This window comes from Pinus tabuliformis, chromosome Q (genome assembly GCF_031772625.1).
Source record: "Pinus tabuliformis cultivar Carrire ecotype Pingquan chromosome Q, CPIR1, whole genome shotgun sequence".
Taxonomy (NCBI): domain Eukaryota; kingdom Viridiplantae; phylum Streptophyta; class Pinopsida; order Pinales; family Pinaceae; genus Pinus; species Pinus tabuliformis.
Genome location: NC_142296.1, coordinates 1,318,576,692 through 1,318,648,780, shown reverse-complemented (window position 1 = coordinate 1,318,648,780; position 72,089 = coordinate 1,318,576,692). Strand labels below are relative to the sequence as shown.

Here is a 72,089-nt window from a genome sequence, read left to right as displayed (position 1 = left end):
CTCGTCTTTGTCAAGAGGCCTGCTGAAGGAAGATATTTTCACACTAAGCTACCTTTCCAACATCTGAGCTTGTGATGTGGAAGGCTCTTGCATACCTTCAGATGGAGTGGGAAGCCTGCTTCTTTTTACCTCTATATTGGTCACCTATGCCAAATCTTCTGTGTATTCTTGTTAAGAGATTGGATTGAGTCTTTGCCTCTTGCTTGTTTCCTGTTGAAAATTTGAGGTGTCCATCCCTGATGTGGAAGCTCCCTCTCTGTTTCTTTTTGGTAATTTATCCTCATTTTGAGGACTCTACATGACTGGAGGGGTACTCATGGTTCTTTCTTACTCTTCTGGTACCTACAGAAAAGAGCTCTCATCAAGCTGCTTTCCCAAATCAATCAGGGCATTTTCTACATCTACTCTTCTGTTGTCTCTCTCTACTGAAGTACCCTCCACCGATTCTGTTTGATTTGCTTATGCCTCTATTTCTGGTATGTGGTGGTGTATAGAAGGTCCTAGCTTGAATTTTTTCCTTTTCTAGGTAATGAAATCTAAAGGGTCATATCTCCATACAAAGCTCCTTTGGAATTTCATTCTTTGCAGGATTAGGTCTGCCTCTTTCCCTGCCTCTCTGGAATTGCATATGAAGGGGACTAGCTGGCCTTTGATTTCGAAATTGGCCTTATTCTTGGCATTAACGAGGTTTACTTCATCTGCATTGATGATTTGTTTGTAATACTATAAGGCAAACAACCTCATGGGGAGGTATCTTGGCAACTTATATGGTGCAAGCATGCAACCATATCTTCTGATTTCTGTGTGGTTCTAATAAAGGTACTAGTCACCCACTTTGGTATGCTTGGAAAGCTCGAGGACTCTCTTCATTTCTAGGATGTCCTAGGTAGAGGATTCCCTGTGAGCATGGTCATGACTGGATGCACAAAATAATATATAAAGTCAAAATATGTATAAGGTGACCCAAACTCATGGAATAGTTGGGTCCAAAAAATAACTGATCTAGGCTCGCCCCTAGTGTCAAGCTTTTGGAGGGTAAACGGAAACTTCTCTGACTGGTAATACAAAAATAGATGGTATAATATAGACGAGTATTTGAACACCCTCTGATTCCCCATTATTATGAATTTCTCATGGATTCTATCAGCTACGAAATTAGCAAAGTCATATATAGTTGTAGGAGGCTGCCCTGGGGTATAAATAGAGATGAAAGCTAGAATAATTTCATCAATGTATTCACTGGTAGAGTAACCCAAAACATAATATATCATGGTTACAATGTTCTGGACCCATTTAGAGAGAATAATGGACATATATGGAGGGGGGTCCTTAGGGATGTGTTTCTTCTCTACAATGAAGGTTTGGAATAATTGGGCCAATTTTGCAGGGCTTAGCTTGGGATACTGGTCCAACAAGTCTCCAATTGAAAGTGGGGTTAGGTTTGGTCCTAGTTGGAAGTTTAGAATTTCATTTATAGACTCTGCTGTGATGGTGAATAGAATCTTTTGGTCATGAGACATTACTGTTCTATGGCTGGGGACATAACATGTATAGCTCATATGAACAATTTCTGGAAAAATATGGACTTGGGCTAACTGGTATCTGGGTAAATTGGATTCCCAAAGGCCAATGTCATCGATGTGGTTTAGGTTTTTGTCTTTTCTTAAACAGTGAATTTTAAGTAGGAGCTCTATTACACTGGTATCTTTAATCTGGATGTCCCTTTCAGCCAGGGGAAGGTGGTCCAGGTCTAGATGGGGAGTTATAATTGGTCTAACTTCCATTGCAATTGGGGCAGCCATACTCAGTTCTTGTGGACTTGAGTTATGCTCAAGGGTTTCAACAAAGGTTCTTCGGATTTTTTTTAATATTTTAGGTAAACAGAGGTCTTGCAGATGGTTATAGCTCAAAGTGTTAAAATTAAAGTAAATTTGCTATTTTTTACTTAATTACGAGTGTTATGAGGGTGTATTTACTTGGAATTCGACAATGGAGCTGGTATTCGATGTATAAATACCTGAAATTGGGTGAGATTGACTGTAAATGGTGGTTGGTGGTAGCTGCAGAGGTTTGTACATTTTTGGTACGAACTGATGAATGAGTTGGGTTGTCTGTAGTAGCTATGGAGCAATGGAAGAGGTCTATGAGAAAATTCACTGTTTGTAGGGGTAGCAACGGCTTCCTGAGTTTTCGATAGCAAATGTGAGAAAAGAGTGAAAAGATGGGTAATTGGGCTTATATAGAAAAAATGTTGATTTTGGCGGGTTCATTAATTGATGAATATTGGGCAAGTTTTTCAGTTATACCAGATGGTGGTTTAATGGGGTCGTCGCACTGCTTTTGAGAGGGAAGTGGTTTTGAGGGGGGGGGCTCACCTGATCTAGTCGAGCATGTGACACATAATATTCTAGGGGTTAGGGAAAATCACCTTATCGGACAGGTAAAGGATGGAAATCGGGCCAAACCGATATGGATGTGAGCCATAGGATGAGGGGAATGGATGATCAATGGGAATCGGGTGATGGAGTTACACGACGATTTACAGAAAAAGTTTTTGGGGGGGCCCATGGGTCTAATCACGAGTGGTATAGGATTAAATTAAAACGTAATCTCATTGGGGGTGCTTTAATATAGGATTAAGGACTGAGGGCGGGGTTTTAATATATTTTGTGGCATATGGGGTAGTCATATAGTTTATAAAATAAACTAAGGGGTGGGTTACTTTATGTAAAGGAGTTAAATATATATAGGCCAATGGCTTTTTGGGAATTTTATATATTTAAAAGAAGTTAGTATGAGGTGAAATGAGCGGAAGGGGTATTGTACTTAGGTATAGAAAATATTATACGCTTTTCATACACTTAGTACTTAGGATAAATGTATTTGGTAGGTTTTTTCATAAAATATGTTTATCAAAGGGCTTTCCTAGGCAAAAGAATTTAACCTTAGGAAAAGGGGTTTTGTGAGGGGGATGAATGAATTGTAAGGGAATTTAACACATTTTCTTCTTAAGTCATCAAGCCGAGGGTCCGGTCCCACTAGAAGTCAGATAAATTCTCTGAGCCTCTTTGACTTAAAGAACTATAGGTATTAATATTTTTATTATGAAAGGGAAATTAGTAATTGTTACAGGGGTTAAAATGAATGATGGGGATGTTAAATAAATCATATTGTTAACCATTGCCTTTAATTTGTTTACGAGTTATGCATATTTGAAAGATGCATTTGGAACAATGACATAAGTGCTTTTTGTGTAATCATATGATGTTTCTGCAACCTTTCTACTACTTACTCATCTACTTACCCTACTGTTTTTCCTTCACTTTATTTGGGTGCATTTAGGCTAGCAAACCCTTATCAATATTTTTCTTTACGTAGAAAACTATCTAATTGTAACCTTATATCATCCAAGGGCTCAGATTAAACTGATGAGCTCCTTTTATTTACTCTACCTATCTAATGATCTACCAAGATTACATTGTTTGGTCAGATTTTATTCTCTAACTATAAACATAAAATTTAAAACATGAAATAGCCATGTTTAAACAATTTGAGTATCATTAATTCTGGCATGAGTCACAAGTTGCACACAATCATCTATTTTGCATAAAAGTAAATAGTAGTGGAATTTTGACTTGCACACTTTCATAGCGTCTTTTTGTATTTTGGAGTTCATATATTTTCATTTTTTTGACCTTTTCATTCTTTTTGTCCTTTGATTATTCTTTTAGGACATAACCTCTTTACATTTTTTAATAATTTTTTTTCCTTTAAGATGGAAAACATTTGCAGAAAGCAAAGGTATGTACAATATTACAAGGATTAATCTTAGTCATTCAAAATTATGACTCCTGTTGGTATAGGAACCTAATAGTGGTTCTACTTGGGGATGGCATTTCCTAGTGAAATGTCAAGAACTTGTAGATCAGTAGCCTTTGAATTGTTGTTGATGTTACCTTGCAATATTTCTCTCTATTGTCTCTGCCTTATTGATACTTATGACAGTAAATCCTTAAAGCTTAGGGCATTCTCTTTAGGATTCAACTTCAAAAATCACCATCCAATCCAAACTAGACTTTTGAAAAATGAAATATGTACAATGGGAAATAAAAATCAGTAGTTAGGTTCAAAATAGTGTTTGAGCATTCGACCATTCAGTGGTCCACCTTTTACTTCTGTACCATCCATTTCCCTTAGGAAGAAAGCATTATTACCCCTGAAAGCATAAATGACATATGGGCCTTTCCATAGGAAATCAAATTTCCCATGTTTACCTTTATCTTCCCTTCTTGAATCCCACATTAGGACTTTGTCACCAAGGTAGAAATCCTCAGCCTTGGTTCTCTTATCAAAAATCTTTTTGATTCTTTCTTACACAACTTGAGACCTGATATAGACTTCTTCCTTGGTTTGTTGAAGATGAATTGTTTGGTTGATTCTTCTCTGGATACTATTTGATTCAACCTGCATTTCTTGAAGCAACTTCATCACTGGTGTTCCCAAGGAATATTGAAATACAGCTTCCATCCCATAAACTAGCTGATAGGGAGAAGTACCAATTGATTTCTTAGTAGTTATAACGTTTGCCCATAAGGCATTGATTAGTTTTTTATTCCATGTTTTCTTATTGTCCTCTAACAACTTTTTGATGATTTTTACCAGGCTTTTGTTTGAGGATTTTTCCAGTCCATTTCCTTGAAGGTAATATGTTGTGGAATGGCCCAGGGTTATATGATACTTATTGCAGAAATCTATCATTATTTTGGATTTAAAGGCTGCTGCATTATCAGTAATGAGCTTAGTTGGACATCCAAATCTTGATAGAATGTTGGTTTTAAGGAAGGTTATGATAACAATGTCACTCGCTTGCCTTAAAGGTATGACCTCTATCCATTTTGTGAAGTAGTCCATGGCTGTGAGGACCCATTTGTGCTGAGCAAAGGAGGGTGGATGAATTTCACAAATGAAGTCTAAACCCCATTGTTGAAAGAGTATTTCAGCAGGGATTGACTTAAGGGGTAAAGGTAAAAGCTTTTTATTTCCCTCAAAAATTTGACATTTGTGAGAGGAGGTCACATATTTTTTGACATCAGAAAACAAGGTAGGCCAGTAGAAACTAGTTCTAAGAATTTTATCTACAGTGGTTTTCCAGTAAAGGTGTCCTCCACAATCACCTGCATGAAATTATTCCAAAACTTTGTCAGATTCATCTTTTAATAAACAATTTAGAAGAATACCTTCATGATCTCTCCAAAACATAACACTGTGTAATATACAAAATTTTAAGGATTTCATCTTCAAAAATCTTGTTTAAGTCTTAGATAATTCAGGAGGAGCTTGTAAATCTAGTAAAACATAAATTATATCAGCATACCAAGGTGATTCAAGAAAGGCCTTGCTGATTAGTGGAGTCGCCTTTTCCTCTTCATTATCTGTTGCTGCAATAAAGTTTATATCCAAGGTCTAATAGTTTGATTCATTCATGAGCTTGGCTAAAACATGGCAATTGATTAACTTAGTTGGTTTGATTTCTATATCATACTCTAAAATGGTAGCAATCCACTTTCCCCTTTCTCCATCAGGACCACCCTGAGTTAGGATGTCTTTAACTACTGAATTGGGAACATATGCCACTATATGAGAGTATAAGATGTACACCCTGAAGTCCTTAATGGCTTTGACTAAAGCCAAGTTTTGTTTTTCCATTATATTGTATTTCAAGGGGGCATCTCTTAGGGCTTTGCAAAAGAAAGCAATGGGTTGTTCATAGACCTAGTCATTTTTCTGCAGTAGAACTGCAACAACTATCTGCTCATAAGCAAAGGACAATAAGATGAAATCTTTGTCAAATTTAGGACTGATTAATATTGGTGTTTTAGTTAAGGCTAGTTTAATGTATTCAAAGGATTTCTTAGCCTCAACAGTCCATTTTATGGTCGAATCATTTTTCAGCATATTGTTTAGTGATCTAATTAATTCTGCTAGATTAGATATGAATCTTCTAGGAAAATTAATCTTTCCTAAGAAAGATTGCAATTCTCTAATGTTCCTGGGGTGTTGTATCTATAACATGGCTTCTATTCTAGTAGGGTATATTTGTATACCATATTTTGAAATTATATGACCTAATAGCTATCCTTCTTCTAATCCAAACAAGGACTTTTTGGGGTTCAGGAAGATTCCAAATTTCCTGCATTTAATAAAAACTTGCCTTAGATGATCCAAATGTTGATTGTCAGATTTTGAAAATACAGTAATGTCATCTAGATATATTACAAGTAAATGATGAATTTCTTTTGCAAAGGCTATATCCATAGCCCTCTGGAAAGTGGCTTCTACATTCATTAGTCCAAAAGGCATTTTGACATACATAAATGTGCCCCAAGGAGTTGTACATGCAGCCTTGGCTTGGTCATCAGGATGAACTAAGACCTGATTGTAGCCAAAGAACCCATCCAACAATGGGATTCTGGTTGCACCAACTACTCTCTGTAAAATGTGATCCATTTTGGGAAGAGGGTAATTGTCTTTTAGTGACACTTTATTAAGTTTTCTGAGATCCACATAGAATCTGATCTCACCAGTCTTCTTCCTAGTAGGCACCAAGTTTGAAACCCAGTCAGAGAATCTGATTGGTGCAATTATTTTGGCATCATACATCCTCTAAATTTCTTTTTCAATTGAGGGTAATAAGACAGGATTAACCCTTCTAAGTTTTTGATTGAAATGCTTTTGATTTTCTTTAATAGGAATTGTGTGCTCGATGATGTTGGTGTCATAGGATTTTAGGTCCTCATAACTCCAAGCAAAAACATCCTGAAATTGTTTCAACAACTCAATGTATTTTACTTTTTCAGTTGGTGGTAATGATTTTGAAAGTTTGATCAATTTAGGATTTTCATCGATTCCTATATTAAATTCATATATATTATACCTTAAAGGTTCCATTTTAGGTTTCCTAGGAACATCATTTGAATCAAATAAATCTTCCAAAGGGGTTAATCCCTTTGGTAAGAAATTTTCATTGAGATTAATTACTTCGGTTTCTTAACTGATTATTTCATCAATCGCAACCTTTTCTAAGTTATTTACATCTGATTTGGTAAATTTACTTGGGTTAAATCTATTCAATTCATCACCTTCTATCCCCTTTATTTCTATCTTATTCTTAGTGTCAGGATCTATTGATGTATCAGTGTCTATATTGCTCTTTACAAACTCTTCTTCTAAAAGTAAAAAGTTATTTATCTGTTTATCATTAGAAAATACTTGCCAATTCTTCAAATTTTCTAGAATTGCGGGCTATTCCTAACTTTATAAGTGTATTGATGGTTGGGCTGGAGGGGCAATTTTCAAGTGCTGGAAAACATTGCTAAACTATGGGCTTGCATGTTATGTTTTCTAGGAATTACTGCAAGGTTTGTTTCTAGGAAAGTGTTAATGTTGGGTGTGGAGCCTGATTATCTTCTGTATTCAAAGGTCTCAGCCGGATGTATACCCCAGGAAGACTGTACACCCCTCTACACGGGGGGGTGCGGGGGTTTGGGGGCAGTGACCTCGAAGCTAAAAATAGATGTAAAATTGCCTTGTAAAAGTCTAGTAATTTCTAGTCAATCTGGGTCGTTCATTAGGTGGATGATCTGTTAGCAGAAGTTATGTTTAATTTAGGGTTTTTTTCCCTAGAAGGCAACCCCTCACTATATATGAGGGAATTGTATTGCGTCTATGTATATCTGTATTTTGAGTGAGGAAGAGAGAGGAGATTGGGAGCGAAGAGGGTGTTACAGCGGATCTACTATAGGTTGTATCTCTTCAGTTTGCTAGATAATATAAAAAGAAGGACTGGCTGTTTCTTTGTGGACATAGCCCAAACTGGGTGAACCACATATATCTGTGTCTCTCTTGTTTTATGTGTTTTCTATTTTTATATTTTTGCAATATTTTATGTGTTCCATTGCTCTATAGCATATAATTTTTTAACAACTGGTACCAGATCTGAAGGTCTATTTGGCTGATAAACTCATAGGAGAGAAGGGTTCCTGGTTCAAGTGGGAGCAATGGCGGAAGATGGTAGGTTTAGGGCCGAAAAATCTAACGGCCAAAACTACCAGCTGTGGAAGATGCAGATGGAAGATTATTTGTATCAGAGAGATATGTACCTACCATTGAGCAGAAAGACAAAGAAGTCGATGAGTATGATAGACAAAAAATGGAATATTCTCGATAGAAAGGCACTTGGAATAATACGATTGTGCCTAGCGGCATCGGTAGCGTTCAATATTTCAAGGGAAACGACAACAGAGGGTTTAATGTTGACATTGGAAAAACTATATGAAAGACCCTCAGCCTCAAATAAGGTATTTCTTATGAAGCGTTTATTTAATATGAAGATGTCAGAAGGTGGATCTATTGCTAATCATTTAACTGATTTTAATATAGTTACAAGTCAGTTAAGTTCTGTAGGGGTAACTTTTGATGATGAAGTTAGGGCACTGTTATTTCTGTGCTCATTGCCATAAAGTTGGAATGGTTTAGTTATGGCCATTAGAACTTTGTCTTTGGATCTAGTACTTTAAATTTTGATGATGTTTTCGGGGAAATCCTTAGCGAGGAAATACGACGGAAAAGCTCCGGTGAGACGTCAGGTAATTCTTTGACTGCAGAGACTAGGGGAAGAAAAATGGAAAGAGGAAAGAGCCCTAGATATCGCAGTAAGTCAAGAAAAGGTAGATCCAATTCTAGGACGGGGATAGTGTGCTAGAAATGTGGGAAGAAAGGACACCTAAAGAAATACTGCAAGTCTCAGAAGGGAAAAGAAGGAAACATGCAGCAAGAAACTAATCATGAAGCGAATGTAATAGGTGATGTGTTGCAAGATGTTTTGATTCTTTCACTAGAAAATATTATTGATGCCTAGGTGGTAGATTCAGGGGCCTCATTCCATGCCACAACTGGTAAGAAACATTTTCATGATTATGTTCCAGAATATTTTGGACAGGTTCGATTGGGTGATGATAAACCCTGTAAAATCATTGGAATGGGTACAGTTTTCATAAAACAACAAAATGGAAATTAGTGGCTATTGAAGGAGGTAAGGCATGTTCTAGATCTGAAGAAAAATCTGATTTCAACAGGGCAATTGGGAGGTGAAAGTTGCATAACTACTTTCACAGATAAAACCTGGAAGGTAACTAAAGGATCCCTAGTAATAGCGAAAGGAGAAAAGATTGGTACATTGTACTTGTGAAATGGTATTTCTAATTTTGTTAATGATTTAACCTCTATAGGAGAAGATACGACATTATGGCATCATAGGCTCAGGCACATGAGTGAGAAGGGGATGCAGATTCTTCACTCAAGAAATTTATTGCTAGGCTTAAAGCATGTTTATTTAAAATTCTGTGAGAATTGTGTTTATGGAAAACAAAAGAGAGTCAGATTCCTTAGAGTTGGGAAAGAAAAGAAGAGTGAAAAATTAGAGCTTGTGCATACAGATGTATGGGGACCTGCTCAGGTATCATCTCTTGGTGGCTATCGTTATTATGTTACTTTTATTGATGATGCAACCAGAAAAACCTGTATTTATTGTATTCGAAATAAATCTGACGTATTTGATACTTTCAAGAAATGTAAAGCTTTGGCTGAAAATTGGACAGGAAAAAGGTTGAAGTGTCTCAGATCAGACAATGGAGGTGAATATTGTAGCAAAGAATTTGATAGGTACTATTCTGAGAATGGAATTCGTAGATAGAAGACAGTTCCAGGAACACCACAAGAAAATGGTGTGTCAGAAAGGATGAAGAGGACAATCATGGAGTGTGCAAGGTGCATGAGATTGCATGCAGGATTGCCTTTACAATTTTGGGCAGATGTTGTAGATACTGTTGTTTATCTAATAAGTAGAGGGCCTTCAAGTTCCTTGGATAGTGGTATTCCAGAGGAGGCATGGACAGGAAAACAACTAAACTACTCTTTTTTAAAGAATTTTGGTTGTGAAGCTTTTGTCCACATTAACAAAGAAAATAGAACAAAGCTTGAGGAAAAATCAAATAAATGTACCTTTATTGGATATGGTGTTAATGATTTTGGTTATCGCTTTTATAATTATGAAAAACATAAAATCATTAGGAGTATAGATGTCATATTCAATGAAAAGGTTTTGTATAAGGATCAGCTATAGGAAAAGAAATAAGAAAAAGAAAACAGAGAATACACAGTACTTGACGAGATCACAGAAAAAATGATGGTGCCTGAAAATCATAATGATCAACATCCAGAACAACAACCACAACAGCAACAAGCACTTCAAATGCCTGAAAGTGATGTTATAAGATCTACCAGGATAAGTAGACCCCCTGAACGATACTCTCCTTCATTATACTATGTATTGTTCACTGATTCTGGTGAACTAGAATGTTATGAAGAAGCCGTGTAGGTAGAAACCAAGAAGAAGTGGGAGCAAGCCATGAAAGAAGAGATGGACTCCTTAGCATATAACCAGACTTGGGACTTAGTCAGGTTGCCTACAGGTAAAATAGCATTACAGAATAAATGGGTTTATAGGCTGAAGGAAGAAGATGGAGGTATAAAAAGGTATAAAGCTAGACTTATGGTGAAAGGGTTTGCACAGAAAGAGGGTATAGACTTTTATGAGATATTTTCTCCTATTGTGAAAATGAATTCAATCAGAACTATTCTAAGTCTAGTAGCGGCTGAAGATTTGCATCTTGAGCAGTTAGATGTAAAGACAACCTTTCTCCATGGGGATTTGGAGGAAGAGATATATATGCAGCAACCACAAGGATATGAGGTAAAAGGAAAGGAGAAACTAGTGTGTAGGTTGAAGAAGAGCTTGTATGGCTTAAAATAGGCTCCAAGGCAGTGGTATCTAAAATTTGACAGATTTATGTCTGAACAAGGTTATACTAGGTGCCACTCTGATCATTGTGTTTATCTCAAAAGGCAAAATGATAGCAGCTATATTATATTGTTATTGTATGTAGATGACATGCTTGTTGTAGGTTCTAACATGCAGGAAATAAATGTGCTCAAAAGGAAATTGGCAAACTCATTTGCAATGAAGGATTTGGGCGCTGTGAAACAAATCCTTGGTATGAGAATAACTAGAGACAGGAAGAATTGCAAATTAACATTATCTCAAAGTGAGTACATAGAAAAGGTGTTGAAAAGGTTTAATATGCAGAATGCAAAACCAGTTAGTATACCTTTCACTAGCCATTTCATATTAAGTAAGGAGGCGTGTCCCAAGACTCAGGAAGAAATGGATCATATGTCTAAAGTTCCATATGCATAAGCAGTTGGAAGGTTAATGTATGCAATGGTCTACACAAGGCCTGATATTTCACATGAAGTTGGATTTGTAAGTAGGTACATGAACAATCTAGGAAAATAACATTGGATGGTGGTGAAGTGGATTCTCAAGTATTTGAGAGGTACCACAAATCAAGCATTATGATTTGGTGGTTCAAACATTGCTCTACAGGGATATGTTGAAGTAGATATGGCACGTGACAAAGATAATAGGAGGAGAACTACAAGATATGTATTTACTGTAGGTGGAACAGTTGTCAGTTGGGTCTCAAAACTACAAAGTATTGTTGCACTCTCAACAACAGAAGTAGAGTATGTTGCTACTGCAGAGGCTAGTAAAGAAATGATTTGGTTACAAAGGTTTCTGGATGAATTGGGTAAGAAGCAGGAGTTGGGTAGGTTATACAATGACAGCTAGAGTGCCATACATCTTGCAAAGAACTCTGCATTTCATTCCAAGACTAAGGATATACAGCTCAAGTACCATTTCATACGGTCAACGTTGGAAGATGGACAGTCGAAGCTGGAAAAGATACACACTAGCTAGAATCTTACAGATATGTTAACAAAAGTTTTAAACAGGGAGAAATTGAGAATCTGCTCAGTTTCAATTGGTCTTCAAGTATGATGAAGAAGATGAGAAATAGCCAAGTCCAAAGTGGAGTCATTGTCTAGCAAATAAAGCAGCCATGGAGTTGCTATAATCAGTCTCCAAGTGGGAGATTGTTGGGTGTGGAGCGTGATTATCTTTTATATTCAAAGGTCTCAGTTGGATGTATACCACAAGAAGGCTGTACACCACTCCATGCGGGGGGGTGCGGGGTCAATCCCCCCCCAGCTAGGGGGTCCAGGGGCTAGTGGTCCCCTAGTGGGGGTTCGGGGGTAGCGCCCCCGAAGCTAAAAAATGATGTAAAATTGCCTTGTAAAAGTCTAGTAATTTCTAGTCAATATGGGCAATTCATTAGGCGGATGATCTGACGGTAGAAGTTATGTTTAGTTTATGGTTTTTTTCCCTAGAAGGCAACCCCTCACTATATATGATGGAATTGTATTGCATCTATGTATATTTGTATTCTGAGTGAGGAAGAGAGAGGAGATTGAGAGCGAAGAGTGTGTTACATCGGATCTGTTGTAGGTTGTATCTCTTCAGTTTTCTGGATAATATAGAAAGGACTGGCTGTTTCTCTGTGGACGTAGCCCAAACTGGGTGAACCACGTATATATGTATCTCTCTTGTTTTATGTGTTTTCTATGTTTATATTTCTGCAATATTTTATGTGTTCCATTGCTCTGTAATATATAATTTTCTAACAGTTAAGTATTTCTACAATAGTTCCCCTATAACAAATCAATATAGGGTCCTTTGTCATATATACAACATTAATCTTTTTTACAATTAACTCAGAGTCTCCCATGACAGAAACTCTTTTAGCTCCTAAATTCCTTACTAACTTAAGGCCTAAAATTAAGGCTTCATACTCTGTAATATTGTTAGTACATTTAAAATTTAATCTATATGCATGACCTTCTGAGTAATCATTTTCCAAATTGTATATTCACACTCCTGCTCCATCTCCTAACTTATTGACTGATCCATCAAATTCTAAATGCCATAATATCTCATGCACATAATTCTCCCCATATGGTGAAATAATATTTTCATCACTTGTAGCAATTTGACCATCTAGTTCATTGAAAAGTTTTGTAGTTTGGTTAGTTTCATTTTGGGAAGAAACTGCAATTTCTTTTGGTTCTGTATTAATACTGTTTGAAATTTCTTCTTGTGTTTGATCAACATTATACAGGATAAAAGAATCAATATCTGAATGTATGGAGTAGATAGGAAAGTTTTGAGGTCGATCTTGGCTACTTAACATATATTTCATTAAGGTTTCTTGGTATAGTTTCTTAGGTTGTCAAAAAATAGAAATTGTTGCATATGACATAGCTAGTTGTAAGGATCCCTGAAGTTTGGCTCCCCATGATCTGGATAACAACATGCCATACTTTGGTGGGATGTTAGCAACCACAATATCCATGAGGATGCTTTTGGCAAGATATTGGACTAAAGTGACACAAATGTCTTTAACCAACCCTAGACACTTTACTTGACTTGAGTCAAATGAGAATAAGTCTTTATAAGGCCTAGTAATTTCTAGGTTTAATTTCTCCATTACTGATTTGGGCATTATGTTGTGGGAGGCCCCAAAATCCAACATTGCATTGTGAATAATTTTTTCATGGATACTAAGGCTAATATAAAAAGGTGGAATTCCTCATTCTAATGGTTTTCCATTAACATCTGGGCCAAATATGAGTTTTGGCAGATCATCAAACAAATTTACGGAATCCTCATTTTTAGCAATGTTTAAGGTCTGGTTTATCTGTGATTTGTAAGTTTCATTTTTGATTAGTTCTCTTAAAGGAACTAAATTTTTTAGCTTAGCTACCTCTGCTCCCAAATTAAATGGCAAAGGGGCTTTTTTTGTTTGAGGTTTTTGAATTTTCACAGTAGGGATTTGAGTAGGATGGTCTTCTTTTTCTTTGTTGGGGACCTCCTTATGTGGATTTTCAATTCTAGTGTTTTGAGCTTTGTCCATTGAATCCTTGGTGGGAATTGAAGTGGATGTTCGATCATTAGAAGGTTGATTAGGGGTTATATCTACAATGGTTGGGCCAAAAGGATTATGTTTCTCTTTGGGAGAATGTGAAGAATTTTAGAAATAGGGGTTTCTTTGATTTTCTTGGGTTGATTTTGCACTATTTTCTTGGTTTGGTCAGGGGAATCAATGTTCTTTCTACTCCTTAGGTTATACTACTTATGTACTTCAAAAATGGAAAAATCATATCCTTGTTTATAATCAAATGACTCTTTGGACTGGATTTGCAATTGCTGCAGCATATGCAGTTCTTGATCCTCTTGGGTTAGAAAAATAGAGTCTTCATCATTTACTCCCATTAGGTTAATTTTTCTATCTTGTTCAGGATCTTTTGGAGTGGATGCTTCTGCATAATTTCTTGGAAAGGAGGCCTAATGTTCTGCTCTGGTCCATTTTTGCCAGTGTTTTGGTTTTGTTTTTTTTTTCTGAAATTAGGGTTTCTAACTGGATTAGCTTGTTAGTTATCCCATTAAGGTTTCCTCTCTATGTTTTCTATGCTATCCATTAATTTTTCCATACTTTTTTCTGGACTATCTATCTTAATTTCAGATCATGAAGCCTCATCTTTTGCATTTCCCCTTTTTCATTTGTAACTCTAGCTCTTTTAGCTAACAAATTAGCCTCTACACTAATTGCCACACTTTGCATTTATATAACATTGGGAGGTTTCTTTCCATGAGTTGGAATGCCATATCTGTGTCAAAACCATCAGGGAATTTTATTAACGCTAAGTCAGGTGGAGGTCTAAGGTTAATTGGGATGGAATTATATATATTGTTGAATCTAGTGTAGTAATCTTGAACAATTTCATTAGGTCCCCTTCTAATGTTCTCATATTCTAAAAGGATTTGTAGGGGGTTCTTTTTCTTTTCCCGTCTGTTCAAAAATGGCTCGTGAAATGTATCTAAACTATCAATTTTATTAGCAGTCAACACTCTAAACCATTTCCTAACATCACCAGCTAAAGACTAGGAAAAGAGTCTCATCTGAACATTATCTATGTCAATTTCGTGCAACTAAAAGTAATATGTTATCTTGTTGACATGTTGTTGTCGAGTCCAATGTCCTGTGCCATCAAATTGAACAATTTTACTTTGGTAGTCTGTTGGCGTAGCACCAAGCTAGGCAGGAAAAATGAGAGGAGCATATCTATTTTCCATTGCTCTAACCTGGGAGGGGTTAGGATGTGGGGTTGAAGTACTTGGAGATGATGCAGTAGTGGATGAAGAACTAGGATTGGTAAGTGATGAATGAGTAATGATAGGTTGGTGAGGGAGTGAAGGTATAAATGGTGGTGGGGAATGCACTTCAGAAGTTGAAGGGAACAATGGTGAAATAAGAGTAGTGGACAATTGTTCAGAAAGCTCAAGGATCTTGGCAGTACTAAGGGATGATTGTGGAGAATTTAGAATGTATTCATCAATTGACTTGTTGACCTTTTGGACTTCAAGGTTTGCAATGAAATCAGGATCTAGAATAGTGTCATATATTTCACTTTTAGACTTTTCTTTAAATAATGACAAATCAAATTTCTCATCGAAGGGAAGATCTTCTAAAAACAACCACTCATCAGGACATGAATTAGCTTTAACTAATGGTAAGGGACTAGCTGAACTTTCTTCTTTTTTGGATTTTCTTGGAATGAGGTCAGGATTATCAACTACTGGGGCAGGATTTGGGTCTGGATTAGCCCTAGTATAATGAGTTCTCCTTGAAGACAGAATTCCAAAAATTTTCTAAATGTTTTCTTTTGCGAGATTTTTGAAAATAACCTCTAATAAATTACTTTAAGAGGAACAAAATAGAGATTTAAACATTTCTTAAAGATTTATTAGGACTGAGGGTTTGAGTGATCCCCAGTATGGTTGCCACTATGTTATCACTTAGAATTTTTCCCTAGAAGTTATCAGAAGAAGGAAAAGATGGAGGTAACCACAAGCCAATCTTTTAGGTATAGGCTCTAGCCAACCTATGACTCAGAGAGGGCTCTCTCTATTTGATTTAGCTTTGTTTGTTGGGATTTTAGGCTAGTTCTTAAGGTTCAGGGGGGGTATTGATTCGTATTAAAGGTTGGATGGTGGAATCCTTAAAACAGATGGATAGAACAAAGTCCTTGAACCATTGGGCTATGGAGTCAAAGAAGGATAACAAAACTAGGATTAACTCATTAAAGGGAGTGTTCAAAGGGAAAGCTAACAGAGTGAAGTGCAGGTCTTTGGGCGAGATGGGTGAAATGATATTAACCAAGGTGAGAGAGAACTTAAGAATTCTCAAACCGGGATTAAAATGAGGAGTAGAGGATAATCATGAGAAAAGGGCAATCAAGGATCCTTTACTATAGATTCAAGGGAAAACTACCTAAACTAAGGAGCAATCAAGAATTCCTTAACTTAAACAATTAGTAGAAAACATTAAAATGCATACTAGTTAAAACAGAGTGCAGTGAAGAAAATTCTGAGATATCATTCCATATTATAGCATTAAGATTTTAGATACATTAAAGTTTATGGAAAAACACTTTAAAGAAGGGTAACAACACAAAAGAGAATACCTGTTTGTACTTCAAACTACACATGAATTGAGTGAAATGTCTTGACTTTATTCATTAATCGATCTTGCTGATCCAAAAGTGATACAATAGCTTACAGTCTTTGACCAAGAAAATATATAGAAATGTCTAATAATCCACACTACATAATTCGAATTATGAAGTACTTATACAAAAATTATTACAAAATATCTCAAAACAAACTTGAGATTTATTCTAGGAAATACAAATATCTTCTTGCTAGAAGATAGAGACAACTATTGAACTGTTTCATGATGTCCCTTTTTATTTGGTATTGTTGGATTTTATGGTTGGATATGTAGCCCTTTGTGCTGGCTTGCAGAAGTGGTGTTTCACACTGGAATCTTCTTCAACTTTTATCTTTCAACTGATACTCTTTGACCCTGATACTCTTTTACCATGCTACCTTGTTTTCACCTGTTTACGTGGCTGCTCTCATTTTTACTATCCAGTAACTTTTTGTTGTAAACTTATCACAGTAAATCGGTCATTGTCTCCCACCATTCTGAATCAAGTAATTTTACATTCATCATCCTCCTATAGATTCATCAGCTTCAGTATACTTGGAAAAATTGGGGTTGGTGAGGAATAAGTGTTTTATCTCATGCTCAAGAAAAAACAAGTTCTCAAAGGTGTTGTACAAAACTTTTCCTATTGGCAGTGCTTTTATGGATGAAGTGCCAACTTGTTCCTTAGCCAACTATATGAGTCTGTTGCCATAGTCCAACTATGTCGTGAGTTTGTCATTGATAACCATAGGACTCAACAGAGCTTTCTCCCTCAAAATTTGGAATTTAGCCATGAACCTGTCAATGGCTGCCTGCATGTTGTGGCACTTTTCTTCAAAGTTAAGCATAAGGTTCCTTTTAGAAAGGACCTTCCTTATTTCCAAAACGGTCTCAGTTATATCTTCTATGTTTAGCTCCTGGAGTTCATATTTGTTCTTGTTGTTGAGGAAATGGATGAGTCTATCGGCATCCTCAGGCTTATCTCCCAATTCCTCCTTTACTTTTTAGATAGCTTCTGTGGTTATCTTTACTAATTTTGTCTGCACAAAAATAACTTGAATTGATGGCCAAATATCATTGACAGAGTCAATGATATTGTCCCACAACATTTCCTTGGTTTGCCGAAGGGGCTTTTCCAGTGTTAAGTCTTTTTCTAAGACTTTGATTCTTTCACTCATTCTTTAGGCCTTTTGTGCTTCATCCTTTTTCTTAAGCTGGGAAAGTTTGTAGTCAGTTTCTAAACTTGCCACCTTTTACCTTAGCTTGTTTATTTCTATAACCTCGATAAAAATCTCTTCCATGGCCTTAACCAATTCTGTTGCATTCTCTCTTGATGTACCTGCTGCAGTTGCAGATTATGTTGTTACCCGCAGTGCTGTGGCAGGTGGAGCTATTGGTGCCAGTGAAGCTGCCAATGTAGAGGGGACTGCTGTGGATACTGTAAGGATGACATCTTCAGGAGTTGTGGCCAAGTTTCTTTTCTTCAATTGAATTAAAGTGTCCAACTCCTCTTTTGTCTCCTTTAAGTAATCGTTCAGCTTTAGGACCAAGTCCATCAACTCCTCATGTTTGGTTTGACTCTCTAAGACTTCTAGAGTTTGAGGATGTTGGAGCTGGGGTATTTTTAATTTCCTCTTAAGTGTATCAATATCATCATTTTTCTTCTTTATAAGCTACTCTGTAGCTTTTATATCCTTGGGATCGTGTCCCAATTCAATCACTAAGTCCTCTAAGGACTTTATCCTTGTACCTTTGGCCTGTGAGGAGGCCTTCTCTAACTTAAATTATGCAGAAATGTTGTTCTAAGAGTTCTGTAGCTGATGGGAAGCTATGGCTTTACCTGTCAGGGTGGATTATATCATCTCTCCTGCCTTTTTGTGCAGTTCAATCTGGTCTATGGGATGAATATCCCTTGCCAACACTTCAAACTCCACCTTTTTGAAATCAGATGATGTCTTGGTTTGCTGTGTTGTAGGTTTAATAAAAGACAACTGTAGCTTTCCTTCTTTTATATCAGAGGCTGACATTAGGCTTGTTTGATTGGTGGGAGTTAGCTTTAGGTACTGAGAATAGGTTTGGGCTTTGAGCCTTTCATTTCTCATTTTGATTTCCTTGTAACTTTCCTTGATGTCTTGGTCTTTGTCAGCAGGCATGTTGAAGGAAGATACTTCCACACTAAGTTGCCTTTCCAACATCTGAGTCTATGATGTGGAAGGCTCTTGCATGCCTTCAGATGGAGTGGGATGCCTGCTTCTGTTTACCTCTGTATTGGTCACCTGTGCCAAATCTTCTGTGTATTCTTGTTCAGAGGTTGGATTGAGTCTTTGCCTCTTTCTTGTTTCCTGTTGCAAATTTTAGGTGTCCATCCCTGATGTGAAAGCTCCCTCTCTATTTCTTTTTGGTATTTTCTCCTCATTCTGAGGAGTCTTTATGACTGGAGGGGTACTCATGGTTCTTTCTTGCTCTTCTGGTACCTACAGAAAAGAGCTCTCATCAAGCTACTTTTCCAAATCAATAAGAGCATTTTCTACATCTACTCTTGTGTTGTCTCTGTCTACTAAAGTACCCTACACCCATTCTGTTTGATTTGCATATGCCTCTATTTCTGGTATGGGGTGGTGGATAAAAGGTCCTAGCTTGAGCTTTTTCCTTTTCTTGGTAATGAATTCCAAAGGGTCATATCTCCATACAAAGCTCCTTTGGAATTTCATTCTTTGCAAGATTAGGTTTTCCTTCCCTCCCTCTCTGGAATTACATATGAAGCGGCCTAGCTGATCTTTGATTTTGAAATTTGCCTTCTTCTTGGGATTGACGAAGGTTACTTCATCTGCATTGATGATTTGTCTATAGTACTCTAAGGCGAACAAACTCATGTGGAGGTATCTTGGCAACTTATATGGTGCAAGCATGGAGCCATATATTCTCATTTGTCTATGGTTCTGATAAAGGTACCAGTCACCCACTTTGGTCTGCATGGAAAGCTAGAGGACTCTCTTTTTTTTCTGGGCTTATCCTAGGTGGAGGATTCCCAGTGAGCATGGTCATGACTGGATGCACAAAAGAATCTATAAAGTCAGAATATGTATAAGGTGACCCAAAATCATGGAATAGTCAGGTCCAAAAGATAACTTATCTGGGCTGGCCCCTGGTGTCAAGCTTTTGGAGGGTAAAGGGAAACTTCTCTCACTAGTAATATAGAAATAGATGGTATAATACAGAGGAGTATTTTAACACCCTCTCATTCCCCATTCTTGTGAATTTCTCATGTATTCTATCCGTTATGAAACTGGAAAAGTCATATATGGATGCAGGAGGCTTCCCTCGGGTATAAATAGCATGAAAGCAAGAATAATTTCATTAATGTGTTCATTGGTAGAGTAACCCAAGATAGAGGATATCATGGTTACAATGCTCTGGCCCCATTTGGAGAAAATAACTGACATACATGGAGGGGGGTCCTTAGGGATGTTTTTCTCCTCTACGATGAAGGTTTGGAATAATTGGGCCAATTTTACAGGGCTTAGCTTGGGATATTGGTCAAACAAGTCTCTAATTGAAAGTGGGGTTAGGTTTGGTCCTAGCTGGAAGTTCAACATTTCATTTATAGACTCTGCTATTATGGTGAATAGAAACTTTTGGTCATGATACATTACTGTTCTATGGCTGGGGACATAACATGTATAGCACATATGAACAATTTCGGGAAAGATATGGACTTGGGGGAACTAGTATCTGGGCAAAATGGATTTCCAAAGGGCAATGTAATCGGTCTAGTTCAGGTGTCTATCTTTGCTTAAACAATGAATTTTAATCAGGAGCTCTATTACACTGGTATCTTTAATGTGGAAGTCCCTATCAACCAGGGGAAGGTGGTTGAGGTCTATATGGGGAGTTCTAATTGGTCTAACATCCATTTTAATTGGGGCAACCATACTCAGTTCTTGTGGATTTGATTTATGCTCAGGGGTTTTAGCAAAGGTTCTTGGGATTTTTTGAGGATTTTAGGTAAACGAAGGTCTTGCAGATGGTTATGACTGAGAGTCTTAAAATTAAAGTAAATTTTCTATTTTTTACATAATTACGAGTGTTATGAGGGTGTATTTACTTGGAATTTGACAATGGAGTTGGTATTCCACATCTAAATACCTGAAATTGGTCAAAATTGACTATAAATGGTGGTTGGTTGCAGCTGCAGAGGTTTGTACATTTCTGGTATGGACTCATGAATGAGTTGGGTTGTCTATAGCATCTATGGAGCAATGGCAGAGGTCTGTGAGCAAATTCGTTGTTTGCAGGGGTAGCAACGACTTTCTGAGTTTTCAATAGAAAATGCCCAAAAAGAGTGAAAAGTGTCGTAATTGGGATTATATAGAAAAAAAATTGATTTTGGTGGGTTCATTAATTGATGAACAATGGGCAGTTTTTTTAGTTATACCGGACAATGGTTTAATGGGGTCATCGCACCGCTTTTGAGAGGGAAGTGGTTTTGAGGGGGGCTCACCCGATCTAGTCGAGTGCGTGATATGTAGTATTCTGGGGGTCGGGGAAAACCACATTATCAGTTGGGTAAAGGACAGACATTGGACCGAACCAATATGGATGTGAGTCGTAGGATGAGGAGAAAGGATGATCAATGGGAGTTGGGTGATGGAGTTGCATGACGATTTATAAAAAAAAAATTCACGGGGGCCATGGGCCTAATTGATGAGCCCCAATTTTTGGTAACAATTTGGGCTCATTTGGCCTACTTACCTTGCTCAACCCTTCATTTTTTATCACTTATGCATCGTTTCTTAGTATATTCGTGTTATTTGTAGGAAGAAGGGCAGGCATTATGTCTATGTGGCTAATAGATGATGATTTCAGGTTTTTTGGCATTAAAGGGAGCAAAGACCACGCAGATGGAGACAAGGAGACAGCCAAGGTGGCATTGCGGGTTTATAGGGAGGTTTTCCACAGCCTTGAATGACCTCCCTCGTGATCTCCACCCCAACTCCGAGCTCCAACAACTATCACCACCGAGCTAGAAGGCAGCCAACGGATTCTACAGGAACATCAGTTTAATTTTAGTTGGACAGCCAAGCTCCATTAATTGAGGAGGGCAGCTTGGCCCTCATCATGTATAAATATTAAGGTTGTAGCCTTCGATGAGACTCTTGAACTTTTGTTGTAGATTTTGGATTACGAGCTGTAGCTCTGTTTTTTCTCTTTGTAAGCCAATTTTGGCATGTTGTTAGACTCATGATCTTTTAATAAAAGGCAGGCAGATTTGGATTCGATTCTGAGTTATTAGGGGAGCTATAGCTCTCAGGTTAGGGCCCAACCTGAGAGCAATAGACCTCATTTTCTTTGTATTATTACTTGTCTTTCTTTTGTCATTGCATTTCTTTCCCTTACATGCACTTGAAAAACAGAGTTTGTTGAGTTGCTTGTTTCGGTTTTGTTATGTAGGTTAGTTTCATGAATGCAATTGTTTCAGGAGTTCAGAATTAGCTTAGGGAGATTGAAGTTACATTGAGTTCAAAAAGGTTGAATGCATGCTCACTTTCACCTCTGTTGGGGACCGGAAGTGTAGACCGTGCCAACTGCCAAAAACACTGTTTTAACATATGCATGCAAGTATTCATGTAATGTTTTCGGTTGAGGAATTGTCCATACGATTATATCTTAAGTAATGACTCTTTGGTTCAGCATTCATGCACGATTTTCCTTCAACTTACGTTGTTGTTCTTTGATTCCTAATAAAACAGTTAGAATAGGTTGGTGAACTTTCGTTTACATGCAAGATAAAGGTGATTTGTTTCATTTACACTGTGTAGCACCACTTCATTGTGTTCCTATCCTTCTGAACCGTGTCTAAGCCACCTACTCATCCTCTATTCAGCTCATTTGCCTTCCAACCCTTCTACTGTCCACGTTGCTCAATCTTTTCTACCTTCCACTACTCTACCCTTCCATCGACCAACCAGCTCTATCCACTCTCTCTCCATCTCATCTCTCTGTCCATAGGCCATCACAAGCTCCTCTCTCATCTTACCTATCCACCCATACAGCTCCTTCACTCCTCCATCATCCAAAACTCCGACTGTAGAACATCATGTAGAAGTTAGGAGACTTCCTGTAGAAATCCCGAGTTTCCTGTAAGATCCCCTGCAGACATCCTATAGAAGCCTGCAACCACGGTTGCTAAGCACCTGAACGTTGTGGACTTCTGTGGAATGATGTGAGGGATCCCCTGGAACCTCTCAGAGTCCTCTTGACTGTTCCCAAGCCTTCCTCCCTTTCTAGCTACCCCTGCACAGTCAAGACCGAGTAAGAAGCACAATCATAATAACTCCACCCACTTGAGCAAAAATACCAAAAACGTGTTCTCTTCAATGGAAGTAGTTTAAATTCATGCATCTCATCTCACTAGAAGTAATGGCATCATTTCCAGAAGTTGCATTCCCACCATTGCATCATAAAGATTAAGCTAGTCATATTAGGGTTTACTGGGGTTTCCATGTTTGGTTGACTTTTAGTTCATTCTTGCAAAGTAGGTTAATTTCCTTTGAGATAGCCTTCGTTCATCATTAAGAAAGCTTCTTCTGAGAACATATAGAAGTTGGCTTTAGCCCTAGCGGACTTGTGCCAGTTGACCAAGTGACAGCTGCGACAAGAGCTAGTACTTGTGCATACAGCACCATCGCTTCCAAGTTTGTTACGAACTACCGGGTTGATAAAATTAGAGAAGGAAGCTCCAGGAGTTGTAGCATTATTGCTACAATACTGGAGCCCACCATCTTTTTGGCACCGTTGCCGGGGAAGCGTGAGAGTATTGGTGATTGTCGCTTTTCTTCTATTTTCCACTACAATCTTCTACTAAGTAGTTTATTTCATTTCCTTTATGCAATTTCGTTTATGCAAAAGTAGATTAGCATTTCCCGCTTTCATAGGTTAGCATTTCAATTCCGCAATTTCATTTCTGCAAGCGTAGATTAGCATTTCAATTCCGCAAGTGTAGATTAGCATTTCATTCCTGCAATTTCATTTGAGCAAAATAGATTAGTCGTTTCCTGCTTTCATAGATTAGAATTTCAATTCCGCAACTTCCATTTTGCAAGCATATATTAGCCTTTCAGTTCTGCAAGCGTAGACTAGCATTTCCATTCCTGCAATTCCATTTGAGCAAAGTAGATTAGTCCTTTCCTACTTTCATTTCAATTCTGCATTTTTATTTCAGCAAGATAGTTAGTTGTAGATCAATCTATTTCGGTTTTGCAGGTACCAAAGAAAAAAACAAAAGCAATCAAAAAGTCTTTCCATTTCATGCCTCATAGGAACTGAGATAAAACAGGCAAATTCCTACCCAACACCCCCACCACATCACTGAGTCACCCTTCTCTCTTCTTCAGTGACAGTGATCCAGAAGAACCTATAGGTGAACCTCCTGAGATATACGAAGATCCTATAGCAGAAGAAGAATTAGAGACCATCCCATCTGAAGCTATGGTTGACAATACAAGAGAAGATGAGAGAATAGAAGGTGCCTTCCCCATCCGAGAAACCAATGGAGACATGAAAATGAAAAACATTAGTCCCTCCGCTCTACCTCACTTCCATGGACTGACTACTGAAGATCCTGATACCTTTCTGTTTGAGTTTGTTGTCCTTTGTAGAACCTATGACTATACTGAAGATGAGCAGAAGCTGAAACTCTTCCCTTCAACTCTTAAGGATGCAGCATTACGCTAGTTCATGGGCTTACCTAGAATAGTATCACCACTTGGGCTGAGATGCAGCAAGCTTTCAATACCAAGTACCGGGACTACTGTAGGTCCAAGGAAACCAAGGGAGAGATCTTTCGGATGACCATGGGAAATGATGAGTCCTTAGAGGATTATGAGGAGAGGTTCCAACTTAGCTATAAACGGGCCAGGTGCACACTTGACCCTGAATCCCTCAAGTTGGTCCTGCTCCGAGGAGTCCCTGCAGACCTCTTAGATACCCTTCAGATGTTAGCTGGGGGAGATATTTACCAACTGCCTTATGAGGACATCAAGACTGTGTTTAGGAACCACTCCAGGGCAGCCCGGAAACGAGGTAGAGGAAACCTTCTCTCAGCTAGTATTCCTTTCTCCAAGCATGAGTTTGCAAATCAATTAGGAGATCTTAAGAGTGAGGTGAGACAGACCATTGCCATGCAGCTGGACACATTCAGGATCCAGCAGAAGAAAGAAGAAGTTGAGAGAGCCTTGGCTATCTTCTGCCCTAGATGTACAAGGAGACACCCTAAGAACGAATGCCCATTGCATTCGGTTGAAGTGTGCTTCGTTTGTGAGGAGAACCATCCCACAAATCAATGCCCAACCTTACCTGGACTTAAAGTTTTGTACCAAGGGACAGAAGCTCCCACTGAACCTCTCTATTTCCTCAACCAAAGGAGGCCACAAGGACCTAGACCTTACCAGCAGGGGATGCAAGGGGCACCTCAAGCTTATTACAGCTCCAACCAATCGACTCCTATGCCTTCCTGGGGTCCCCCTGCTCATCCTTCCTGGTCTATGCCTCCTCCATGGCCTTATCCACCTCAGTACCCTACTCAACCCATTACTCATTCATATCACTCACATGCCCAGCCACAGCCTGAGTGGAATGCACCTCAGTCGGGGTGGAGGCCCTAGTACAACACTCCTCCTGCCATTTTGCCTCCACCGCCAGTTCAACCTCAACCATTACCTCCTGCTCCTCCAAGGCAACCTCAAATGCCTGCTCAACCGAACCCGAACCCCAACAATAGACAGGCCCAGTAGGTATACACTGGGGAAACCTCATGCCCTACCTATGCTGTGGAGATCCAGGAGATCAATCTTCGATCTGGAAAGACTCTTCCGGATCGCCAACCTCCTCCCCCAAAGGATGAGGAGGAAAACCAGGAAAGTGAACCAAAGGCTATTCCACCCTTTCCTGAGAGACTAACAGCCACCACACAACTCAACCCAGAGGAGGATGAGCTTCTGGGAGAGCTCAAGCAGTTTTGTGTGAAAATACCACTTCTCCAAGCCATCAAGGATGTGCCAATATACAACAAATTGGTTAAGGAAAAGTTTTTTAAACACCTAGGCAGGCGAAAGAGAGATGCTTCAACCATCAATGTCTTAGGACAACTGTCTGACCTTATGTTAGGACAAGTCATCTGCCCAAAGTACCTAGATCCTGGGAGTCCTGTAGTAGATGTCCACATCAATGGCACCATCATACCTCACACCTTAATTGATCTGGGGGCTGCCATTAATGTGATGACCAGGGATACCATGCTCAAACTCAATCTTTATGGTTCCTTGAGGAAGACCTCGACAGTACTACAACTAGCAGATCGCTCCACTGTGACTCCCGAAGGGATTGTGGAGGATGTCTTGCTCTCTGTCGACTCTTGGGAATACCCTGCAGATTTCTTGGTTCTGCAACCCAAGGAAAAGGTTACTGGATATCCTCTTATTTTGGGAAGGCCTTGGTTAGCCACTGCAGATGCTTACATCAGTTGTCGTGTAGGAAACATGACCATCAAAAACGGTCCTATGTCCAAGCACCTAGTCCTATATCCTCCTGCCCAACCCTCCTTAGAGCATGACTTACCACTGTGGTTGGAGGAAGGAGAAGAGGGTGAGGTGTACTCATCACCTTTGTGCACCCTAGATACCACTAGAAGAGACCCCCCAACCGAGGATGACTTGATTGAGACTTTGATCCAGAATCCACCTTCCAGTGCACTACCCTTAGAGAAACTTGTGGAGGATGCCCAAGCCAGCACCTTAGTGGACCTCTGTGCCACCAACCCTATCACTCCCAGAGTCAAGAATGTGGAGTTCAGCCCGGAGAGAACGTTAAAGATCAGCTCCTCCCTATCTCCTTCCCAGGAAAAGGAGCTTTGTAGCCTGTTGGCCAGTCACCTAGATGCTTTTGCTTGGAGCTATAAGGAGATGAAAGGAGTCCATCCCTTGGTCTGTAACCATCACATATACATCAAAGAGGGTTGTAAACCGGTTAGGCAACCTCAGAGGAGAATGAATCCAGCCCTTAAGGACATTATCAAGGAAGAATTGCAAAAACTGTTGGATGCCGGATTCATTTACCCCATCTCAGATAGTGAATGGGTGTCCCCTCTGGTGTTGGTTCCCAAGAAAAATGGGAAGTGGAGAATCTGTGTGGACTACCGAGAACTGGACAAAGCTACCAAGAAAGACCATTTCCCTCTACCTTTCATAGATCAAGTGTTGGATGGACTGGCAGGAAAGAAGTTCTTCTCTTTCCTGGATGGGTTTAGCGGGTACAACCAAATCCAAATAAGCCCGGAAGACCAAGATAAGACCACCTTCACTTGTCCTTGGGGTACCTTTGCCTACCGAGTTCTTCCCTTTGGGTTATGCAATGCTCCTGCTACCTTCCAGAGAGCTGTCTTGAGCATCTTCTCGGAGTTGGTCCATGATGCGGTGGAAATCTGTATGGATGACTTCACTCCTTATGGGTCCAACTTCCAGGAAGCATTGTCCAATCTAGGAAAGGTCCTAACCAAATGCATTGAGATGAACTTGTCCCTTAGTCCCGAAAAATGTGAATTCTTGATGACTAAAGGGACCGTGCTAGGCCATACCATCTCTTGCGAAGGGTTACAGGTGGATCCTAACAAAATTGCTCTCATCAAGAAGGTTCCACCTCCCCAAAAGGTAAGGGATGTGCGGAGTTTCTTGGGATTAGCAGGGTATTACAGGAGATTCATTAAAGACTTCAGGAAGCTAGCCTCGCCATTGTTTGGCCTGTTGGCAAAAGATGTGGAGTTTAAATGGACTGACGATTGTCAGAGGGATTTGAATGAATTAAAGGACAAGTTGGTGTCAGCCCCAATCCTGAGAGGCCCAAACTGGGCCCTACCTTTCCACATCCACACCGATGCCTCGAACAAAGCCATAGGGGCAGCTTCAGGACAAGTTGAACAAAAACTTCCATATGCCATTTACTTTGTTAGCAAAAACTTGTCCAAAGCCGAGCTGAATTACACTGTAACCGAGAAAGAATTCTTGGCTGTGGTCCATGCATTGAACAAGTTCCGACATTATATTACTAGCTATCAAACCTTTGTACATACGGACCATGCTGCAATTAGATATTTAATGAATAAACCAGATGTGAATGCTCGTATTGTTAGATGGTTACTTTTGTTGCAGCAGTTTGATTTGACCATTGTTGACAAACCAGGTAAAGAAAATGTTGTTGCTGACTTTTTATCTAGATTGGATTTGTCTGCAGATGAGGATGGAACAGTGGATGACCAGATGCCCGATGAACATCTGTTTGGTATCTCAGTACTCTCTCCATGGTTTTCTGATATAGCAAACTACCTTGTTTCAGCACAGTTCCCTCCGCACCTATCTTCAAGAGAGAAGAGCAGAATCATCAGAAAAAGTGCCTCATTTACTTGGATCGGGGGCAATCTGTTCAAGCTTGGCCCTGATAAGATCTTAAGGCATTGTGTAAGGGAGGAGGAAGTCTTTGATATCCTCCTCACCTGTCACGATGGGCCTTGTGGAGGACATTTTGCAGCAAAGAGGACTACCTTCAAAATCTTGCAGGCAGGCTACTATTGGCCCACACTTCATCAAGATGTCAGAAGATATATCGGCCAATGTGACCGATGCCAAAGAATGGGGAAACCGACTCCAAGGGATGAGATGCCTCTCCAACCTCAAGTGACTCTTGAGCCATTTGAGAAGTGGGGTATGGATTTTGTGGGTCCAATCAACCCCCCTTCGAGGCAAAGGTCTTACATCATTGTGTGCACTGACTACCTGACAAAGTGGGCAGAGACTAAAGCAATCAAGGCAGCAACAGAAGAGAAGGTGGCCGAGTTCTTAGGAGAAAACATCTTCTACAAATTTGGCTACCCAAGAGAGCTGGTCACCGATCAAGGGAGCCAGTTCACATCCAACTTGATTGAAGACCTATTAGCTCACCACAAGATCAAGCATAGGACCTCCACCCCCTATCATCCATAGGCAAATTGGAAAGTGGAAGTCACCAACAGAGCTTTGGAAGGGATTTTGACTAAGGTGGTGAGCAACAGTAGAAAAGATTGGACAGATCGCCTGGTTGAGGCCACATGGGCTTACAACACCACCTGGAAGACCACCACCGGCTTCACACCTTATGAGCTGGTCTATGGGAAGAAAGCTTTGCTGTCCATTGAGTTTGAGTACAACACTTTGAGGATGGCAGCTCAGCTAGATCTAGATCTCAGCCATGCACAACAAGAAAGGTTATTGCAGCTGAATGGACTGGACGAGCACCGGATGCAGGCCCTCCTTCACTCAGAAGTGGTTCAACTTCAGAGAAAGGTGTGGCATGACCAACACCTCCATGACAAGCAATTCCAGCCGGGAGATTGGGCCCTGTTGTATGACTCCAGATACAAAGATTTCAAGGGGAAGCTGAGAACCAGATGGCTAGGATCATATGCAGTGGAAAAATGCCATGACAATGGATCGATTCTTATTCGAACCATTGATGAGGAAACCATCCCCATGCTTGTCAATGGGCATCGATTGAAGATCTACAGGAAACCTCTCTCAAGACAAGAGTTCATCAAAACTATGGAGAAATCTGTATTGGTCATAGAGAAGGGTTCTGCCTCTGCTTTGGGCATACCTTGAAAGATATATATATATATATATATATATATATATATATATATATATATATATATATATATATATATATATATATATATAAATAATAAATAATAAATATCCTTGGGTGAAAACCTTTCTGAGGCTCCCAAGGCAGGTGGTAGGGGTGAAAACCTCATTGAGGCGCCCCTATTGTCTTTCAAAAAAAAAAAAGAGATTTAAAAAAGATCCTTGAGTGAAAACCTCTCTGAGGCACTTAAGGCAGATGGCAAGGGTGAAAACCTCATTGAGGCACCCCTGTTATCTTTCAAAAAAAAGAAAGAAAAAAAAAAGGAAAACAAAAAAGGAAAACAATAAGCAAAAAGATAGGGACAACAAGTTTATAATGTGAAAATGCATGCAGGTTGCAGGTGTTCTATGAAGGAGAGGAGGTCTTTTAACGTAAAGCCAAAGATCCTTATCATGCTGCCATGAGAAATCACCAGCACCTCCTCCAAGAATACTCATTTCCTCCAAGGTATGTGCACAATTTCATCATGGCTTGAGTCTTCTACAGGAAGATGCAGACTTTCTACAGGAAGATGCAGACTTTCTACAGGAAACGCAACCTTTCTACAGGAAGTTCTGTATTTCTACAGGAAACTTCCTGTAGAAGTTCGGGACGGCCCAAAATTCATTTTATGAGGAGATCTAACGACCGAGGATCGATTTGGACGCATGCAAGCTACTGTTGTCACCCTTATACATTGTTGTCACCTCTTTCCACCATCCCTGTCTACATGCAATGAAGTTACCTGCACCATCAAAGCAGATCATTGAGTTATCAAGAGAAAAGCAATTTTCGAGATGGAAAAAATGCTGAGATGTCATACCATATCCATCCCAGCCATCCATGAGCTCTGTGAGCATGATCGTGGGGCCATTGCCTTCGTCGTGTAGCATGCACCCGAGGAGGAAGAAACTGTTACAGGACATCCTGTAGGGGTCCCGTAACAGTTAAGCCCGCTAGAGTGCAGACCATATAAAATGAAGACGCGGGCGCATGCAGCTGAAGCCTCAAATCCATCGTCAGCGACCTGTGAATACGAACCTTCGGGCCTGTGAAAATCCACCAGCAGCAAACAAATCCACTCATCGTCGTCCAGGAGCCTGAACAATCGTGTTGCGGCCACACAGGGAAGTGTCTCGACCCTTTCTTCTGACGATTTGCATGAATTTTACTTTGAAAATGTTTGCAAAGTGTGAAATGGATGGGTTGAGCGGTTGTATGGCCAATCGATTGGCCACGTCGACTAGTCAGCTGGTCGAACCGGATGTGTGAATGGTGGCCGTGGAAAAAACGGGCAGTGGACACGTGAGAACCGTCCACTCGGGGAGAAACGAGTTCTAACGAGAATGGCGGAAGCGGAGCTGCGGGGAATGATGGGGCAGTAAGGGAACTTACAGAAGAATGATGGTGTGACGTCGCCCAACGGTCCGACAGGGACAGCTCACCCCCGCGCCACGGATTCCGCCGATTCAAATCTAATCGGCTAGATTATCACCCCCATGCATTTATCATTCACCGTTTGCAACTCGAGTGATCATCCGGATCCCTCTTTAGTTCGATACTCCGAGTCTTTGGCCATCATAATGCCTGTGAAGCAACACCAAGAGCGCAGACCCACTGCAGTCTCCCCCCGAAATCGCGCACTGCTCCTACAGGAAAGTTGTTTCTACAGGAAGTCGGGTTCCTCACATCAAAAGGTGGAGGATTGAAAAGGTAAGCCTGAACTCTCCATGCAATTGGTTTTTGAAGGTGGCAGAATCGTCGTCTACAGTCTGGTCGTAGAAAATTGTTGCAATTGTTGTCTGCTGTGCATCAACTGTCGTCCTACAGGATGTCAGTATAGTTGGCTGTGTTAAAGGTTCTCAGGGGGTAAGCTTTTTGAATTATGTGCATGACAGAGGCGTAATTCTACGCTCTGTCCCAGTAGACCGAATTTCTTCTGCGTTTTCCACCCCCAGCTAACGTAGCAGTTTTCACCATGACGGGTGGGTTCATCAGAAGGGAGCCCACTGATTCAACGAAGTTAAGGGAAAATCCTGAGGTGGTGGAGCTCTTCACATGAGCACAATGGATATCCTTTTGTGACAAATTGCAGGGCTATGACGACGAAGTGGCAGAAGAATTTTTGCAAGCTCTAAGGCCGAAATCTAAAACGTTGGCCACCGTTACCTTCAGGGGTCTCAGCCTCAAACTCACCCCACAATTCATCAGCCGAGTTACGAAGCTCCCAATGGGATTACCATGGGATAAAGAAGAAAGGAAATTGAGCCAACAAGCTAAGAAAGAATTCTTTCCACCAGAGGAGGAATTTTCAGAAGACAAAAATGGGGTTCGTAGAACTAGTTTACTGCCACCATGGAATGAAGTGAGCCTGCAAATTATGAAGTACATCACCTGCGAAGGCCGTTTTAGCATTGTATACGGGTATCATTTTCGGTTACTCACCGAATTACGGCACCAGATGGAGTTACCTGTAGAAAACAAGCTTAGTCTCCCTTACTTTCTACTACAGTATCTGATTGAGTGTGCAACCAAGTTGAAAGAAGGCATACCAGACCAGGTAGCCCACCATGGACTGATCAAACTCCTTGTGGAGGATGCGCTCCACACATACAAGGTTCCTCTCTCATGGGAAGCCTTCAGAAATTTGACAAAGGACGGGGACATAAAGATGCTAACCGAAGAGCTCGGTTCTTCTAGCATTGAGGAGAAAGAGTCAGTGGCCGCAGTAAAGAAAGAAAAAGGCCAAAAGACTCCAACCACAGAGCAGAAGAAAACGCAAGAAAAGAAACAAAAGAAAAAGGATGACAAGGAGAAAGATGACACACCCATCTTGACAGCAAGAGAGCAAAGGTTGCAAGGCATAGTGGACAAGGTTGAGAAGGTCCACATCAGCAAGAGTGCCTCGACAGCGACCGCAACCAAGTCAAAAATCAAAACTCATGCAGCAAAGCAAACCAAGACGGAAACACCGGCTTCTATAGGAAGCCCGAAAATTGCTGAAAAAGGGTCTTCTACAGGAAGCCCGAAATTAACTGAAAAAGGGTCTTCTACAGGAAGCCCGAAATTGGCTAAAATAGGGTCTTCTACAAGAAGCCCCAGAAAGTGAAATCCAAGGAGAAGAAAGCTGACATTCGCGAAAGGGATGCAACAGCTGTGCTGGCCGGCCTCAGCACACCTCCTAAGCCAAAGGAGAAGAGAAAGAGGGAGACCCCTCTATACTTTAAAGCTCGAAGAAGTGTGAGAATAAAGACGGGTAAGCCACAGCCTCCGTCCAGCAGCCCGATCATCATTGAAGATGCCCCTACTTCACCCAAGGAAAGGTCCCCCTCGAGGATATCGGTCACCTAGGAGAGGGGAAGCCTGAAGAAAACTACGTGGCAAGAAAGATTAGACCAATTGACTGAAAAAGCTCGGCTACAGGATGTTGAAAATGCTCTACAGGAAACCTTAGCCAGACTTAAAGAAACTAAGGAAATGGAAGGAGAAGCACCCTTATCACCACCAAGGGAGGGTGAAGTAGAGCCACCAAAGGAAGTGGAAAAAGAGCATATACCAGAGCCCAGCCCTCAGCCAAGTCTGAGTTCATATTACAAATTTTTAGAGGCTGGCAAAATCATACCTCAGAAATTTACAGTGCCACTGTTTTTTGCATTGGAGGAAGAAAGAGTCCATACACACACGTGGATGAAGATAGAAAAGTCAAAGGGTGTGGCGGACATAGGTCCCTTACAGGAGCAACTCAAGGAGGCCAGAAGTGAATTTTCCATGGCCAAACACGTGGCAAATTGCCAACGCGTGTTTCTACAGGAAGAAAACCAGAAGCTGAGATTGCAGCTACAGGAGCTAAGGGCAGGGACATGCACATCCTCCAAGGACACCATAGAAGAACAACAAGGCAAAAAGGAACTGAACACCGGTCTTGGGGAGCCAACCACACTTCTACAGGAAGTAGAACAACAAGCACAAATTGAGGTACAAGCTCTCAGAGAACAGCTGCAGCAGAAAGAAGCACAATTGGCCTGCATGGCCAGCTGGGCCACGGATGCCATCCAATGCAGGCAGCCAGCCAAGTCCTATGGGTTGTACTTGAAAGATCAATGGCTTCAATTCCAAATCAATACCTTGGCACAAAGAGGTATCTCTCAGCTCCAAGACCCGCAGCAATTCACTGAAGTTTGTAGTACTAGTTCATCAGAGGATAGGGCCAAATTAGCGGAGTTTTACCTCCATAATCTGGCCCTGCCTAATGAAGTTTCATGGGATCCCAATACGGCCTTGGGAGATATGCAATTAATGGCCTTTGCCTCATGGCTAAACCATGAGGACAAAAGAGCAGCAGAAGCCAAAGCAATCATGAACCGAGAGCTGAACGAGCCATTGCTCATCAGACTAGAACCAGGAGATCCAGTTGCACTAATCTCGGCACACCAACATTTTTCCGCTGACCCTCAAGCTTCATTAAGATATATGGATCATTAGGCCCAAGCCATAGCTCATTTTGAGGACATGGAGAGACTGCTGGGAGACAACGCTGTCCAAGCATGCACACGCAGGTGGAATACATTGGCACACAGTCTGAAAATCTGAGAGTACCACACCCCAACTCGGATGAGGGAAGCTCTGGTACGGGTATCCCTCTATAAGAAATCCATGCAAAACCTCGAGGCCAGCTCGATTGGCCTTAAACTTAGCCCAACACTGCTGCTAGGATTGATGGAAGGCAGCACAGAGACAGATGATAATGAACGGTGGGAAGAGGTAAACAAAAGGGCTGGGTTTCATATCAGCAAGGAGGACACTAATACAGAGGCTTGGGATGTAAGGATAGCAGTCAAAGCAATGAAGGATGAAGAGTTGGACTAGTTGCTCAAGGATGAGAAAATATTTTTGCTGGGGGGTGATGATGAGCCCCAATTTTTGGTAACAATTTGGGCTCATTTGGCCTACTTACCTTGCTCAACCCTTCATTTTTTATCACTTATGCATCGTTTCTTAGTATATTCGTGTTATTTTTAGGAAGAAGGGCAGGCATTATGTCTATGTGGCTAATACATGATGATTTCAGGTTTTTTGGCATTAAAGGGAGCAAAGACCATGAAGATGGAGACAAGGAGACAGCCAAGGTGGCATTGCGGGTTTATAGGGAGGTTTTCCACAGCCTTGAATGACCTCCCTCGTGATCTCCACCCCAACTCCGAGCTCCAACAGCTATCACCACCGAGCTAGAAGGCAGCCAACGGATTCTACAAGAACAACAGTTTACTTTTAGTTGGACAGCCAAGCTCCACTAATTGAGGAGGCCAGCTTGGCCCTCATCATGTATAAATATTAAGGTTGTAGCCTTCGATGAGACTCTTGAACTTTTGTTGTAGATTTTGGATTACGAGCTGTAGCTCTGTTTTTGCTCTTTGTAAACCAATTTTTGCATGTTGTTAGACTCATGATCTTTTAATAAAAGGCAGGCAAATTTGGATTCGATTATGAGTTCTTAGGGGAGCTATAGCTCTCAAGTTAGGGCCCAACCTGAGAGCAATAGACCTCCTTTTCTTTGTATTATTACTTGTATTTCTTTTGTCATTGCATTTCTTTCCCTTACATGCACTTGAAAAACACAGTTTGCTGAGTTGCTTGTTTCGGTTTTGTTATGTAGGTTAGTTTCATGAATGCAGTTGTTTCAGTAGTTCAGAATTAGCTTAGGAAGATTGAAGTTACATTGAGTTCAAAAAGGTTGAATGCATGCTCACTTTCACCTCTGTTGGGGACCGGAAGTGTAGACCATGCCAACTGCCAAAAACACTGTTTTAACATATGCATGCAAGTATTGATGTAATGTTTTCGGTTGAGGAATTGTCCATACGATTATATCTTGAGTAATGACTCTTTGGTTCAGCATTCATGCACGATTTTCCTTCAACTTACGTTGTTGTTCTTTGATTCCTAATAAAACAGTTAGAATAGGTTGGTGAACTTTCGTTTACATGCAAGATAAAGGTGATTTGTTTCATTTACACTGTGCAGCACCACTTCATTATGTTCTTATCCTTCTGAACCGTGTCTAAGCCACCTATTCATCCTCTGTTCAGCTCATTTTCCTTCCAACCCTTCTACTGTCCACGTTGCTCAATCTTTTCGACCTTCCACTACTCTACCCTTCCATCGACCAACCAGCTCTATCCACTCTCTCTCCATCTCATCTCTCTATCCATAGGCCATCACAAGCTCCTCTTTCATCTTACCTATCCACCCATACAGCTCCTTCACTCCTCCATCATCCAAAACTCCAACTGTAGAACATCATGTAGAAGTTAGTAGACTTCCTGTAGAAATCCCAAGTTTCCTGTAGGATCCCCTGCAGACATCGTGTAGAAGCGTGCAACCATGGTTGCTAAGCACCTGAACGTTGTGGACTTCTGTGGAATGATGTGAGGGATCCCCTAGAACCTCTCAGAGTCCTCCTGACTGTTCCCAAGCCTTCCTCCCTTTCTAGCTACCCCTCCACAATCAAGACCCAGTAAGAAGCACAATCATAATAACTCCGCTCACTTGAGCAGAAATACCAAAAACATGTTCTCTTCAATTGAAGTAGTTTAAATTCATGCATCTCATCTCACTAGAAGTAATGGCATCATTTCCAGAAGTTGCATTCCCACCATTGCATCATAAAGATTAAGCTAGTCAGATTAGGGTTTACTAGGGTTTCCATGTTTGGTTGACTTTGAGTTCATTCTTGCAAAGTAGGTTAATTTCCTTTGAGATAGCCTTCGTTCATCATTTAGAAAGCTTCTTCTGAGAACATATAGAATTTGGCTTGAGCCCTAGCAGACTTGTGCCAGCTGACCAAGTGACAGCTGCGACAAGAGCTAGTACTTGTGCATACAGCACCGTCGCTTCCAAGTTTCTTACGAACTACCGGGTTGATAAAATTAGAGAAGGAAGCTCGAGGAGTTATAGCATTATTGCTACAATACTGGAGCCCACCACTAATCACCAGCTATATATGATTAAATTAAAACCTAATCTCATCGAGGATGCTTTAATATAGGATTAAGGGCTAAGGGTGGGGTTTTAATATATTTTGTGGGATATGTGGTAGTCATATAGTTTATAAAATAAACTAAGGGGTGGAGTCACTTTATATAAAGGAGTTAAATATATACGGGCCAATGGGTTTTTCGAGAATTATATATATATTAAGAGAAGTTAATATGAGGTGAAATGAGTTGAAGGGGTATTGTACATAGATATAGAAAATATTATGCAATTTTCATACACTTAGTACTTAGGATAAATCTATTTGGTGGGTTTTTCCATAAAATATGTTTATCAAGGGGTTTTCCTAGGAAAATGAATTTAACTTAGGAAAAGGGGTTTTGTGAGGGGGATGAATCAATTGAAAGGGAATTTAACACCTTTTCTTCTTAAGTCATCAAGCCAAGGGTCTGGTCCCACCAAAAGTCAGAGAAATGCTCTGAGCCTCTTTGACTTAAAGAACTATAGGTATTAATATTTTTATTATGAAAGGGAAATTAGTAAGTGTTACACTGGTTAAAATGAATGATGGGGATGTTACCATTGCCTTTGCTTTGTTTACCACTTATGCATAGTTGAAAGATGAATTTGTAACAATGACATAAGTGCTTTTTGTGTAATCATATGATGTTTCTACAAACTTTCTACTACTTACCCATCTACTTACCCTACCATTTTCCTTCACTTTATTTGGGTGCATTTAGGCTAGCAAACCCTTATCAATATTTTTCTTTACATAGAAAACTATCTAATTCTAACCTTATATCATCCAAAGGCTTAGATTAAACTGATGAGGTGCTTTTATTTACTCTACCTATCTAATGATCTACCAAGATTACATTGTTTGGTCAGATTTTATTCTCTAACTATAAACATAAATTTTAAAACATGAAATAGCCAATTTTAAGCAATTTTACTATCATGGATTGCGGCATGAATCACAAGCTGCACATAATCATCTATTAAGAATAAAAGTAAATAGTAGTGGAATTTTGACTTGCACACTTTCATGGTCTCTTTTTGTCTTTTGGGGTTCATATATTTTCATTTTTTTTACCTTTTCATTCTTTTGTCCTTTGATTATTCTTTTAGGACATACCCTCTTTACAATTTTTAATAATTTTGTTTTTTTAATATGGAAAACATTTGCAGAAAGCAAAGGTATGTATAATATTACAAGGCTTAACCTTAGTCATTCAAAATTATGACTCCTATTGGTAACCTAGCATAGTGAAAGTGATCAAATATGATTAAAAATCAACAACTACACTGAAATCATACATATATTTTAGTGAAAAACCAAAATATTGATGACCTTCTCAATCTAACTTCTGTGTCTATATTTTTCTTTGTGTGTCACTCTCTTCTTGAACCCTCTCTCTCAGCCTTCCATTATGTTTTTATATCCCTCCCTCTATCCTTCTCTCTCTCTGCCCCCCTCTTTACTCCATCTCTCTCTCTCCACCTCTCCCTCCCTTTCTATATGTTTTTCTTATTCCCTCTCCCCCTGCCATTTATATATATACCTTCCTTGATCTCTCCTTATTTGTCTCTATGTCTCAACCCCTAAACACATATCTCTCTCTCTCTCTCTCTCTCTCTCTCTCTTCTTCCCTCTTCCCCCATCCATCTATATCTCTATCTCCCTCTATCTCTCCTTATTTATATCTCTATATCAGTCTCCATACACACACTCTCTCTCCATATATATATATATATATATATTCCATTCCCACTCTATCTCTTCCCTCTCTCTCTCTCTATACCCCCTTCATCTATATTTGTATCTCAGACACCAAACATACAGACTCTCTCTCTCTCTCCCCATATCTATCTGTCTTCCTCCATCCCTCTCTTTTTCTCTCTCTTCTACCCTCCATCCCCCCTCCATCTTTCTATGTCTCTCTCTCTGTTTCTCTCTCTCTCCCCCCCTCACTCGCTCTCCCTCTCCACCTTTCTCTCTCTATGACTTTCTTCCCCTTCCAAATCCATATGTCTCTTCCCCTCTCTTTCTCCTCTCTCTTAAGTCATCTCTCTCTTCCTTCCTCTCTCTCCATTTCTCTCCCACCTCCCTCTGTCTCTCCCCCCCATCACACACACACACACTCTCTCTCCACCCTCAAACTTTGACACTATCTCCCTCTCTCTCTCGTTCTTTCTCTCCCACTCTCTCCCCCCTCCATATCTACATCTCTGTGTCTTTCTCTTTCACTTCTTTTCCCATCTCTATCCTCTCCTTTTCTCTCCCTTCCTTTGTCTTCTCTATTCCTCATTCTATATTCATCTCTCCCTAATCACTCCCTCCCTCTCTCCACCTTTATCTCTGATTAAAACCAATGCATCGAGTGTAATAAATAAAATAAGAGTATAAATCAACATCTACATTGAAATCAATGCATCTAGTGTAAGGTATTAAATAGGATTAGAAATCGACATCCACAATGAAATCAGTGCATCGAGACAAAGCAATAAAATAGGAGTAGAAATCAACATCTACACTGAAATCAATTCATCTAGTGCAAGTTGTCATTAAGGATTAGAAATCAACAACTTCACGGAAATCATACATCTATCAATATCTATAGTGAAACCAATGCATCTTGTGCAAGTAATCAAATAGGAGTAGAAATCAACATCTACAGTGAAATCAATGCATCTACTCTAAGGTATTAGATAGGATTAGAAATCGACATCTATAGTAACATAAACACATATAGTGCAAGAGATAAAATACAATTAGAAATCAATATCTTCACTAAAACCAATGTGTCTTGTGCAAGCATTCAAATAGGAGCATAAATCAACATCTACACTGAAATCAATGCATCTAGTGAAAGGTATTAAATATGCTTAGAAATCAACACCTAGACTCAAATTAATACATCTAGTGCACGCGATCAAATAGGATTAGAACAACAACTACACTGAAATCATACATCTATTTTATTGAAAAACAAAAATATTAATGAGTTTATAGATCTAAATTATGTGTTTGTATTTGTTTCTTTGTGCCACTTTCTTCTTCCCACTCTCTTAACCTTTCATTGTGTGTTTATCTCCCTACCTCTATCCTTCGCTTTCTCCTCCATCTCTCTCTCTCTCCACTTCTCCTTCCCTTTCTCTATCTTTCTCTTATTCCCTCTCCCCCCATCCCATCTATCTCTATACCTCCCTCCATCTCTCCTTATTTGTCTCTCTCTCTCAACCCTAAGCACCTCTCTCTCTCTCTCTCTCTCTCTCTCTCTCTCTCTCTCTCTCTATATATATATATATATATATATATATATATATATATATATATATATATATATATATATATATATATATATATATATATATATATATATATATATATATATATATATATATATATATATATATATATATATATATATATATATATATATATATATATATATATTTCCCTCTTGCCCCATCCATCTATATCTCTATCTCCCTTTGCCTCTCCTTCTTTATATCTCTATATCAGCCTACATACACACTCTCTCCCTCCATATATATATATATATATATATATATATATCCATCCATCCATCCCTCTTCCTTTCCATATCTATCTCTTCCCCCTCTCTCTCTCTCTCTATACCTCCTCCATCTATATATGTATCTCAGCCCCTAAACATACACACTCTCTCCATATATATCTATCTCTCTCTTGCTCCCCCTCCCTCTTCCTCTCCCTCTCTCTCTCCCTCCATCTCTCTCTCTCTCCCCCTTCACTCTCCATATCCATCTCTCTTCCTACATCCCTCTCTTTGGCTCTCTCTTCTTCCCTCTCTCCCCCCATCTATATCTCTATCTCGCCTTGTCTCTCCTTCTCACCCCCAAAACATACACTCTCTCTATATGTTACTCTCCTCTCTCCCTCGCCGTCTCTCTATCTTTCCCTTTTCACTCCTTCTCCCTCTCCACCTTTCTCTCTCTATGTATTTCTTACTCTTCCAACTCCATATCTCTCCCTCCCTCTTTCTCTACTCTCTCTCAATTCATCTCTCTCTTCCTTCCTCTCTCTCCATTTATCTCCCACTTCCCTCTGTCTATCTGTTATAGACAATTTTGTGCCTTACAGCATCAGGCATGAATTGTCAATAATCCAAGGGATCCAAAGTCCCTAAACATGATGTTCCTACCCCTAGAGGAACAAGGTCAGCAAACCAATAGCTCTCAGATCAGTTCTCCACCTGAAAACACTCAAAAACAAGCAATCCCAAAATCAAAGCAGGTGCTCCACTAGGCTTCTGCGCTGAAACTCAACTCCTCCATGGTGTACCTGCGTTGCAAAGCAGGTAGAACAAAGGCCACCTGCGCTGAGCCAGATGGGACAAGTGGCACACTGAGTCATTGCTCTGGAATCTTCCAAAAATGACACTTGGATCAGGGATTTCGCCTTGTGATGAGTCAGAGGCTCTGTTTCTCCAAGTGGAAGCAAGGTTCTCCAAGTGGACTCAAGAACTGAAGATCAACTGAAGAGAGAAAGGACACAAGGCAGCTACACATCAGTTGCAAGCTGACTCATCCTTTCTCAATTCATCTATATATTGAGCTCTCTCCTATGAGCTCAGGAGGCTGGAATTTTGTGCAAAGTAATGATATGCTCTTGGTTTCACTCTAGAACCATTGGGTGATTGCTTGAAGGAGGTGAAGAGGAGAAATTCTTTCTGCTGGGAGGTGTTGCTGGATTGGGGCCTTCAATGGTTGTAACTCTCTCAGAACTTTACTTCTTCTATTAATAAAAACTATTGAGGTTCTTCTATATGCACTTGTTTCAATGATGTATTGTGATAATTGTATATTTGATTTATGCTAATCCTTGAATCAGTTATGATTGCATGCTTCTTGTAGTTTCCTTCTTTGTTATTTTGGAGGATCTCATTGTAGCTGGGCCAGCAAAAGAGCAAGGAGCTGGGAGCAAGCAGCAAAGAGAAGAGTTTGGATTCGACATTAAGTGCAAGGCAATGGTTAGTGCATTTCTTCATTCTCTCTTGCTTTCGTAAAGAAGTAAACCTTAAGTAGTTTTCTTTACAGTTGTTGCTGAGGTACTATCACCCTTAGAGTGGGATAGGGTCATCCGGGTCGGATACTTTTCCCTACAACAAACTGGCGACTCCACTGGGGATCGTATCTGTTTGATTGTTTGTAGTTTTTGCTATTCATTTCCACAACAAAAGAGTACCAAATCGAAAAGCTTTTGACTATATCAAAAGCGAAGTAGAGGGCAGCTACTCTAGCTCATTTCTGAGCATGTTCATGATTTGAAGAGCTGATATACAAGGATCCTTGTAAGCTCTTAGTGATAGCTTTTCATCTTCCTTGTCATCCCTTAGTGTGTGCTTGACTGATAGCTTCTGATTTGAGCAAAAACTGTGAATTTTTGAGAAAATTGTGACCCGGAAACTGAGAAAACGCAACTTTCGTTTTCCAAAGCAGGTAGTACACAGGCTACCTGCTTTGCAACGCAGGTCCCGAAGGGGCTACCTGCGCTGAGAGCCAGACTGGCTGTGCAGCACCTGCGTTGGCCCAATTTTGCCTTGTGCATTTGGGGTTTCCTCCCTTTTTCTTGCCTGTTTTCACTATAGATTTTGCAGCCAGTTACCAGTCTTGTACCTGTTCTGAAACCAACCTTACTTGCCATCATTCCGCCTCTGTTATATAACAAAATTGTACTTGTTCTTTTGTATTTCTTACATCATTTACAAATTCCCATAACGAAAGTGAACTAGTCTTGCCTTGGCCTCTTAGATCTGAACTTGTGTTAGGCATTTTGCTGGTCTAAAGAGTTAGCTTGTTTGCTATCCATAGCTGATTAGTATTTTTACTTTCGTCATTATGGTTTGATTTCATGCATTTCCAGTGATTAAACAAGTAAATCTTAAGGTGTCTTTTGATTTTGGACAAACTTGTTTGTTTTCGCTTGAAATCGAAATCGAAGTTATATAACAACTTTCTTTTGTAATACATCAACATTAAGAAAGGGAAAAGAAAATACATGCATTGTGCATTTTGCATTTGACTGTTTGCATACTGATTTAGGAAAAAATTGCATTAGTGTGTGCTCTATGATCTGTGTGAAAAGATTTGCCTTTCTTCTCCCTCAGTAGTTAAGATTTTCAAAGTTGAAAGATTGAAAAGTTTGCTTCTCATCTTAGACTGCATTCAGGAATTTATTACATACATCTCGTGGTGATCCTTAAAGGCAAACTGCTAAACAAGATCAACATTAAAATAAATTCAATTTACATAACAACGCTTTGTAACATAACGCAAACACATAGAGGTCTAGGTAGAGACGTGTTCCGGCGTCGTTAAACATAGTGACTGTCGATCTCTACGAAGGTGGGTGATTCCTCCTGAGAGTCGGTGGCACTAATACGGACTTGTGCTCCCACGTACCGTCGCGTATATATTGGGAGACCCCTATAGGAACAAAGCCTTTATCCATAGGAAGCCGTGTCGGCCGCCCTACTGATCGCGATGCAGTGAACACAGCATTCACGAAGATTGACCACCCGTACCGTAAAACGTATTCTGTGGTTTCGCGAAAAGTTTGGCACACCCTCTACCTAGAACTCCAGAGAAGTTTCTTTTGGCCTTTTTCAAACTCTATAACTGAAAAAGTCCATCCGAGCATTTGTCACTTCGGGCTCGTTAAAACATCGAAGGAGACTGGAGTCATCTTTAGCTTTTTCTCGACTCTTAAAACATGAAAAAGCAAAGTTGTGTCTAAAGCGTCGTTAATAAAATTTATTTTAATCGGAACATAATCACCTGTTATTCCCACGTTGATCTTTCAGTCGAAAAGTATGGAGCCCACCAACCAAGGAAGTCACCTTGGCGGAAGTCCCAATCCCTTCTCCTCTTGGGGAGATGTTGGTGCACCTCATATGGCCACATTGTCACTTCCAGGATTGATAATTGGCCTACCTGTATGGCTCTTTTCAACTAATGTAGTTCGGATCACCACTAATCCTGAGCAGTCGAATCAACAGTCAGACCAGTCTAGAACTACCCACCAGCCTTCCACTTCTTACAATTCTTCCTCTGATCCTTCATCTTCGCAAGGTAGAGCCGGCAAAAGTCAGCCTCCCATGGAGAAGAAGGAAAAGAAGAAGAAAGGAAAGAAGCAGAAGGAGCCTAAGGCGAAGGCGACTGGGGGCAAGCAAAAGACATCTGACAAAAATCCACACATTGCACCGACCGGGCCTAAATCGCCATGTGTCATTTGCAAAGGGACCCACTTCCACCGTGACTGTCCTTGTATTCCCCGGATACTAAAGGACTGGTCCCCCAGGTTGCACAATCCGGTAGCATCAACCTCTGATAGACATGTTGATTGCATTCCGTCAACTAGCGAGAGTGAAGGACAAAGAGGGAGACCAAGATCACCCTGCAGACTGTGTGAAGGCGATCACGCCATCCACTGTTGTCCATTCTTAGATGAGGCGAAGAGAGTTTTGGAAGATCGTCCGGTTTCACCGTTACGACTTCCTCCTGGATACAAAAAACTCATGCCAAGTCCCTCGATAGTTGAAAATCCAGCCGGCCCGATCAAGTGGTCAGCTGAAGTGTCGGTCATTGAGAATGAACCTACTGAATCCAGACCAGACGAAAGTCTAAAGGTCGAAACGGCAGTTGACCCGGTTCTTCCTTCAGAGGTTTCATCCTCAAATGACACCGTCATTGAAGATTCATCTTCAAATGACACCCTCACTGAAGAGAACAAGGATGACACCATCCAGATTCTTTTCATCAACACAGACTCTGATGAGCATCAGGGCAACGCGCCCATTCCTTTATCGCAGGAAGGAACATCGTCAGGGTCGTATCCGGCCGTGTATTCGGTCCCACCACCAAGCAACCTGGTTGTGTCCTTTGATTGGAATCAACTAGGCAGACCCCGGTTACCAGCTAGTATCCCATTCAGAATCATCGTCCAAATCTACAGAATGGTGATGGCTGGAACTATCATTGACGAAGGGGCATCTATGAGTATCCTTTCCTCTATTGCTTGGAAAGCACTGGGTTCCCCGGCGCTTTTACTTGAGATGAGAAATCTATCAGGTTTTGATAAAGGAACCAGTCACCCGTTAGGGATTCTCCCCAATGTTCCCGTTACATTGAACGGGAAGACAGTTCATATGAACTTCATGGTCGTCCAGGGACCCTTGGTGTATAACTTACTCCTTGGACGAGACTATATATATTGCATGGAGGCGATAGTGTCCTCACTCTTTAGAGTTATGTGTTTTCCGCACGAAGGAAGAATGGTCAAGCTCGTAGACCAACTTTCATTTCCAGGATCACGCATCGCAAATAGTCAAATACCATCCCTTAACGGTTTATTCATTCAAGGAATGCCTCCACCCCCGGTTCTACTTCCCGATGAATGTGAGTGATTCGGAAAGATGTAACTAGGACCCAGGGGGCATGCACCCTGGCCTGCCTTGGGCAGAGGAAACCTTGGGTATAAAGTTAATTTCCGCAGAAGAATGGGACTAGTCCGTACCCCGTCCGAAAGAAGGAAGAGAGGGTTGTTCTAGGATAAAGTTCTTTTGTCAAAGTTATGTGAGTGAGATAATCAGCTTCTCGCTCCCTTTGTCTAAAAAGTAGGCTCTCCTGAGGGAGGAGATCCATTTGTGGTGGCAAGTAGCCACCATCTTTGAAGGCAAGCCTCACCCATTAAAACATATGTTTTGAAGGATAAGTAGGGGCAGCCTCCAAAGAAAGAGATGAAATTGCTGCAACAAGTAGTCACCATCCTTAGCAACCTAATGATAGACATCGCCGAAAAGAGAGTTTAGTTTGCGGCAGCGAACATAACCATTTTTCGGATAATAAGTAAGACGCAAGCCTCCCTCCGTAACGCCAATGTTTTATCTGTTGCGATCTTGCAAAAATCTAAAAGTGAACTGATGGGAAGACAAGTACCGTCGGCACCGAAAAATAACGAGAAGACAAGTATCGTTAAAAATATAGCAAGACGACAAGTAGAAAAACAGAGGTGGGACAGAGGAGGGGTAGCCTTGAAATTATACTTTATACCTGGGGGCATGCAAACCTTTTGGAGTGCAAGCACGGGACGACTATTTATTTTTTTAAATTTTTAGGTCCTCCCTTTAAACCTGTAGGTCTAACCTGTTAAACTCGTAGGATTAGCCGTTTCCAGCTTGCATAAAGAAAGGATGTGGGGCAAAAGTCAAAACTTGCCAAATAGGAGCATAGCTTCGTGAGATAAAGCTCCTTAAAAAATAGCTATCTCACCTGAGGCGTTTCTTGTATTATGACTGGTATAATTGAGCAAGGTTTGGTCGCATTCAAGCTCGTTAAAAAATGAACTGCCCCTTAAGGTTTAGGGGGCATATGCCTCGTCTGCATTATTATGCTGGGGGCATCCATCACCGAGCAGTTTTAGCACATAGTTCATGCTCGTTAAAAAATAAACATAAGTTGTGAGCAATCTTCCCCTAGAGTTCAAGCTCACCCAGAAAAAATGAACCGGTAAATAACCTTGGTAAATGTAACCTTTGATAGCCATATTAAAGCCCTTGGTCGTGTTCTTGCAGTCTCACCTCCATCCGTTCATTTGGCCAATCGTTCATCTCCATATGTTTGTTTACCCATTTTGAGGAACAGCTGCGAAGAGTGATTTCACTTAGCCATCCTTGTGACACTGCCGTGATTGGAAAATTCCAACCCGTACCTGGAATCTGCTGCTATCCCTGTTTATCACTCGTTCCTCAAAAGACGAGTCTTCTTTGAGCTCTTTTCTCCTGACTCGTAAAATATGAAAAGTTTGCCGAGTTTTGGCGTTCCAGCTCGTTAAACGACCGGAAGAGCTATCCCTCCTCTAGATTTTAATTTTTTTGGACCTGAGGGATTATTGCACAAAAAGATCGAGCGCTTGTTTTGTTCGGCTCGTTAAAGCAATCGAAAATTCATCCCTTCTGTATTGTTTTATACTTTTTCGGACTTAAGGGATTAGATGACGAAAAAGGAATTCTGGAGTTGACTTTATGTACCTTTTCAGACTCTCTAAAAATGAAAAGGACCAAGTTATCCTTGTCGTTAGACTCGTTAAATTCATTAAATAGCGACAAACTTGTCTTTAGACGAGAACGAGTTTCCCTATCGCTAGGCTTGTTAAAACATAGCGATGGGCTTGCCCGAAGGGCAGGTTATAGAACAAGCATATGTTATCCTCCTCAAGCTTGATAAAAAATAAAGAGGTACTGGTCAGCAATGACTGGGGAAAAATTGGGAGAACCTCACAGCTTTAAAGGTAGCAAGTCGCTCTTGAACATGACACTTTGTCCTCCGTATCACATCGGGTTGGGTTGTTTCATTCACCGGTCTCATCACCATGGTCCTCACCACACCATCCACATTTGGGGTAATGCTACCAATCCATCACATCAGTGTCGTTATATGTTCAAGAGATGTTGTTCTGCAAAGAGTCAACCGTGTCCCATCCACTGCCATACATTGTCCTTCATCCATTTCATGACCGCCACCCTGAATCATACATCACAGTTTGTTTTCACCTCATCACAATCACTAGCTCCGTTCTGTGTCACTGATGTGGGATTCATTAAGGCCCTCCTTTGACGGATCGCTCCTTGTCGACATCAGCTCATTATCCAAGGAGTTGATCTAGGAACAACCCCTTCAGTACTTTGAATCTTACATGCCTCAATGGCAAGTTTCTCACTTCCGGCGACAGGTATACATCAATGACCTTCGACCAGAAGATTTTGCATGGTGGTCGACGCCAAGTCCTTTATTCCCACCATGTGAATTGTACGGCCGTACCTTGAGGGTCATCATCCTTATCGGTGATTCCTCTCGCGCTTGTTAACGGTTTACATCATTGACCGGTAATCAAGCGATGTCTTTCCATGTTCGACTTCAAGAAATTCTCACATGGATCGACTTGTACATCGAGTGAAGATCGGAAGAGATTGAAGACCCCGGATCTAGTTTCATCCATCCGGGCTACGATATATATTCAGGATATAAAGACATTTGATATGTACATCATTGCAGCAGATGATCATCCTTCTCAAAGGATGATAATTTCAGCAGAGAATTATCAGTCTATCATCAGACGATCGTCTGTGCTATGTACCAAAATGAATTTATAAAGCTGAGCATGGGAATGCCCGCCTCAGCTAGATCATGAAAAAGAATGAAAAATAATGTATTGTATTGTATCTTATTACAGGATACTTCTCAGCAGATTGAATGAACTTCGGATCCTCCTAATAAAGCATTTCACCCGATAAACGACCTCATACTTTAGGGGGCATCTGTTATAGACAATTTTGTGCCTTACAGCATCAGGCATGAATTGTCAATAATCCAAGGGATCCAAAGTCCCTAAACATGATGTTCCTACCCCTAGAGGAACAAGGTCAACAAACCAACAGCTCTCAGATCAGTTCTCCACCTGAAAACACTCAAAAACAAGCAATCCTGAAATCAAAGCAGGTGCTCCAGTAGGCTTCTGCGCTGAAACTCAACTCCTCCATGGTGTACCTGCGTTGCAAAGCAGGTAGAACAAAGGCCACCTGCGCTGAGCGAGATGGGACAAGTGGCACACTGAGTCATTGCTCTGGAATCTTCCAAAAATGACACTTGGATCAGGGATTTCGCCTTGTGATGAGTTAGAGGCTCTGTTTCTCCAAGTGGAAGCAAGGTTCTCCAAGTGGACTCAAGAACTGAAGATCAACTGAAGAGAGAAAGGACACAAGGCAGCTACACATCAGTTGCAAGCTCACTCATCCTTTCTCAATTCATCTATATATTGAGCCCTCTCCTATGAGCTCAGGAGGCTGGAATTTTGTGCAAAGTAATGATATGCTGTTGGTTTCACTATAGAACCATTGGGTGATTGCTTGAAGGAGGTGAAGAGGAGAAATTCTTTCTGTTGGGAGGTGTTGCTGGATTGGGGCCTTCAATGGTTGTAACTCTCTCAGAACTTTACTTCTTCTATTAATAAAAACTATTGAGGTTCTTCTATATGCACTTGTTTCAATGATGTATTGTGATAATTGTATATTTGATTTATGCTAATCCTTGAATCAGTTATGATTGCATGCTTCTTGTAGTTTCCTTCTTTGTTATTTTGCAGGATCTCATTGTAGCTGGGCCAGCAAAAGAGCAAGGAGCTGGGAGCAAGCAGCAAAGAGAAGAGTTTGGATTCGACATTAAGCGCAAGGCAACGGTTAGTGCATTTCTTCATTCTCTCTTGCTTTCGTAAAGAAGTAAACCTTAAGTAGTTTTCTTTACAGTTGTTGCTGAGGTACTATCACCCTTAGAGTGGGATAGGGTCATCCGAGTCGGATACTTTTCCCTACAACACTATCCCCTCCATCACACACACACTCTCTCTCTATCTCCACCCTCCAACTCTTCCATTATCTCCCTCTCTTTGTCTCCTTCTTGCTCTCCCCATCACTATCCTCTCTTTTTCTCTCCCTTCCCTCATCTCCTCTCTTCCTCATTCCATCTTCATCTCTCGCTTATCACTCCCTCTCTCTCTCTCCACCTATATCTCTCAATGTCTTTGTTCTTCCGTCCCTCTCTTTCCCCCTTCCAACTCCATCTTTCTCTCCTCTCTCCCAAGTCCCATCTCCTTTCCTTCCTTTCTCTCCCACCTCTCTTTGTCTCCCCCCATCACACACACACTCTCTCTCCACCCTCAAAGTTTGTCACTATCTCCCTCTCTCTCCTTCTCGCTCTCCCCTCCTCCATATCTATGTCTCCATGACTCTCGTGTCCCCTTCTTTCCCTATGTGTTATATCCTCTCTTTTTTTTCGTCCTTCCCTTGTCTCCTCTCTCCCTCATTCCATCTCCATCTCTCCCTTATCACTACCTCTATCTCTCCACCTCCATCTCTCTCCCCGTCCAAATCCATCTATCTCTCTCCCCGTCTCTCCACCTCTCTCCCCTCTCCTCTCTCTCTTCCTTCCTTTCTCCTTGTCTCTCCCACCTCTATGTATCTCTCACATACTTTATTCCCCCTTAACCTCACACACTCTCTCTCTTAAATATGATCCCATTATATTTTATATAAGAAAGTATCTAAAAAAACATAATTGGTTATAAAATATTAAACATATATTTTGGATCAATCATGCCAAAGAAAATAAATAAATAAAACACTTAAAATAATCATGCACTATCTTTCCTCTATCATTATTAGTCACTTTTATTTCTCTCTTTGCTTGGATATTTGTTAAAATGTATCTTTCCTAGTTATTTATAATATCATTTATATTATATAAATTTCATATTTGTATATATACAAGTATTCTCATTTTTAGTTTATTAAAACCTAGATTTAATATCTATGGGAATGTTTTTAGTAGTGGTGAGTATGGTGGGTTTACATATACCTCAAAAGTAATTATAACCTTTTTTCTTTTAGATTTAATTAAAAAATGCTATAAAAATAAATTAAAATAAAGTATTTGTAAAATATTTCCATTTTGAAATGAGTTTTGGTTTTTGGGCATCATGGTATTGGCCCATGGTATTGTAACATGTTAATTAAAACACTAGATCCATAACATAATAATCAAAAGACTAGATGGCCCATGGTATTTATAAATCATAGTATTAGCCCATGGTATTATGATTTTTTACCTCCTCTCCCTCCACCTCCTATTGGCCCATGGTATTGTCAAAAAGCCCACTAAGAAGTTAATAATATCCATGGTAAATATTATTTATATCCATTTGAATTTCTCCACAACTATTAGTTAGAAAATTCAATTTACCATGGAGTTATTTTTACCAAAACTTCCTTGGAGTTAAACTCAGATTTTTTTGTTGTTGGTAATTTGGTAAATATGAGATAAGTGATTAAATATAGTTTAACTATTATTTTCACCACACTTACCCATTTAACACACTTATCTAACACTTACACATATAACATATCACATCTAATCCTCACCCATGTAAGGCTCACCCCCATCTAACCCTCAACCATCCACCCTCAATTGGGTTGTAAAGTGCTGGCATTGAATTAAAAGGTAGATTAATTCAAAGTCCATTAGCAAAGGATTAATTGGTTTCATCATAAATGTAACATTTCAACTACTTCATTTTAAAACCTCTCAAATATCAAATTAATAATAATAAAAAAAAAATATTTCAATAACAAATAAAATAATGAAAAATTATTGAATATAAATATTAGTTAAATTATGTTAAAACACATATTGATTACACTATAATCAACTTAAATCACTTATTTTAAATCACATATTTGTTATTGTTAAAAAAAGTTAAATTGCAATTTTTAAATTACATATTTCTTGTTAATTTGAAATTATATATTTATTATTTTAAGAAAATCATAAATTACATTTTTTAAATTATATATTGGTTATAATAAGAGTAATTGAAAATACTTAATAATATATTCTCAATAGTACATAGAGTGAAACAACATATTTTAAAAACTAAATTTAAGGAAACAATTCCAATAACAACAATTAAATATTATCAAGTTTAATTACATCTAATTAAATGGATCAAGAAAAATATGATTAAGTCAAATGTCATTACCACTTCATTAATTAATTGGGTACAAGATTTATAAGTAAAATATTTCAAATTTTAATCAACCACTTAGTTCATTGATTGGGTCCAAGATTCCAATAAATAAAATATATCAAATTTTAATAGACTCCATTAACTAATATTTGGTTAGGAGAACAAATTATATCATATTATCGAGAGTTCAGTTGCATTTAAATAGGTCATATTATCTTGGTACATAGTATTAAACCACATATTTTAAGGCCACAATTTGTCAAATAGTTACAATAACAGATTAATTACATCTACTTAAATAAATCAAAAAGTTGATTAAGTCAAACTTAGTTACCACTTAATTAATTTCACATATTTCAAAGTGAAGTTTGAGGGTAAAAGTTTAATTACATCCAATAAAATGAATGGAGTCATTTACTGAGGTTGATGAATTGCCGGAAAGCCAAAGTGGCCGGAATCAGTGTAAAAAAAATTCAAAATTTTTTGTAGAGCTAGTGTTTTTTAGGGTGGAAATAGAACCGTCAAAAACTAAAATTGTAAATTTTGACAGCTTTTAGTTGAATTTACAAAAATCCCAGATCTTTTCAAAATATGACCTGAATTTCCATAACTTTAAAGGAAAAAAAACATAATTTTTAGACTACAATAAAATGAATTCAGAGAAGTTGATCAAGTCAAACACCATTACCACTTCTCTATTTGATATAGAGTGAAACAACATATTTTAAAATGAAATTCAAGAGAACAGTTACAATAACAATAATTAAATATTATCAAGTTGAATTACATCCCATGAAATAAATAAAGAAGATTATCACAACAGACACCATGACCATTTTATTAATTAATTGGATCTAGTACTCTAGTAAGTATGAATATCATCAAATTCTAATACACTCTATTAACTAATAATAGCATAGCCCAATAGATTATAAACAAAAAACTGTATATCATATTATGGAGAGTTCAATTACTTTCAAATAAGTCACATTATCTTAGTATATAGAGTTAAATAACAAAATTTAAAGTAAATTTAATTGAAACTGTTACCATAACAATTTAACTACATTCCATGAAATGAATCAAGTAGTTGATTAAGTCAAAAGGTATTACCACTTAATTAATTACACATATTTTAAAGTGAAATACATCAAATTAGTTTAATTAGATCCAATGAAATGAATCCATTGGTTGATGAAGTCAAACACCATTACCACCTCATTAATTACAGGAAAGGTATTTTACGGGGAGAGTTCTCCATATGTGTTTACTCAACTTCTGTAGGAGTGAGACACTAGGCTCAGCCGTGATTTATTTACCATTTCAAGCAACTGAGAATCTGTTGTGTGAATAATGGAAATTATTCCACATGTTCAGAATGAAATCAGTAGACAATGCTTGCTCAGAGTGAATTATAGGTCACACCATAAAATTAAGGCAGTGTCAAGAAGTTGGAAGGCCACTCTGAGCAGTCCAAAGTTCTACCATGATAGAAAGGTTTTTGGAACTAGTGAGCGTTTCATTTGTTTAATTCAGAATATTTCTGAACCCAAGCCCGAAGATAAAGATTATTGGGTAACTCTGTTTAACCCTATAGCCCCTAGCTATAGGGTAACTCTGTATGACCCTATGCAAGGCACCTGGGATAGACTCCCTCCAATTGCAGAAGTTCCTACTGGGATACCCCACTTATGTCACTGCGTTACTGTGGAACACAAACTGGTCCTTATAGGGGGATGGGATCCTTTCAAGCAGGAGGCCATGAACACGGTGTACATGTACGACTTCATCTCCCGTACTTGGCACCGGGGAGAAAATATGCCCACCATTAGATCCTCTTTTGCGTGCTCTGTGTCCGAGGATGGCCTTATCTACGTGGCTGGAGGACACTACAATGAAAGGGCGGCTGGAGGACACTACAATGAAAGGGCTCTTCAAAGTGTAGAGACCTATAATGTTGGAGAGGACAAGTGGAAGGTTCTCCCTTCCATGACTCAAGAACGAGATCCTTGCTATGGGCTCTTTCTCCATGGAGAATTCAATGTGATAAGTGGCAATACAGCTGAAGTATTTGACCACACTAAAGAAAAATGGAGAGTAGAGGAAAATATGTGGAGGAGTAGCATGGAACACCCGATATCCTGCGTAGCTTGGGCTGGTCACCTCTACTATATTATGTACATCGAGAAAATTTGTAGATATGATGATAACCAGAATATTTTGGAAGTGGTGGCTCCTTCAATTCCTGAAGATATACTCTTTATTGATGTAGCCACAGTGTGGCATGACAAAATATTTGTTAGCGGTTATTATACTGGTAACCAAGTGTGTTACATGTACCACCCCAACTCAGGAAAGTGGGTTTTCATTGAGATGCCCCATGGCTTTGAGGGATCTGTTTGGGGTGCAGTAACTATTGAGCTGTGATCTTAAGTGATTTGGGTGTCCCTTGCAGCCTCTTTACTTGGTTCTTTTGTCTAAATTTGGGTGCCCCTTGCAGCCTCTTTACTTGGTTCTTCTGTCTACTATTTAGAGCCCAGGCTTAGAGTTTATTTTGAATAAAGTTTGGTTCTTTGGATTTCCTTTTTCTAATTTATTATTATTTAGGAATTTTTAATTTAAGAGAAATTTCAACTTTATGTATGGAGTATACTGCTTAATCTCACCAAATCAATTTTGAGTTGAAGTTACTTGTATGCCAGGAATAAATTTAATTAGTTTTTAAATTACATAGTTAATTTTACTAAGTTTCTGTGTTAATTGTTTAGAAATAACATTATGTGATGAATCTTGAATAAATGTAATGGTAAGCTTTTACCATATAGTGATTTGGCATAATATTGTGTGATAATTTAGTTTTAGATTAATATAAATAATGACTTTATAAATTCATATAAATAAGATTTTATAGTATAACAGAATTGTCTTCCAAGAATGTGAGATGCATGTGTATAACAGCATCCAAAAGCTGAATGTGGGAAGCATGTGTATGACTATTGATAAACCCTTTTTGCTGCGAGGGCAATGTGCTGTTTTTGTAGTATTCACTCGCAATGTGCTGTTTTTGTAGTATTCTTTTTGCTAACTGCAATGTGTTGTTTATTGAATTTGTAGCATTAATTTTGTTAACTGCAATATGTTGTTTATTGAATTTGTAGCATTGTTGTTGGGTGCCTCTTGCTCTCAAATGGAATAGAGGCTGGATAGGTGGCTCATTTCTAGTAAGCTAGGGTTTGATTTCAGCAATGGAGTAGAGTTGGGGAGTTAGGATTTGATTTGAGCAAACACTTTGATTTCAACAACTGAGTAGAGGTTCTATTGATGACTCATTTGTAGTAAGCTAGGGTTTCATTTTAGCAATGGAGTAGAGGTTCTATTGATGACTAGTTTTTGGGGAGTTAGGATTTGATTTGAGCAAACACTTTGACATTTTGATAGCACACTTAATGCTGTTGGGTGCAGTAATGCTAGTGAAATCAGCCTCTGGCTCTCAAATGAAATAGAGGCTGGATTGGTGGCTCATTTGTAGTAAGCTAGGGTTTGATTTCAGGAATGGAGTAGAGGTTCCACTAGTTTTTGGGGAATTAGGATTTGATTTGAGCAAACACTTTGACATTCTGATAGTATCAATGTATATTTGATATTTTGACTTCTGGTTTCTTTTTTATGGGGGCATGCTTGCACACTTAATGCTGCTGGGTGCAGTAATGCTGGTGAAATCAGCATCTGGCTCTCAAATGGAATAGAGGCTGGATTGGTTGGATCATTTCTGGTAAGGGAGGGTTTGGTTTCAGCACAATACTACCCTGAAACGCTTTGAATGGAGTAGAGGCTCAATTGATGACTCCTTTTTGAGAAGTTAGGGTTTGATTTGAGCACAATACTACCCTGAAAGGCTTTGACTTAGATGACTGTAGGTTGACATTTTAATAGTATCAATGTATATGTCATATTTTTACGTTATAGAAGAGATTTAGGGACTTGGTTTATGGGAAAATCATTTAGGTCACGGGCAGCTGAGAGGCCATAGCTCCCCATGTAGCTATGGTTTATATTGAAATCCCCTTAGTGCAATGTGTTGTTTATTGAATTTGTATTTGTTTATACTGAAATGGCCTATACACTCTGTCATCATATTCAAAATCATAATAATACCGTTGCATTCACGTACATGCATGTTTCGCGCAGTATATCGATGGTGATACAGTTGAGATTGATTGATGTTAAGACGCCCATAATTGATTACGACGTTGGAATTAATCTTCCGTTCTGGAATTCATATTATCTTCCGAGCTGTTTTCACACAGATGCAAGTTCCAGGCAGCGTGGCAATCGATCATATCAGAATCAGAATATTGTTAGATGTTAAAGTTCATTAACATTTTGGAGTTAAACTTTTGTTAACTTTTATTAATAAAGAGGCCATGGTTATTAAATTTTATTTCACTCCATTAATTTGTTATAATCGCCTTAGGGGAATGCGTTGTTTATTGAATTTGTAGCATTGAATTTGTGAACTGCATTGCTGATACACAGGTTGCTGGGGTTGTTTTGTGAACTGCATTGCTGATACACAGGTTGCTGGGGTTGTTGGGTGTGTCTATGGCTCTCAAATCAAATCATCATCTCGCTCTCAAACGATTTTCTGTTGAAATCAGCATATGGAGAAGAGGCAGGATTTTCTGTGGGAAGTTAGGGTTTGTTTACAGCAAAATGCTATCCTAAAAACAGGCTGGGTTGGTAACCTGATTTGTGGAAAATTGGGTATAATTTCAGCAAACACTATTCTGAAATGCCTTGAGTTCAATGACTGTTGTAGCCCGTAGGTTTTGATGGTATAGAAGAGATTTAGGGACATCATATAGTGGTGTTTCCCGCCAACTTAAATCTTCTCTCAAGAAATTTTCTGAATTAGTTGATAAAAAGAATAAAAAATTATTCTCAAATAATGGTGCATTCTAGGCACCAATATAATGGTGCTTACCACCCATCTTCAGTGTTCCACAGCACCTTATGTTTGGCATTGCCGCCTTGATTCAGACTTTATGGATATTTGCAGGGATGAAACATAAATGGGTGTGTAAACTCGGTTCCGATGGTTTTAACTGTACCGTGAATTGACTACGCTGTATATGGAATTTTGTATAATATATGTATTCATTAAATTTAATTTTAGTTTATCTTAACTGTTTAAGTTTTTCTAAATATATTGAAATAAATTAAATTTTAATTTAACTTGAGTGGTTAATTTTAATATATTAAATTTTAATTTAACTTTAGTGGTTAATTTTAATATATTTTCTCTATATATTTTTAATACATTTTCTATATATATAAAATATTGTTTCAAATGTATTTTAAAGCCTAAAAATATTTTGGAAAAATTAAAACTAATATTATACTATATTATATTATATTATATTATTTAAAATACTAATAAATTTTAAACATATACATATTTTTAATAGTGTTAAAAAAAAGGAGATTTTTATTATTATGTAAATTTTAGTTTTATTGAGGATTTCTTATCATCAAAGTTATGGAAACATTTTAAGATAATGGTGGAACATACAATTATGTTTAGAGGGATTTTATTAATATTTTCATAGCTCATACACATATAAGTGGATCAAATTCATGGGATGTTTTTCTTTTCAAGTTTAAATGAGTTGGATGCCATAGTGGAGAGGGGGTTTTCACTAATGTGCAAGGTTCAATTCCCATGAGATCTTAACATTGAGGCCATCATGCACCTTGATGTAGTGGTTCAATGTGTGGTTGTGCCAAGAAATATTAAAAATGGTCTTGTGACCTCTCCATACATAAGTGGAAGATATGATTAAAATGTGCTTGAGATATGGTCTAATTTTTATGAGTTAAATGGGTGGAAAATGGTATTGAATAATGTACATCAACATGTGGTTCTTTAGTTGATTATTGATGTTTATGGAAATAATTAGTAGAGTTGTGAATTGTTAGGCACACATGGAGAAGACAACCAAATAGGATAAACTTTGAATGCATATATTATTCACAAGATTTACATTTATAATACATTGGTGAGACTCTTTCATATTCCAACATCTCTTGGACTCCCCTTGGCTATTCATCAACTATTCAGCTCCCACACCTTAAGCATTAGCAGATTAGGTGTTCAACATTCCACCCCCTTAAGGGGTATGTGTGATTCCATGAAGAGAGTTGTAATATAAAATGTGCAAAAATGCATGGGACTACTAGGCTGAATGTGCTCTCTAAAATGTTGGTATAAGGTGGTGATTTAAGGATGACCACCAACACTCTAACTCTTAGTGTTGTTCTTCTGATAGAGGAAGTGTCCTTAATGCTATGGAGAGGGAGACCGTCAACCTAGAAAATGGAGGTGTATAACCTGTGGTGGTTTAAGGATGATCACCAACTCTCAAATGCTTAATGAAATTCTTGGAACCCTTAGAGAACTCACAAGAAGTAGAAGTCTTCTCCTAGATGAATTGTCCCCAATTCTTTGAAGAGGGAGAAGCTCAACCTCTAAAGGGAGGTCTCATCTGTGCATAGATGGTTTAAGGATGACCACCAACCGATCATATTTTGAGGGGCATATTTGTCTCTAGCTACAACTTATCACATAGAAGATGAAGAGGTCTCAAATCAAAGATTTTTTAATATTCAATAACAAATTTTGTCCTATGAGATAAATATCTTCTTGGTTGTTGAAGGCCATTGCCAAGAAGTGGTGAATTTTTGTTCTTGGAGACAGTTTTCTTTTGAACCATATGTTTGAAGAATGAGTGGTTTAATGAAAGCTCTCACATGTATATGGATGAATATCTAAACAATGATATTTCATATGGCCAACTAGGTCACAATGTTGTCATTTAACAACTTTTGGTTGCAAATGTGGATGAGAAAAATCTAGAACATGTGAAGTTGAATAGCCATGAAGAAACTCTGAAATTGAATGGGCTTGGAATAATTTCCAATGTGAAAGGATGCCTCCTTATGATGTCCAATACTTATTTTGTGGTTGTTGTTTTTGACAAGCTCTTCGTAAGGTCTTATCTGCTTGTGAAGTGCAAACTAAATTTCCACACTTGTATTCAAATTTGCTTCTCAAATGAGCACTTGATCTAAATCAACCTCAACATTATTGACTTGGTGACTTGCTGGCTACTCATAGGATCTTGTTTGAAAGTCAGACAAGGGATTGTTTTGAAAAATAACATGTTCAAAAGGATTTATTTTCTCTTGTAACTCATCTTGTTATAGCTAAGATTCAAGTTGAAGAAAATCAATCTTTTCATGCACATCTTGCAAACAACTATGAATGTCTGTGATAAAATCCTTGTTGATTTTGACTATATTATCCATAGTAGAGAGTATTAGATTGTGGAGTAACTCTAATATTTCACCATTTTGAGTAATTTTTTAGCAAGCCAATCTCAAAAAAGTATTAAATCAATGAGGAAAAGGTAGACACCAATTGCTCTATTATATAAACTTGTGGAAATAACTTCAAATAAATCTTGGAAGCTTGCATTAGATTAAAAGAACAAAGAATGGTGATACCTTGAAACCAAACTCTCTGTTACCAAGAATGATTTCTCAATGGAACTTATGCCCACCAATGTGTTGACTCCTTCAAAAAGTTGTGGTGATATTATTTTAATATGAGGTGGTTGCCTCCCTCAATGTTTTGTTTTTCCTTTTTTAACAAGTGGTAGATGCCTCCAAATTGTTCTGCAGTGAATTTGTGTTGACTCTCAAATAATTTAGGACAAATCCATCTACTTTCTTGTTCTTGCTTTCCTGTATCATGGTTTTCTTCAAGATTTATCTTCTAGGCAGGCTTCCCATATTTCTTCACTTAGATGGCTATGATCATTCATTAATATTTGGTGCCTCTATTGTTTTTTATATTATTGAAACTGCTGGCTACAATCCTTTTCTTTCTATTGCAGTAGATATCAATGACACTAATTGGAGACTAAAGTGATTGGAATCTCAAGCATTGAAGATAAGTGCCTCTAGTGAGACCAATAATTGGCATTCAAGGGGGAAATACTCTTTGCTTGCTATGTTCCATAGAGTAACTAGAAACACCACAAGATTTCTTTTGACTGAATTTGTGAAAAGTAAAAATCACCTATATTTGCACCTGAATTAGCTCGAATTAGACTCAAAATGGAAGCTGAACAAGTGAAGAAATGGCCTCGGCGACAACAAACACTTTAAAATGGATGAAAAAAATCAATCTCTTTGGTGAATGAGTCCCTCGTGAGCAAATACGCAAATATATATATCGCCATTGAGGAGATTACCAAAATTTCTGATATATTTGGCCATGAGCTTTATGTTTGTAATTCTCTTACTTAACTTCTTAATATTGTGGAACATATTATGGTGGAAGATTGGGTTCCAAGAGTTCCTTGCTGCGAGACATTCCTACAACATGCAAACAACATCCTTGAGATCCTCAAGCCAAATTCAAACTTAAACAAAATTCCTCTCACCTCTTGCGTCTTTAGTGAACTCTCATGAAGGGTGTACCATCCTGCTCCTGCATTCCCTCTCCCTTCATCCTCACCGCCACAATGTAGTTAGTGTGGATTGAGAAAGTGTTTCAGGTTTGAGTGCTTCATTCCAATGCATAGAAAACTATTGTTTCAAGCTTCCAACAGAAACAGAAATGTGGAGTCTCATTTGCGGCGCATTGGATATATCTGAACCAAACACAAAAATGACTATGATTTGCAGATGTTACACACCATTCAACGGAGGTATGAAGGCATCATATGCATCTTATCAACACTAGTTGCACCATACATTGCCATACCATCCATACCCATCACAAATACATCTTCCAAAGTTTAATTTATTGGAAGATGTATTAGGCATAACTTATATTTATTGTTTTGAAATTTTATATTTTCTAAAATTTGTTTATATTTATAATTATGAATAAAATTTTAGTTTTTAAATATTTAAATTTCTTTTTAATAAGATTTTTTTTAATTAATTAATTTATTTTTTTCTTCAAGAAAAATCCTAATTTTATTGATAAGATAAAATCAGAGCATATGCAATTTTAGTCATCAAATATTTAAATTTCTTTTTTAATAAGATTTTTTTTTAATTTATTTATTTATTTTTTTCTTCAAAAAAAATGATAATTTTATTAATAAGATAAAATTACAATGCTAATAGACCATATGCAATTTTAGTCCTTAAATATTTAAATTTCTTTTTAATAAGATTTTTTTTAATTTATTTATTTATTTTTTTCTTAAAATGGTAATTTTATTGATAAGATAAAATTACATTTTGTAGATGCTAATACATTGTTCTTGTTTTTCACATATAACAACAAAAATTAATACTAAAAAAAACTATTCTTTTCTCCCTTTCTTTTTCTCCACCTTAAGCCATCCCCATAGTTGGGGGTAGTAGTTACAAGGGAGAGCTAATTTTCTATTGTATTTCTGGAGAGTATTCATCGTTCTGAACCATGATTTCAAACAGTGTTGCTGCAATGAGTTAGTTTGGGCTTCAGCTTGCATTTGCATGTTGTGCTGGATTTTTTGTTCTTCCTTGCTTATTTTTCCATCCTTTAGTCTTGCCTCTGGACAAGCACTATGAAGGTGACCTCTTTGTAGACATCCTCATGCTATGTTTTCATAATCCAAGGATTGTATCCACTTAGTGTTGTTAAATTTTAGTGTTGGTAGCCCTAAATATTCCCCTTGTAATTCCGTTTTCATCAATTTTTAGAAATTTCCCCAGGGTATTGCCTATAGCAGTTAAAACCTTTTCGTGCCATAAGTGTAGTGGAAGTTTGTGTAGGGTAATCCACATTGGCATTTTTGATATTACCATTGTATTGACATCCAAATATGGAAACCATAGGGTGATGAAGAGCACTAGGCTATCCCAAAACCATGGCCCCTGATGTGTTCCTTGACCTATTTTGTGCTGAATCTTACTATAAAGAAACCCTTTGGGTATAAGTAAATACCACAATCTCGTGTCTATGTAGTGTGGATCGAGTGGTGCAGATAGCTAGATCTCGGGGAAAACCCATTGAATCTACAAATAATTGAGTGGGAATATAGATCTGAGAACATAACATTTACCTCAAGCATTGCTGGTGAGCCCAGGATTCTCAGTTTTTTGTTTTACAATGTAAGGGCCCATAAGCTTTCCCTTTACCCTTTACAACATCCTTGAAGGAACCTGTGTTTTTGGGGCTTGTATTCTTTGAGCTAGTTCCTTAGCATCCACCTTTTAGAGGGAGCTTGATGATGATGGTCAAATCTGTGCTGATGTGGTAGTCATGCAACGTGTAGTTGCCTTGTAGATTGAGTCTAGTGTAGATCAAATTTTGTCGTTGTTCAGGAATGCCCATTAGGTTTTGTATTTTATGCTAATTCCCTTCCCTAACCTTAAGGAAGTAATGCCTGCCTTCCTGTGCTTTAATGAATCGCTGAATGAGAGCCGCTTCTCTCGGGTTTGAGGCCCACTCATTTTTCCCTTGATCTGTTGCCCGATTCCTCCAAATCATGAACCCTATATCTTCGTCATTCTCGTGTTCCTCTGCGATTTTGGCCTAGGAGTCACGGCAAAGGGGTATCATGAAGGTTTCCTGCCCCCGATCTCGATTTTGTCAGGGATGCTTAACCATTCCAGAGGACATGCTGCTGTATTGTTCCAGTTCCGTGAGTGAGGGGATTTCCTCCATATCAGCGTCCATGCATTTGCAGTGAGTGCCCTAACACAAGGGTGATTACCAAAACTCCAGAAGTTTATCAGATCTAGCTTCCCCTGAATATTTGCATGTTCCATAAGGTTGATGGCATCCCTGGAGCACAGATCCACTGTAATATGCTCCATCCACTGTAATATGCTCCTTTCCGTTGTGGGGAGTTCTCAAATCTGCGCAAGCAGTTCCCTTATCCTTGAGATGAGGTTCCTTCAAACCCTAGTCCCGCTTCTTGGTTTTGGATTTGCTCTCCGAGCTGCCCCTACCCTTGATGGTATCGGTGATATGTGTTGTTTTAGGTGAGACGGTTGTATGCGACTACTGGTCCAGATTAGACTTTTCCGCCTACAAAGGCGAGGTTAGACGGATCCATGTCCAGCGGGAAGGGTAGGCAAATCCCAATCCAGACCCGGTAATGAGACGGACAACAAGAGGATGGGTGGGTCTCGATGGCGCTGCTTGGCGATTGAGAGTCGCGGCGTTTTGACAGGACGTTTGCGTGTGGTGGAAACTTTGCCATCACCTCCATTCCTTTGTTGGGTATTTTTAAATGGAGAAATACCAAAACCAGATAAAATTCACCACAGAGACAATGCTCTGTTTACTCTGTCCAAAATCTTTTGACAGGGAACCTCTTAAAACCAAAATGACTCAGAAGACACCATTACACAATCACAAAGCATTTCTATTAATTAAAAACAAACATTCTGTTACATATTTCTTCCTCTGTGCAAAGAGGGAATCAAAAAAAAACTCTGCTGCTCTCACAGATTTTCCACTGCTGTGGATATTACATAAATTGTCCTCTGTTCTTCAATGGCTAAAAACAAAACATTACAGCCCCTGTTTCTTTTGGAAATCTCGCACTGTTGTGCACCAAAAAAAAATTACACGCACTGCTATGTGCAACCACCATACATACCACACACACAAAAAAAAACTTACACAAAACTTCTACAGCACACTCATCTTACATAACACATATATGAAAACATATAAAAAATATATCGTATGCATGCCCATAACTATATTAAAAGGGCCTCACCTAAATCTACATAAAACATATATAACAAAATATATATGGGACGTATGCCCATCACCAAAATTAAAGCCTCCACCTAAAAACTACGTAAAACATTAAAGACACTGAATTCCCTTCTCGACGGTTAATGCAAAAGTATTTCACTCCACGCAAGATGTGATTTGACGCAGGCGGAATGCACATTCGGGAAGTCGACGGCGGAGATCGCGCGCCCAGCTAATCCAACGTGGTTCGCACACCCTCCTTGGGCAAACCAATCGACCTTTACCGTCCGGGGAAAGCGGTTTCGTCGTTCGTACTGGGGACGCGTGGCGGAGTGGGATTGTGTCGGGTCCCCTCCGGCGGATACAGCCTTCAGCGAATGGTGGTGCGGGAAGACCGGGTGGTTTTCCAAAACCACCGCGCGGTGTAAAATTACAATTTTAACACTCCCCTTTAATTTTAATAGCCGCGCGTTCGGTCATTCCCAAACACTTTCTCAAAAATTCAAAACTCTTCTGAACCAGTGGCTTTGTCAAGATGTCTGCAACCTGTTCCTGGGTCCTGCAATGTTCTAGGATGATTTCACCATTGTTCACCAATTCTCTGATGTAGTGAAACCTTGTATCGATGTGTTTCATTCTTTTATGAAACACAGAATTCTTTGACAAAGCAATAGCTGAGCTATTGTCACAAAAGACCACTGTTGCTTTTGCCTGCTCTTGGCCTAAGCTTCTCAACATCCTTCTCATCCAAACTGCCTCACATGCTGCTGTTGTCGCTGCCACATATTCTGCCTCTGCTGTATATAATGCTACAATGGATTGCTTCTTAGAAGCCCATGAAATGGCTCCTGAACCCATATTAAAAACATAACCGGAAGTGCTCTTCCGATCATCTACACTTCCAGCCCAATCACTATCAGTGTATCCAATTAAATCTGAACTTTCTGAGACACTATATAATATGCCAAACATTTTGGTGCCTTTGACATACCTCAAAATTCTCTTTGCTGCTTGCCAATGTGCCTCCTTTGGCCTCTCCATAAATCTGGAAATCAAACTAACAGCATACATTAAATCAGACCTAGTTGCTGTTAAATACATAAGGTTGCCCACAATGCTTTTGTACAGGCTAGGATCAAAATCCTTGCTGCTGTCCTCTCTGCTGAGTTTTAATCCCATCACTGTGGGAGTGATTGCTGCCTTGCATTCTTCCATCTTAAATCTGCCCAAAACTTGATTTACATATCTTGCTTGAGATATAAAAATTCCTTTTTCATTTTGATCTACTTCTATGCCTAAGAAGTATCTCAACAAACCCATGTCAGTCATTTCAAATTCATCCTTCATGACTGATTTAAAATTCTCAATAAGATAAATATCATTTCCAGTGAAAATAACATCATCTACATACAAGACAACAATTAAAATTTTACCATCCTTTTCCTTGATGTAGACTATGGGTTCTCCTTCACATTTTTCAAATTCATTATCCAAGAGATATGAATCTATCCGGCTGTACCATGCTCTTGGCGCTTGCTTCAGCCCATAAAGATCTTTCTTCAATTTTCACACTTTGTGCTCTTCTCCTTTCTTCTCATATCCGAGAGGCTGTTCCACATAGACCTCTTCCATTAACACTCCATTTAGGAACGCTGATTTCACATCCATTTGGTAGACTTTCCATTTGTTTTGTTCTGCTATGGACATCACTGCTCTCACGGTTTCCATTCTTGCAACCGGTGCGAAAGTCTCCTCACAGTCTCTCCCATACTGCTGCTTGTAGCCTTTGACAACCAGTCTTGCCTTATGCCTTTCAATCTTGCCTTCAGCATTGCTCTTGGTCTTGTAGACCCATTTCACACCAATGACTTCTTTGCCTTTCGGTAGCTCAACCAAATCCCATGTTTTGTTTCTCTCTATGGCATTCATCTCCTCATCCATAGCTTCTATCCATTTTCTATCTTTAATAGCTTCTTCAAAATGAATAGGATCATCAACATGACAAAACAAGGCAAATAAGGAATTCATTCCTTCATCATAAATTTCACTTAGATTTCTAAACTTCTTACCTCTTTCACTTGGTGTGCAAGTGCTTGAAGATGCACTTGAATTTCCTCCTTGTGGTGTGCTTGGAGAAGCACTTTCATTTATCCTCAATGGTGTCCCTTGCTGTCCTTGTGTTGGCGCTGCTGTTTGGGGATGCATTTCAGCCACTTCCTCTTCATCCTCATCATGAGACAAACAGTTCTTGACATTCACTGTTTTCTCTATGCTTCCATCCCAAGCTTCCTCTTCAATGAATTGAACATCCCTGCTGCAAAAAACTTCTTGGTGGATGGGATGTACAGCCTGTAGGCTTTGGATTCATCACTGTATCCAACAAGGATACACTTCTCCCCTTTGCTGTCCAACTTCCTCCTTAGCTGATCCGGAATGTGTGCATAGGCCACACATCCAAAAACTCTCATGTGGGTGACTCCTTGCTTTCTCCCACTCCATGCCTCTTCTGGCACTTTGTTCATGACTGCCTTTGTAGGACACCTGTTCAAAATATAAACTGCACAATGTACAGCTTCAACCCAATACTCATTTGGCAAATGCTTTGCCTTCAACATGCTCCTTGCCATCTCCATGATGGTTCTGTTCTTCCTTTCAGCAACTCCATTTTGCTGTGGGTTGTATCGAGTTGTGAACTGTTTATGTATTCCATTTTCTCTACAAAACTTTAGGAATTCATTTGAGATATACTCACCTCCTCTATCAGTTCTCAAAACTTTTATATGCAGCCCGCTTTGGTTCTCCACAAGTGCTTTGAAGTTTTGGAATTTCTAAAAGACTTCACTTTTGTTCTTGAGGAAATATATCCAAGTCTTTCTTGTAAAATCATCAATGAATGTCAAGAAATATAGGCTGCCAGCTAATGATGGAGCTTGCATTGGTCCACACAAATCTGAGTGGATAATCTCTAAGGGTGCCTTTGCCCTTATACTTTTCCCTGATGGAAAACTCTCTCTATGTTGTTTACCCAATATACAACCTTCACAAAGGCTGTCCGGCTTCTCTATCAATGGTAATCCCTTTACCATTCCTTTTCTTCTCAATAAGTTTAGACCTCCAAAATTTAGATGCCCGAATCTCAAGTGCCATAACCAGTTCTCATCCTTTGGCACGCTTTGGAAGGCCTCTTGGGTGACTGTTGCCATTTCCCTTTTATTCTTCATGTCTGTCCTGATCCGGAGAGGAAACATCCTGTTCCTTGTCATCTTCACTTCAGCAATGCATCTTTTGCTGGGTGGTATGTCCTTGATGGTGCACACATCATTTACAAAGTAAACATTGTAACCCTTTTGGATAAGCTGTCCAATACTCAAGAGGTTACATCTCATTCCGGGGACATAGTATACATCTGCTATGGTTTTCCTTTCTCCTTGCTTTGTAAATATTTTTACCTCCCCTTTTCCCATAACAAACACTTTACTATCAGTTCCTAGTGTGACCTCTGATTTCAAATTCTGATTTAAGGCTGAAAAGAGGGCTATATTCCCTGTCATATGGTTTCTACAACCTCGGTCTAAAAACCAAATGTCTTCACTATGTGTTTCAGCCATGTTACAAGCTAACAGGACATTTTCTTGACTGTTGTTTTCTCTTGTAACATTTGCATTTTGTCTGCTGTTCATATCATGCTGTTTCTTTCTACAATCACTAGCATAATGTCCATACTTTTTGCAATAATAGCATTGAACATTAGATTTATCATACCTTTTTCCTTGAGCCTGATACTGATCTCTTTGTTGGCTGTTGCCTTGACCTTGGTTCTGATTTGGATTGCTGCCTCTTCCTTGTGCATTTGATGGGATGTTCCTTCCACCTCTGTTCTGGCTTCTGCCTCTTCCTCTTCGGTTTCCTCTTCCTTGACCCCTTCCTCTTCCAAAGGACATCTGGGTCTTGAAGGCTTGCTCAAGGGATAAGTTTTCATTCCTACTCAACCTCTTCTCATGAGTTATCAGTGATGCATGTAGCTCATCAACTGAATAGTTTGAGAGATCCTTTGTCTCTTCAATGGTGGTGACTATGGCATCGAACCTTGAGGGTAAGACCCTCAATATTTTCTCCACTATTCTTCTATCTTCAATTGTTTCTCCATGAGTTCTCATTTGTGTGATTACACCAATCACATGAGTGAAGAATGAGTCAATGTTATCTGACTCCTTGATGTTCAAGTTCTCAAAATCCTTTCTCAGCATTTGCAATTTTGCTGTCTTCACTCTCTCCATGCCTTGATAGGCTGTCTTGAGAGTTTGCCATGCTTCATGTGATGTTGTAGCTACTGTTATCCTTGGGAATATACTCTGGTCCACTGCTTGATACAACAAGACAATGGCCTTTGCATCCTTCTTCCTATTGAGCTTCAGCTGATCCTTCTCTCCCTGAGTTAATGCATTGAACTTAGTTTCATCTGCTGGTTCCTCAAACCCATATTCTACTAGTTCCCATATATCTTGAGAGATGAACAAAGCTCTCATGGTTATAGACCAGTAGTCATAGTTCTTCCCATTAAAGTGTGGGAGCTGGGTGTTGAACATACCCATGCTTGTGCTTGCCATTCCTTGCATATTGAACTATGGTTTCAAATCCTTGACTGTGATTTTTTTTTAAAAACTGACTGTCTTCAGCAATAACAAGAGAAATGCTTTTGGGGAATACCTGAATCCTTCGCTGTCTGAGTCTTCTGTCTGCCTGAGAAGTTTTGCTGCAACAACAACCTTCTCCCTTTAGCTTCTTTAACTTCTTTAAAGAGCCTGGACTAGCTCTGATACCACTGTTGGGTATTTTTAAATGGAGAAATACCAAAACCAGATAAAATTCACCAAAGAGACAATGCTCTGTTTACTCTGTCCAGAATCTTTTGACAGGGAACCTCTTAAAACCAAAATGACTCAGAAGACACCATTACACAGTCACAAAGCATTTCTATTAATTAAAAACAAACATTCTGTTACATATTTCTTCCTCTGTGCAAAGAGGGAATAAAAAAAAAACTCTGCTACTCTCACATATTTTCCACTGCTGTGGATATTACATAAATTGTCCTCTGTTCTTCAATGGCTAAAAACAAAACATTACAGCCCCTGTTTCTTTTGGAAATCTCGCACTGCTGTGCACCAAAAAAAAAATTACACGCACTGCTGTGCGCAGCCACCATACATACCACACACACAAAAAAAAACTTACACAAAACTTCTATAGCACACTCATCTTACATAACACATATATGAAAACATATAAAAAATATATCGTATGCATGCCCATAACTATATTAAAAGGGCCTCACCTAAATCTACATAAAACATATATAACAAAATATATATGGGACGTATGCCCATCACCAAAATTAAAGCCTCCACCTAAAAACTACGTAAAACATTAAAGACACTGAATTCCCTTCTCGGCAGTCAATGCAAAAGTCTTTCACTCCATGCAAGATGTGATTTGACGCAGGCAGAATGCACATTCAGGAAGTCGACGGCGGAGATCGCGCGCCCAGCTAATCCAACGTGGTTCGCACACCCTCCTCGGGCAAACCAATCGACCTTTACCGTCCGGGGAAAGCGGTTTCGTCGTTCGTACTCGGGACGCGTGGTAGAGTGTGATTGTGTCGGGTCCCCTCCGGCAGATACAGCCTTCAGCGAATGGTGGTGCGGGGAGACCGGGCGGTTTTCCAAAACCACCGCGCGGTGTAAAATTACAATTTTAACATCCTTCTTCGATGATTTGTCTTCTTCTTATATATATTATTTTAAATATAATTTTGTTCTATTATTTTATTTTATAATTTTGATTTACTAGTTAAATATATCACATTATTCTTTATTTTATATTAACTTAGAATGAGATGCTTAAATAACATATTTTGAGGTAAATTTTAGTGGATGAGTTACAATAATAACTCTTAAATATTATTATATTATGTAAAAATATTATTATATTATGAAAAGTTAATGGCATGGTATGAATCAAGAAATTGATTAAGTGAAACTCGATTACTACATAACTAATTGATTGGTCCACCATCCATTTAGATGATTCCATGGCTATGTTTAGTTTCATTTATATTGATTATTTCAATGAGATATGATGGTTATATATACTTTTAACGAAAATTGATTTCAAAATGAGAAAATATTTTTGAAATTTTAAAAATAAAAAATAATGTAATATTGTATTATTTAAAAATAATAATAATTTTTAATATATATCATGTTTCATAGTGTTAAATTTAATTTTCAAATTTATTTTAACATTACAACTATGATGTATTTTGATGGAGTGGTTTAATATGTGGTTGTACTAAGAGAGAGTATATTAGAATTGATACTGAGATATGTGTACATATAAGTGTTTCAAATTCTATCTCCATGTCCTTTACAATCCCACGAGATGTAGAATAGTTGGTGATAGGGTGTGTTCTATTAAAGAACTCCTTGTGAAAAAGTCATCAATTTGAAATCTCATAGTTACAGAAAAATCCAACCATGTTATAGATCTAGGCTAGTAGACAATCCCCAAATGATTTTAACTTCTTAGGTGCTCCTAAATTAAGGTTTCTTGACCAAAAAATAATTTTTCAAAACAAGGAAAAACTAATAAACAAACATATATATATATATATATATATATATATATATATATATATATATATATATATATATATATATATATAAGTTTGATTAATAATTATTTAATTAATGTTACATTTTTTAACATTTTAATTGATAATAATATTTAAATTTCTAATGTTCTAATAACAATAATATTTTATTGGGCCCACTAGGCATAGAATAGACACTCAAAAGGTGTGTCCATGGTGAAAATGTTATGGTTCAAAACTCTATGGGAAAAAATCTAGCCATTTGATAGCTTATCATTGTGGTTACTCAAGCTACAAGTTAGCCATACGAGTTATCTTAGAACTAACATTACCTAACAAACAAACACAACTAATAATATTTTATTAGTTATTTTAATTTTAGATTTTATTATTAATATCAAGAAAAAATATTCAACGTTATTATTATTCATTTAGGGACACCATCAAGGAGCAGTACTACCCTGTCGGGAGCTACGAGGACAAATACATAAAGTGGACCACGCTGCGGTAGGGAAGGGATCAAGATGTACTGAAGTTGTTTTTTGTACCCTTTGCACAAAGTTGGGTATCAAGGATTTTGAGAAACATTTGGTACTCAAGTGTCACGGCTTCCTACATAAATACATCCCAGATGATATGGAATTCTTGGACATCTCCTTGCTCGGCACAACGTACCGATACGCCATGAAGATCGAGCAGATGTTTAAACAGAAGAAGCGAGACTTTGGATCTATGAATCAGAAGCAAGGGAATGGTTCCCCCAAACTGAAGAACAAAAGAAAAAGCCAAGGCAGGATGGCCTAGGACAACCCGCCAAGGCCACAAACAAAGGACAACACTACAAAGCCGAAGGACAAGGGAAAGTGGTGTGAGTTCCATAAGAGCTCCACCCACAACACAAGTGAGTGTCGAGCCAAGCACTCAGTGGTGGCCAAGCTGAAGGCTTTAGAATTAGATGCATGTTTCGAATCTGAGTCAGAAACCAGTAAGGGGAATGACAAAGGGAAGCTGATTATTGATGCCAAGCCCAATGCCATCGTTGCCACTACAAATATCCAGAAGGAGGAACTTGAAGATCCAGAGGAGGAGGAGCGTCTCTTCCACTCCGAGATGTGGGTAAAGGGTTTCCCGCTATAGTTCATTGTCAACAACGAGAGCCAAACGAACCTCATTGCAACAGAGGTCATGAAGCGGTTGGGCTTACTCACCACAACACACAAACAATTGTACACCATCAAGTGGCTTCACCAAGGACAAGATTTGTGCATGAGCCAACAATGTTACCTTCCATACAACATCAAGCCCTTTACGGATGAGGTATTATGTGACATTTCTCCCCTTGATGTTTGAGATGTATTATTATGCCAACCATACATGTGGAAGTGACATGTTGTGTATGATTCAAAGCCTTGTGTTATTATAGTTACATTGGGAATTAAGTTGTACAAGATACCACAGGTAGTCTTGCCTACCACCATCTCTTTGGTTACTGCAGAACAATGCAATAAGCTCATTTGAAGAACCGGGAAATTTGTTTTTCTCATGATACGCCCTCAAGGAAAGAAGAAGACAGTGTCCATGACCTCCATACAAGGTCGCTCCACACGACAATAATAGATGGACAAGGTCGTGGAGGAGTACGAGGACTTCTTCGCCTCCCCCGCAGGGGTGCCTCTGCACTATTAGGTCAAGCATTCCATCGATCTGGCCCTAGGTGCACCATTACCCAATGGACGAATCTATCAATGCTCTGTTATGGAGAAAGATTAAATCAAGAGGCAAATTCGAGAGCTGCTGTAGAAACGTCACATTCAGCCGAGTTCATCACCCTGTGGGAGCCTGATCGTGTTGGTACAAAAGAAGGACGCGACTTGGAGACTCTGTATTGGCTATCGGGAACTGAACAAGATCACTATCTGAAATAGTTACTTGATGCCATGGATTGATGACCTTCTGGACCAACTCAAGGGAGAAAAATATTCCTGCAAGATCGACTTGAAGTTCGGATATCACCAGGTACCAATCAAACCCTCCAATGTGTGGAAGACTGCCTATAAAGCCAAGGAGGACCTTTTCAAATGGTTGGTTATACCTTTTGGGTTGACGAATGCTCCTGAAACCTTCATGAGGTTGATTGATGACATCTTACGACCATTCACCAACAAATTTGTAGTGGTATACTTGGATGACATCCTTATCTTTAGCTAGAATTGGAAAGATCACCTCCACCACATCCAACAACTTTTGTAAACACTGCGGCAACACAAATTGTGTTCTAATTTGGAGAAATGCACTTTTGGCATGACCCACATTTAGTATCTTGGAGACATTATTGATGAACGAGTGCTACATGTGGATCCAACCAAGATCCAAGTCATTTGGGATTGACCGGTGCCAACCACTCTCACAGAGCTCTGCAACTTTCTAGGTCTTGCTAATTTCTACCGCAGGTTCATGTTGGGGTTCTCTCATATCACTTGGCCCTTGAGTCAAGTCACCAAAGGAGGAGCGAAAGCAAAATTCTTTTGGTATGAATCTCAACAGAAGGCATTCATAGAGTTGGAACATCGCCTGTGCTCTGCACCAGTGCTCACATTACAAGACTTGCGACAACCATTTGAGATTGAGATAGATGCCTCTGACTATGCTATTGGTGTAGTCCTTACTAAAGAGGGGCATCTAGTGGCACATCAAAGTGAGAAACTTTCAGACACGGTCTAGAAGTATCCCACTTACGATAAAGAGATGTATTCCATTGTACCA

General features: G+C 39.1%; 1 protein-coding gene across 1 annotated transcript; it reads left to right on the top strand.

Annotated features, from left to right (window-relative positions):
- The first annotated feature begins 17,867 nt into the window (after positions 1-17,867).
- Positions 17,868-53,319, top strand: LOC149224686 (F-box/kelch-repeat protein At1g80440-like). Its single transcript, XM_089388252.1, has 2 exons — positions 17,868-18,008; positions 52,429-53,319. Exons 1-2 carry the CDS (start codon positions 17,868-17,870, stop codon positions 53,317-53,319), a joined length of 1,032 nt encoding a protein of 343 aa, XP_089244378.1.
- The last annotated feature ends 18,770 nt before the right edge of the window (positions 53,320-72,089 follow it).

Excerpts from the sequence above, each read along its gene's own strand:
- LOC149224686 (XM_089388252.1), top strand. The coding sequence starts at position 17,868 with ATGGCCTTAACCAATTCTGTTGCATTCTCTCTTGATGTACCTGCTGCA. Across the intron at positions 18,009-52,428 it reads AGGGGACTGCTGTGGATACT|AATATTTCTGAACCCAAGCC; the intron begins GTAAGGATGACA and ends TGTTTAATTCAG.